At 42.0% G+C, this 64,014-nt stretch overlaps 1 protein-coding gene across 1 annotated transcript; it reads left to right on the forward strand.

Annotated features, from left to right (window-relative positions):
* Positions 1 to 2,379: 2,379 nt before the first annotated feature.
* On the forward strand, positions 2,380 to 47,549 carry ATOH8 (atonal bHLH transcription factor 8). Its single transcript, XM_060769276.2, has 3 exons — positions 2,380 to 3,260; positions 27,108 to 27,299; positions 44,468 to 47,549. The coding sequence occupies exons 1-3, from the start codon at positions 2,745 to 2,747 to the stop codon at positions 44,471 to 44,473; spliced, it is 714 nt and encodes a 237-aa protein (XP_060625259.2). The 5' UTR covers positions 2,380 to 2,744; the 3' UTR covers positions 44,474 to 47,549.
* The last annotated feature ends 16,465 nt before the right edge of the window (positions 47,550 to 64,014 follow it).

A 64,014-nucleotide genomic window follows, 5' to 3' on the forward strand; every position in this document is an offset into this window, starting at 1 on the left:
TCAATATGAGTTTTCAGGACATGGAAGTGAAGTTCAAATGGATACATATTTTATCAATATAATTTTAAAGAAAAAAATGACCGCAAATCATGGCAAGAACATGCTCTAATGTGTTGAAGATGTGAGAGAACTGAAGCTAAAGGGGAACCAATGCAGCACAGTCCCTGGGAGATGTTTGCATGGATAGTTAAGATGGCTTTAACATACTAATCAGAAAGACTTGGACTTCTAATAAGGACTATTCAACAGACAGTTGATGCTATGAATGTGTTGAAGGCTTTCATGGCCAGAATCACTGGGTTGTTGTGTGTTTTCTGGGCTGTATGGCCATGTTCCAGAAGCATTCTCTCCTGATGTTTTGCCTGCATCTATGGCAGACAACCTCTGAGGTGGTGAGGTCTGTTGGAAACTAGGAAAATTGGGTTTATCTATCTGTGGAAACATCCAGGGTGAGAGAAAGAACTCTTGCCTGTTAGAGGTAGGTGTGAATGTAGCAATTGGCCACCTTGCTTAGCATTGAATGGCTTAACAGTTTTCAAGGTCTGCATTCTTACTGCCTGGGGGAATCCTTTGTTGAGAGGTGATTAGTTGGCCTTGATTGTTTCTTGTCTGGAATTCCCCTGTGTTTTGAGTGTTGTTCTTTATTTGTTGTTATGATTTTGGAGTTTTTTTAATACTGGTAGTCAGATTTTGTTCATTTTCATGGTTTCTTCCTTTCCGTTGAAATTGTCCACATCTTCCTGAAGATTAAGAGAGTGGGTCTGATTTCATTCCAGAGTCAGGAGGCCACAACTGAGAAGGCCCTCCCCCTTGTCCCCACCAACCTCGCTTGTGAGGGTGGTGGGATTGAGAGGAGGGCCTCCCCGGCTAGTCTTAAGGCTTGCACAGGTTCGTAAGGAGAGATGCAGTCGAGTAAATAGGCAGGACACCATCCATATAGGGCTTTGTAGGTAATAACCTGCACTTTGAATTGGGTCCGGAAGCTGCTTTAAGAGGGGGGTTACATGTTCCCTACAATCCGCCCGTCAGCAGTCTGGCTGCAGATCTTTGCACTAATTGAAGCTTCCAGACTGTCTTCATAGGCAGCCTTGCGTACAGTGCATTGCAATAATGCCCCCCACCTCTAGAACTCCCTTCCTAAGGAGTTAAAGATGCCCCCGTTTCAAAAACAGCTGAAGACATTTCAATTCTTTCCTAAAGGAAAGGAGGGAGGACATTGATCTAATCTTGCTGGGAAGTGAGTTCCACAAGCGGGTGGGGGGGGGGGGTCACCACTGAGAAGGTTCTGTTCCTTGTCCCCACCAGATGCGTTTGCGAGGCTGGTGGGACCGAGAGCAGGGCCTCCCTGGTGAATCTTAAACTACGAGGCGGAACATTGAGGGAGATATGTTCAGACAAGTAAGCTGGGCTGGAGCTGTATAGGATTTTATAGGCCAAGACCACTACTTTGAATTGTGCTTGGAACTGGACCAGCAGCCAGTGGAGTTGACATAGGGGGGGAGGGGACTGTATGGTGCTCCAGTGCTCCCTGTATGGTGCTCCAGTGAGCAATCTGGCTGCTGCCCATTGGGACTAGTCAGGTATGTAGCTGTGGGGGGGGGGGGGGGCCTTGAGGGGCTTTGCCCCCCCCCCGAAATTCTCATGGTGGTCCGCGAGAAGGCCTTACTGGTACATTATTTAAACTGTTATGTTTATTCATATCATGATCTGATCACCATGCTCAATATATCCCATATTAATGGGGGTATTGGGGTAATGATACAAAAGGTTTGCTAGGGTAGACCCTCTTTCACTCAGACTCAGCCCCACCTCCCGAATCAAACTCAGCCCATCCCCACCTCCCACCCCCCGGAATCAAAAGCCTGGCTATGGGCCTGGGACTAGTTGAGGTTTCTGAACAGTCTTCAAAGGTAACCCCATGTAAAGTGCATTGAAGTAATCTAATCGGGATGTAACCAGAGTGTGGACCATTGTGGCCAGATCAGACTTCCCAAGGTAGGGGCGCAGCTGGCACACAAGCTTTAACTGTGCAAAAGCTCCCCTGGCTACCACCTACACCTGAATTCAACAGCCCTTTGAAGGCAAATCCTTGAGGCAGATAGGACCCTGAATGAGTGTGGTGGTGTCCTTGGAAGGCTCTTGGCCAGTTGTGTGGTGGTGGAGGAGGAGGAGGAGGGGGAAGAGGAGAAGAGGGGGAAGAGGAGAAAGAGGACGACGAGGAGGAAGAGGACGAGGAAGAAGAGGGGGAAGAGGAGGAGGAAGGGGCAGGAGCGCCTGGATAGCGAACCTTCTTTAGCGGGCCTTAGAATGAAGACTCGAAGGGGCGGGGCGAGGACCACTGATGAGCCAATGGGGGGGGGGGATAGGCTTGAGATTGGCAGCACAGCTGTTTGGGGCAGGCCCCCTCCTACGGCTTCCAAGGGGCGTTCAGGCAGAGACATCCACTGGACGGGACTGGCTCGGCTCCCGGCTGGCTCTTCCCGCTCCCTCCCTCTTCCCTCCCTCCCTCCCTGGGCGCGAGAGGCAGGCGGCGCGCTGACTGATCTGGCGAACAGGGGCTTCTGTGTAAACTGAGGCTAAACAAACACAGATGGCTCCCGCGGCGTGCCTTCCCCAAAAATGCTGGCAATGCGGCCGGGACTTCAGATGACAGGCTGAGCCGGAGGGGAGAAGAAGGCGGCGAGCAGCGGACGGCAAGAGAGCGGCGGGAGAGAGGGCAGAAAGCGAGGCAGCGGGCTCGGAGGATGAAGAACATGCAGCTGGCGGAGGCAGAGGCGGCCGAGGCGGCGCGGTGGAAGCGGCTCTGCCTGCAGGAGCTGAGCGGCATCAAGAAGCTCCGGAGGAAGAGCCGGGAGCCCGCCAGGCTGCCCCTTCCTCCCCCTCCTCCTCCTCCCCAAAGGGAGCCCGAGGGCGCGGTGGATCTCCGGCGGGGGCGGCCCTTCCCCACGGCGCTCCTCGGCCCCCCATCGCCCCCCGGGAAGGAGGCGCGCCTCCGCCCCGAGCCGCCGCCGCCGCCGTCGAGGATGGCGCTGTGCCCACCGCCGCCTCAACTGGAGAGCCCCTTCCCGCCGGGCTTCTCCTCGGCCGCCCGCCCGGAGCCCCCTCGCTCTCCTTCCCCGCCTCGGAAGCGGCCCGGGGACCCTCCGGGCGCCTCGTCGGAGATCAAAGCCCTGCAGCAGACGCGGCGCCTCCTGGCCAACGCCCGCGAGCGCACCCGCGTCCACACCATCAGCGCCGCCTTCGAGGCCCTGCGCAAGCAGGTAAGCGGGCGCGCGCGTACGCACGGGGAAGGGGCCACGCGCCACCCCAGGGAGGTACCAGAGAGAGAGGCAGAAGGCTGTCCCCAAGCACACACGGCAGAATCCCCAAAGCATCCTCTGCACAACAGATTCGTGTCATGGTCAAAAACAGCCACTAGGTGGCGTTCGGGAAACTTGCCATTTTTTTCAGGATAACATTGCGCAAAGGCTAATGATGCTGGGGAAAATGGAAGGAAAAAGGAAGAGGGGCCGACCAAGGGCAATCCTTGAAGTGACTGGCTTGACCTTGAAGGAGCTGGGGGTGGTGACGGCTGACAGGGAGCACCGGCATGGGATGGTCCATGAGGTCACGAAGAGTCAGAAGCGACTGAATGAATAAACAACAAGGCATGGGCAAACTTGGGTCCTTCGGGTATTTTGGACTTCAACTCCCACAGTTCCTAACAGCCTCATAGAATCATAGAGTTGGCAGAGCCCTTGTGGGCCATCCAGTTCAACCCCCTGCCAAGAAGCAGGAAAATCACATTCAAACTGTGGATGTTAGGGGCGGCTCAACCCATTACGCAAAGTAAGCATTGGCAGTATAGTTGATTTTGCCCAGGGGCGCTCTTGAGGCGCTCTTGGGGAAAAATAGACCTTGACATATGCGAGTTGTAGTTACTGGGATGTATAGTTCACCTACAATCAAACAGCATTCTGAACTCCACCAATGATGGAATTGAACCAAATATAGCACACAGAACTCCCACGACAAACAGAAAATATATATCAGTAATTGGTTGGGGGGGGGGGGGTTGCCAAAATACTCTTTGCTTACCGTTGAAAACTACCTAGGGCCACCTCTAATAACAGTTAAGAGGCAATAAATACAATTAAAACGCATAATCCCCCCTCAAAGAAATCCCACCCACAACCTCCCTAGCAAACCTGTTTTAAGTCCAGGTTATTTGAAGGAGCATCTCTCTCTCTCTCTACAAACAACTTAGAAATCTGCACCCTCTGGGGAGGGCCTTCACTCCGTCCCACCACCTGCTGAAGCGCTTTACTGGACACATGGATGCCTTTTCCATGGATGCTCCCAGTCTGTGGAATTCCTTCCCAAGAGTGACCAGGATGACCCCATCCCTCCTACTGGCCTTCCATAAGCAGCAATATATATAGCTGGGGAGCTTGTGGGCAGAATTTGGGGAGGATACTAAGTTTTTTAAAAATAACTTCAATTGTTTTTATTACATTTCAATTATATTTTAACTTTATATTCAGGCACTAATATTTAATTTTTTAATTTTAAAATTTTCTTAGATTGTGTGGTTGTTTGCCACCTTAAATCCCTGTGGGGAGAAAGGTGTGATAGAGATAAAGTTAGTAAGAGTAATAATAGTGGGTTGCTGTAAGTTTTTCGGTCTGTATGGCCATGTTCCAGAAGAATTCTCTCCTGATGTTTCACCTGCATCTATGGCAGGCATAGATGCAGGTCTGCCTCTGAGGATGCCTGTCATAGATGCAGGCGAAACATCAGGAGAGAATGCTTCTGGAACATGGCCATACAGACCAAAAAACTTACAGCAACCCAGTAATTCCGGCCATGAAAGCCTTCAACAAAACAGCAATAATAGTAATAACATCCTAGGCTGGTTGGGGAGATGTGCTCTGTACATCTCCCCCTTTCTTGTCCTTTCTTGGCATCACCCAAGGTTGAGGCAAAGAGCAATCCATCCCATTCCTGCACACTGTGTAAGAACTGTTGTTGTCCATTCAGTGGCATCTAGGCTGGAGAACCTCTCTTGGACTGTGTGCCATGAGTCAGAGCCCTCTTCCTGCTCTCATGGCCCCCAGAACCCTCCTTCTCTTTTGTGGCTTCCCAGCAGAGTCCCAAATGTCCCTGGCTGGTGTTCTCCATCCAACACTGAGCACCAAACTTCTGGCTCCCAGGTCAGTGCTTCCTCCAAAGGCGCTCGGAAGCATCAGTTGCCCAGGGAGAGACGTGACCAGCAACCTTTAGAATGTGCAATTTCATTGAAAGGCTGCCCCAAGATCTCAGGTCTTAGTTCCTAATCTGATTATCAGGTTACATAGCTTCGGTTGGGAAGAAAACAGGAGAGGAACATTGGGTTCCCGTGGAGGATCGCTAAACAATGAATGGCATGCAGCTAATTGCGTGACACTCTGTGATTTTGGCTGACCTATGATTGCCTTCCTCCACCCACCTTCATGCCAAAAAAGTAAAGTTGGATGTAACACCGCTATTATCAAAAGTTCACACGGGTCTCATGCCGGGTGTAAATTATATTTTCCTGTTAATCAAATACACTTTCCTGTCAGTTACTAAGCTCTGTGCTCAGAGTATTGTTCTTCCCAAAGTGAAAGCTCTGAAGCTCTAAAATCCAGCTTTATTAGTTGAAAGCTCTTCCATCCCCACTGCCCCCTCCAAGTTTTTGCCTCTATGGGCTGCTGAGTACAGTGCAGGGACAGATGGTCTGGGAAAGCAGGTTGACAGACCAATTCATGGTTATGTTTTGGAACCATGTTTTGCCTTGTCTAAAACATCCCAGTCATTATAGTTATAAGGTGTCAATAAAGGGAGACAACGGAGTTAGTGAAACTGCAAGATACCTCACAGCCAGGGTTTTAAAATATGGTGTTCCTCTGCAAGATGAGTACAGTGGTCTGCCTGTCTTATCTCAAATATGGAAGGTTGCAGACTGAGAAATGCTTCTTGTGGGTAAGTCTTTCTGTAATTATATGGCAAGGGGAATGTTTTTCAGACCTTCTTCAGATGAAGAAGGTTTTAAAATGCCACAAATATAATTGTGCTGGTATGGCTGTACCAAAAGCTCCAACTTTCTTTTCTTTCTTTGAGTGTATGTATTCCAAAGTTCCATGCATTTTGCAATAAGGTGGCTTCCCTTGGTTTGCAATTTTAGGGCCAATGACCCATCAATCATTGTTAAGTTTTGGTTCCGCCCCTTTCCCCAGGGCTCTGGGAGGAGAGGAGCCATTTTAGGTCAGTCTTGCATTGGAAAGCTTAGCTACAATACATGGATTAGCTCCACCTGTAGAGAAGCTTAGTTTCTCATAGCATCCGAGGGAAAACAGTTCCAAAGGACTCCAGCTGGAGAATCTACAAAGCCTTGACTGGTAGGTCTACTCGGGACCCAAGAAGCAGTTTGGAGCCGGGAGTAGAGCCCACACCAGCAAAGTTTAGAAAGTAGATTGCCCAAGGAGGGATTAAAAAGGGTTTTCCTCTTAAAGAAAAGAAACAGTTCAGGAAGCCAGTTGCCTGTCCCTTGTGGACAAGATTAAGAAAGCCACCAGTTGATTCAAAGCCTTGAAGCATTTGTTTAATTTGTTGAAGATGTAAGAAGTATTTGATTGTTTGTTGAAGACTTAAGCAATAATAAAGGACTTTGTTAAACCTTTCAAGCTTCTAAAGACTCTGTATAGGAAAATCCTTAGGGCCTCTCACTCCAGGCACCCTGGCTTCCTGCTGGGCACAAAGAGCACGTCCTGTTCAAAAGCCAACTGCTATAGGCCCAGCGCGTGACAGCACAATAATCATTGGTATCTTCTTGTTCCCAAGAACAAATACATGTTGAGGTGAGTTTGCAGATACCTGAGAATAATGTTTCTGGGTTCTCAAGGAACTTCATTAAGCTGAACAGCTTTATACATGATTAAAAAGCCAGAAAATTAATCTTGAAAATTTGTTTAAAATGATTAACTGTTTTAAGTCACTGACATCTTCAATTAAAAATAGGACTAATCTACATGTATCCACAGCGAGTTCTATCCTGACTATCTTCAAGACATTGCACCACTTCTGGAAGGTATAATGGGATAAACCAGGATAATCCGGTTTCAGAAAAGATTGGGGGATATTCCAGAATTTGTCTGAAGTTTCAGAGTGAGGCTGGATCTACAATATCAAATAATGCAGCTTCAGAATACAAAGTAACTCAATTGAACTGAATTATATGGCAGTGTAGACTCATATAATCTACTTCAATGGAGTTAACCTGCATTCTGAAATAAATGGTAATATAGACCTAGTCTAAGTCTGCAGCTGTGGTGCAGTGCCCTATTTGGACTTGACTGGTGTCCACATAGGGCACAACAACCATCCCTTTTTTTGTCTGCACTTATCTGCAAATGGTGATGGCTCATGCACAAATCATTGCGGCTGCCACTTCCAGATGGCTGCAGAACTCCATGTGAGCTCCTGGTAATTGCAAACATGCCCAAATGACCAGGAAAAAGACGAGAATATCAACTCCTACCTCTTCCTGATCATGGAAGTGCCTTTGTAGTACAGTGCACCCAAAATGGCCAGGAGTTCCCACAGAGCTCTGTGGCCATCTGAGAGCAGCAATTATGAACCAGAGTTGAAGGCGCCTGGCATGTGGTGCTTGGGCGAGAGACATCTGGAGTTCCAGCTTCATGTCACACATCAGAGGAAGTATATACAGTAGTTTCAGAAATCATTAGAAAATCTTTTTAAAATTAGCCATCATATAGAATAAAGCTTCTTAAACGACCCCATTTGAGGTCCCCTAACAAAATGTGGGGGGTCACAAAAATGTGTAGCCTGCTTCTATGGCAGTGGTTCCCACTTGACCACTTGACCAGGGACCGCTTTGACCAGGAACCACTCTCCAACATTAGTACCAAAAGGGTTATGAACCAATTTTTGGTCAACTTTAGATTTGGTTTGGTTATTTGGGGTGCTGATTCAGAAAACTTCATTGGATAGACCACATCAGCTCTAGTTTCTGATACAGAACATATGCCATCCAGTAGTCACCGTTTTCTCTAGTTTATTAAACCATATTTAATAAAGTGGAACTGCAGACCTTATTTTAGGTCTCATGGCCTACCAGTGGGCCGCAGCCCATAGGTTGGGAACCACTGCTCTAGGGGTTGTTTTAGACATTTAAATGAATCTCTTAGCAGCAACATGCAGCAAATGCTTCAGTTATACTTCTTAAAAATGGAAAACCAGCCTTCATTGTTTATCAAGCCTTGCAAATGTGAATTTTACTTGCTGGCTGTATTTTTTCAGTTTCAATTAGAGTTGTGTACCAATTTTATAGCTCTATATACCCAGGGTCAAATAAAATTTCTCAGGCGAAAAGTGGTTGCAAATTGAAAAAAAATTAAGAAGTTCTGGTGTAGAAGACTGAACAAGTTATTATAATAAAATGTTATCCAGACAAAGCATTTTTTTTCTGGGTGTATGCTGACAGCAAGAATAACATATATCAAAGCTGGGCTAGGAAGCCAAGTCTTTTTCCAGCTTAATCTAGTTCCAGAACCATGCTCTTAAGAAAGCACACCCTCTTCCTCTGAGACTCAAATCAAAGATGCTGATCTTATATCTTATTTTAATTCAGAAGCAATTTTTTTGTCAAAAACATGTAAGCCTTTGCAAATGTATCTAAAGTTAAATTGCAAGTGATGTCTGTCTCCTCTTTGGCAAATATTATTTGCTCTGCTGAAATCTATATAAATAAAAATGAAATGTTCATTTGTGGGATTAACATAACTCAAAAACCACTGGGCAAATTGACACCAAATTTGGACACAATACACATATCAGGCCAACGAGTGACCATCACTCGTAAAAACACTGAAAAACACAGCAGAAGAGACTTTAAAAGCAAAAAATCCCACAAAAAATACATTACAATGCGTAAAACCACACATATATTATATATATATATATATATATATATATATATATACACACACACACACACAAAATACATATACACAGACTGGGCCACAGCAATGAGTGGCAGGGCATGGCTAGTGAAGATGAATAGGGAGGACTTAATTTTCTCTCAGAGACTAATTTTTTTCTTTCTCACTCTTCTCTGTATAAGCCAGTATGCACACCAATTCACTCTAAAGGCAGATCATATTCGATCTTGGAAACTAAGCAAGAACTGTCCTGATTGGTCCTTTCAAGGGAGATAGCCAATTAATACCAGGTGCGATAGGCTAAATTTGAGAGGAAGGAACTAGGAAAACATCTTTTGAGTATTCCTTGCCTAAGAAAACCCTATACATTCATAGGGTCAACATCAGTCAATGGGCAACTTGAAGAAATGTCAGGCTATTGATATCAGAACATAGTACTGCTTCATCTCTGTGGTTTGTATTTGTTTGCAAGTCCTCTGAGGCCCCTTCTACGCTGCCTTATATCCCATGATCTCATCCCAGATTATCTGATTTAAACTGGATTATATGAGTCTCTACTTTTAGATAATCTGGGATAAGAAGATAATCTGGGATCAGATCCTAGGATATTAGGGGCAGTGTGGAAGGGAACTGAGTTATAATTTTTAAGAAATCATCACCACACAAACACCACTAACATAATGTCGGAAAGTCTTATATAGGGGTAATAGTAGCACAGTTAATAAATCATAATGTGTAACACGCTGCTTATGACTTTTTATATACTGAAACAGTCTGGCATGCCTAATTCTTCAAATGCTATGTAAAGGTGGGATCCATCTGATTACTCTGCAGTATTAACATTCTAATTGGCTTTGATTTGATAGATCATGAAAAACTATGCATTCTTCAAGAAATGGGTATGCCACAATATTTGCTTGTCTTGATGCATAACTAGTACTCAGGATGGAGAGACAAGAGTGGTTTTTTGCTGGCTAGGGGTCAGAAAAGGCTGCATTTTATCACCCTGTTTAACTTGCATGCTGAACATATCATATGAAAAGCAAGATTACACTTGGAGGAAGGAAATGTGATAGCTGGAGGAAGGAGCATCAACATTTTAAGATATGTAGATGACACCCTAGTACTAACAGAAAATAGTTAAATAGTTCAAGGTTTTCCATCTCTTGGCTCAGTCAGGAATCAGAATGAAGATTGCATTGAAGAAATTAGAAGAAGACTAGGACTTGGGGTCAGCTTTGAATAAACCAGACAAGATCTTGCAGTGTCGGATGTATAATCGAATACTATAATTCCACTTGTCCATGTCAATGTATTTCCCTCTTCTATGTATTTTGGTGAAAGCTAGACTGAAAAAGTTGATAGGAAAAGTGTCAACTAATTTGAAATGTGGTAGTGGAGAAGCATTCTACGGATATCAAAGGCTGCTAAAAAGACAAGATGAGAACAAATCAAGCCTGAACTTTCCCTAGAACAGGCATGGGCAAACTTTGGCCCTCCAGATGTTTTGGGCTTCAACTCCCAGAAATCCAGCCAGCTTACAGGCTGTCAGGAATTCCTCTTCAAGCTATATAATTTATCTCGAGAAGGAAGGATTTCTACTTGTCACTCCATTCTTCATTATCTTCTAAGTAGCTTCTGGGCACCTAGAGCTTGCAAGAGAAATAAATCGGTTTCTTGGGTGTGGGAAGGACAATACAGATAAAGAGTACCACTGGAGTTTACTTGAAGGGTCCTTCCACACAGCCATGTAACCCAGAATATCAAGGAAGATTTTTTTTTGTCGTGTCAGGAGTGACTTGAGAAACTGCAAGTCGCTTCTGGTGTGAGAGAATTGGCCATCTGCAAGGACATTGCCCAGGGGACGCCTGGATGATTTGATGTTTTTACCATTCTTGTGGGAGGCTTCTCTCATGTCCCCGCATGAGGAGCTGGAGCTGATAGAGGGAGCTCATCCACCTCTCCCTGGATTCGAACCTGCGACTTGTCGGTCTTCAGTCCTGCCGGCACAAGGGTTTAACCCACTGCGCCACCGGGGGCTCCTATCAAGGAAGATAATCCACAATATCTGCTTTGAACTGGATTATCTGAGTCCACACTGCCATATAATCCACTTCAGTGTGGATTTTATACACCTGTGTGGAAGGGGCTGAAAATGATGAAATGAGGCAAAAGGAAAATAGATGTTGAGTTATTCAACTATCCTTGGTCTCACTGAGGAAACTGGCATTTGGGTTTCTGCGGAGAGGTGATAGTTCATCAGAGGGCAAACATGAGGGAAAGTGACCATTGCATTAATACTATGTGGTGCCAGGCATTGGCTAAAGATACAATAGCTGCAAAATCACTTAAGAACATTGAGCACTTAATTATCAATTTGTCATATAGTTGGACGACTGCCTATAAAGTCAAACACAGACATATTTAATTTCAGAAGAGCAAATTTTTCAAAAATGATGCTGTTATTAAATTCAGTCAACCTCCTTCAGGAAGCTTAGAGATTATTAAAACCACAATGAAAGAGATCCAGATAAAGGGAAAACCACAGACTAATATAAGATAGAAGCAAATCCAAGAGGATACCAGCATGGTTAAATAACAGTGCTAAAGAAACCAAAAAAGGGGAATGTATAGCTCAAATATGTAAAACAATCACACGAACCAAACTGATGTAGATTGATAAGGCATGCAAAGAAGGAATTTGAAACTAAGAAATAAGATATTTATTGAAAATGCTTTCCTTGAACTCACAAATCTTAGATAATTTCCAGACAGAGTCTAAAATTCAGTTCCTAAAAAATGTTCAAACTTCAGATTATTTTGGATGAAGGGATTATATGGATAAGTTTATATACAGCTGCAGGTCTAGGAAAGAGTGGAGAAAAAATTAGCTGTCCTGAGTGTCAACTTATGCTGAGAAATGCTCAAGAGGAGTGCATATCATTGCTGGTTTTCCAGACCTCTGTGGTTATGACTGACTGTGGTATATCGTGGTATCACAGAATTGGAGAGGAACTTGGGCCACTATGTGTCACTGGGTCCACTCTTTCCTGCATGTTTCACTGGGTCTAGCTGCCCTACATGATGTTTCTGATTACCAGATGCTTTTCATAAATTTACATCAGAGCTTTCCAGATATTTCATTCCAGTTAATCACTTTTTAGACATGCATCCTTTTGCGACACAGTAATTCAGTGTTACTAGCAAACTGGAGATTAAACCAACCCCTTATAAGAGAAACTGATACATATATAAATTGCAGTAATTAAGTGTATTTTACGGTTGATTGATTTTATTGTGGTTTTGTTTTATGTATTAATTGCGTGATTTATGTTTTCCTTTGATATTGATGTATCTGTATTTATTGCACCATGTGTACTGTTACATTACAAGTGCTTTGTAAGCTGCCCTGAGTCCCTTTTGGGAGATGGTGGTGGGGTAGAAATAAAGTTTTATTAAATTATAATCTTTAATTTATATTTTTGAAAATATATAATTTATTGCTTATTTCACATAGACTCAGAGGTTTCTATTTATGTTTGCGTAACACATTTCCATACTGTAGCCAACACTCGAATGTGTCATGCACACAGTTTGGAAAACTGACATACATACTGATAGTAGCCACAATTTCTTGCTTTTAAATCCTCTATGAGGGAGGCATTACTGACTTATAATTTGATTTACCCAAGGGTGCATCCACACAGGGTAGAAAACGCATGCCCTCCTGGATTTTTTGTGGAGAGTCCAAACGACGCCCCACGTAAAAATGAATTACTTCTTGACAAAGCAGGAAAACCCTGCTTTGTCCTGAAGTAATTTGATAGTGGATTAGATCCAGGTCTAGTGTATTAGACCCGGCTCTAACCCACTATGGCCGCTGTCTGGACTGCCCCCTCAGAAGTTCTGGAACTTCTGAGTGGGCAGTCTGCATAGCCCTCTGATATTTTCAAAGCTGAATTAGCCCAGAAAACTCAGAGGGCTCAACCCCCCCCCCCCCTCCAATTTTTAAAAAACGTCTTAAAAGGTTAAAAAGTACTTCTCCTGGCATGTCATTTCTATGCACCAGGAGAGGGCTAGCAGCAGGGTAATGCTGGCCGGGTAAGTAATTTTTTACTTTTTAAGGCTTTTCTTGGGTGGGGGGGAGTTTGTGTCCAGGTGCCCGGCTAGAAGGTCGCGCAGGACATTTGGACCCCCTCCCCCCAAGAAAATTTTGGGTGTTCACGAGTGGTATGTGGACTGTAATGCAGGCTCAATTGGGTTTTTAAAACCCGATTAGGAGTGCATTAAAGTCCTGTCTGGAACTGCCCCAAGAGAGAATCTCCTTTCTCAGTCCAGTCAGTGCTTCCCAGTGGCTAGTCATCAGATGCATCTCATGGTGAAAAGGGCAAACAATAAGGGCAAAATGTGACCACCATGTCTTCTGTTTATAAACTTCCCAGAGGCAACAGGTAGACGAGTATTGGAAACAGAAGACTAGATCAGAATGATCTCCAATCCACACATGTCAGATGCAAAGCTCGCCACATCATTTTTTGTGGCCTGCCAGAGCAACATAGTTACATATATCCCATCTTACAATTATGAATAGCCCTTTGAAGGCAACCATAAGGCTAATTTGGCCCTCGGTAAAAATGACCTTAACCCCCCTGCCCTTGTCCAATCCAGGAAGGTGGCCTTTGCTTGTAAATACTTAATTGTAGCAAATTGCAGCAAAAGGGCATCTCATCCTTGTTGATGTAGTAGAAAAGACTGGAACTTGATAGCCTTGTTAATAATCAAAACATAGATGCTCCCAAGATACACATCAGTTCTGTTGTTTTATTAAACACTTTATTTTCTTTTTCTACAATCCTCCTGTTACACTATAATGACAGAACAATTAGTCCTGTCTAATTGGCTCTTGCTAATCTCCTCAGCTGTTTGCCTGTGTCACAATTTATGTCACAGATGTAATTCCATGCGGAATATCCCAACATCTTTCCGCAGGATTTGTAGTAAGTCACATTCCTCTGTGAATGTTATCATATAGATAATCTTTGTGTTGCAGTTTCCCAGATTCTAATTAGCGTAATGAATTAGCATGCTTATTTTCTTTGTTGCACAACAGAAGACAAGGGTAAGAATAAGAATTAGTGTTTACCTATGATCAGGCCCGTAGCCAGGATTTTGTTTTGTGGAGAGCTGAGTTTGATTCGGGGGGGGGGGGGGGGAGAGAGAGAGCTGTGTCTGAGTGAAAGAGGGTCTACCCTAGCAAACCTTTTGTATCGTTACCCCAATACCCCCATGTATATGGGATATATTGAGTATGGTGATCAGATCATGATATGAATAAACATAACAGTTTAAATAATGTACCAGTAAGATCTTTTCGTGAAGCCCCCCAAGCGCCCCCCCCCCCCAGCTACATGCCTGCCTATGATGTAAAGAACCATTATATTAATATAGTGTAGCTTTGGATTTTTCATGTGCCTTAATTCTTATTTATAACAAAAAGACAAGCTTTAAAAAACCCTAGTTGTAGTTTAGTCCTACAATTAAGCTTTTTGAACATAGTATCATCCTTTTTTTTCTTTTTACCTTTTATTGAGGAGTGAAAGTACTGAGCTATCTAGTATATGTGTTTTATGCATATTACGTGTTTGTCAAGGATGGGGCTAGAGAGCAGCAAGGACATATGTGAATGGATTTCTATTTCTGAATTTATCGACTCATTTATGTACCACTTGTCACTGCATGCAAGCAAGCTTCATGAAATGACACCAAATATGTCCATAATTATTACATGATTGAACCCAAACAGGCACATCAGTAACAATGCTTAAGAGTGAACCTAGGCTGATTTGTAAGATGTGCACTCTCCCTTGCTGCCTAATACAACTGTAAGGAACAGATCAGAAGCTCTCATCTTCATATTATCTTAATCACAGATTTTCAGTTGTGCACAATGATATTAGACATACATATGGTTTGTTGGTTTGGCTATGGTATGTTGACACAAGGCAAGCTCAAAATATGATCTAAGAAGTTAACTTGTTTCAATAAACCATAGGGTTGAGATGTACATTAAACAATCTTTATATATAATAAAAGTCAGCATTTGTATGTATATAAGTGGGCATGTGGGTATGTGTGTATGTGGCAGCTTTCTGATGGACTCCCACTTCCACAGGCCAGTGCGACCTGCACAAGTGACGGACCTGAGCCAAACTTGGCACGCATAACCCCCATGACCCACTTTACGTCCTGGTGCGGTTTGGGGGAGAATGGACCATGAATGATGGGATTTACTTTCAATCACTTCAGCTCCCACAAACCATTGTGACCCTCACCCAGGCCCGTAGCCAGGATTTCGATTCAGAGGGGTGCTGAGTTTGATTCGGGGGGAGGGGGCTGAGTTTGATTCAGGGGGGGGCTGAGCTTGATTCGGGGGGGGCTGAGTTTGATTCAGGGGGGCTGAATTTGGCTCGGGGGCTGAGTTTGGTTCGGGGGGCTGGGTTTGTTTTGGGAGGGAGCTCAGGATCTACCCTAGCAAACCTTCTGTATCATTATCCCAGTAGCCCCATGCATATGGGATATATTGAGCATGGTGATCAGATCATGATATGAATAAACATAACAGTTTAAATAATGTACCAGTAAGGCCTTCTCGCGGACCACCCTGAGAATTTACTATGGACCTGCGGGCTTCACCAATGATGGATCAGCACCAACCTTGGCACACAGACCCCTCATGACCCACTTCACATCCTGGTATGGTTTGGGGAAGATGGACCATGGATGATGGGACTTGCAGCACCTTCACTAACTTCCAGAGATCACTGCATCCTACACCAATGACTGTCAAGACCAAACTTGGCACACAACTCCCCCCCCCCCCCCGGTGAAGTATCCTGGTGCGGTTTGAAAGAATTTGGACCATGGACGATGGGAGTTGTAGTTCACCCACACCCACTGAACCCAGCTAACATTGGATCTAGATTAAACTTGGACCACAGGCAAACAATGCCTTTCTCAAATAACCCAGACACCGCCAGGTCTGCAAGCTAGAAGTGAATGTTTCTACTGTCCTCCTTTTGAGAATAAAAGGAAAGAGGAAAATATGCAAGCTAGAAACATTTAACCATGCATGTTTTCTTGTGGCCCTGAGTTCTCAAATGAGCTCATAATTAACAATAATTAATTAACAAACTTTACTAAATATTACCTGCCACACACATTTTCCACTGGTAAAAGGTATGAAAAAGGAAAGTATGTCGGCATCACATCTGCACATTTCTAGATGCTGATTAAGTGTATTTTACAGAATGTTTTAGATGATTATATGTTTTTAGTGATGTTGCAACCCACCTCAAGCTATGAGGTAAGAAATAAAATTATTGTTGTTATTGTTATTATTGTTGTAGCAAAACACAGTGGTGCTTTGAATCTTCTTGGAAGTGTTTTCTGTGTCACTGGACACAAACTAAATTGCTTTTCTTTGCTGATTGATGAAAAGGTTGTTGCAGCTTGAAATCTTGCATATTTTTCAGCAAGATGGGTGTAATTCAATTACATTAGCCAATTTGAGGTACACAGAAACACTTCAGGATTGGCTGCAGAAACAGTGCAGAAAGCGAAGGAGTGACATTTGGGACTGCTGTCTGGAAGAGCTTAGTGCCTCCCACTTATTTTTGTCTCATACTTCATATTTACTTCAGGAGAAAAACAGGATATTGTGAAGTTGCCCAAGGATTTCACACTCTCTTCACAGTCAGCCTTATGGAGTTCTTTCCTTTATTGGGCTTCCCAAGCTATTCTTCAAAAAAAAGTTAGTTTGTCCATGTCTCTAATTTCTTGTGTTTTATTTATCCAATAGTCTATTTCCAGAATTTTGTCTATTTTCCAAAGTTTTGCATGTGATATTCTTGCTGCAGTTGAGATGTAGATGAATAAAATATCTTTAGTTTGGTCCAAAGTTAGATCTGAGTCAGTTATATTTAGTAAATAATACTCTGGTTTTCTTGGAAATAATATTCCCATTATTTTTTGGGATTCCTCGTGTATGCTCTTCCAATATTTTTGAGCTTCTTTACAAGTCCACCACATATAAAAAAAGCTTCCATCGTGATCGTGACATTTCCAGCAGTTTTTATTCATATTTTCATATATTAAACCTAATTTCTTGGGGGGGGGGGGGTGGCATACCATCTATGGAACATCTTTAGCTGTTTATTTTTAATATTACAAAATCTGGATTTCATAGACAAAATGGCATATGATATAACACTTAATAGCATTACCCGTAAGTGCCCCATCTTGGTTCCTCCAAAAGGGCTCCAGAGATTTTAAGTTGCCTTCTTTGACATGACACTTTCTAGTGGCATATAAATCTTAGGATCTGATGGATGGCTTGGTGTTGTGGGGTGTATAGCCCAACACATTTGAAAAGTGCCAAGATGGGTGAAGGCTGTATTGTCGAAGGCTTTCATGGCTGGAATCACTGGATTGTTGGAGGTTTTTCGGGCTATATGGCCATGTTCTAGAAGCATTCTCTCCTGACGTTTTGCCTGCATCTATGCTTGCCATAGATGCAGGCGAAACGTCAGGAGAGAATGCTTCTAGAACATGGCCATATAGCCCGAAAAACCTCCAACAAACCTGGGTGAAGACTGTTCTTAAAACTGTCCACTTAGATAGACTGCTCCACCTCTTTTCTTCATTCCATTCCCACTTGATCCCAAAAACACTATTCAGACAACATGGAATGTGTAAGAGGAGATGGCACAGAGCTTGGGAAATGTCTGTTAAAATGCCTCTAAAATGCCTGGCTTTCAGCATACCTGCCTATCAGCAGTCCTTCAGACTTGAATTCCCTGTACAGATAGCATGTCCATGTAGGAAAAGGATGAAATTGCAAGCCATCTGTTTTACAATCTTATCTAAGAAACTCTAATAAAGTAAGCTTCAAAGATTTGCATTTATCTCCAGGGGGAAAATTATGAGACCTGAACTTGATAGTATACAGAGAGGCATGTACCTTATTCTGGGAACAGTTTTTTGAGTGGGGAGATGAATAGGTGCACTACACAGAAAGTGGATCAGTAACTGTTCTCCTGTTGAGCACTCCTTCTCAGTCAAGCTGTTTCTTCCTCCACAGGATTCCAGATGTGTGTTCATTTCCACAAATCTTCATATATCTGGGCTAGAGTTTGATATTAGTTGGCTAGGGTATGGATTCAGTTCCTCCCTGATTCTTTTAAAAGTAAGTTTCTAAACCGTGCAGGAGCCAAGGCAAGGATTCTTGTTTTGCAAGAATCAAGACTAGTACCTGTATACCTTTCTGAGTGCCTAGCAAATAAGTGAAGTCTCACATCTTTGCCTGATATTTTTATAGAATTATAACTATAGACTTGGCCCATTGTCTTTTAAGTGCTAGGATTAATGTCACAATTTGGGAAGAAAGTCTAGATGAGGTCAGTTGCACTTTTGAATTAAAGGCAATAGTACCATTGGATTGAAAAGGAGGATGCAACAAAGTAGGGTAAAGTCTGCTAAGAAAATGTTGGTGAAAGGTTCACTCATAGATTGAACACACTGAAACATATACCAGGCTTCTTGTTGGAAGACCACAGAACAGAGTATTCACTGTGTATTTCATCCCAGAACTTGGTTCCTACAAGGACCGGACATTTTCATTTTCAGAAAATTATCCAACACTTTATATCTCATTCCAATATTTTTACACTGAATAGACACCTAGGAGTGAATGCTGAAAAGGACATGGGAGGGGTTATAATTGTGAGGTGCTTCAAGACAGATATTTCAAAATACAAGGGTTGAATGAAAAGTAATGCCTCCACCTCAACAGATGGCAGTACTGGTATGCAGCAGGTATTGGCTTGTTCAGTAGACTCTCCTCTATAAGTTCCATTTTGGCAGGAAGCTTTAGCATTGAACAGTTGTGTTATTAAAGTGCGAAGTATGGAACCCTGCACAGATGGTCCGTCAGTGCAACTTAAGCAACATTCAGTCATTGAATTCTTGACAGCAGAAGGTGTCACCCCAAAGGGGATTCATCAGAGAATGCAAGCTGTTTATGGTGATTGTGTTGATGTGAGTACTGTGCATTGGGTGAGTAAGTTTAAAGATGTTGAGGTGGGAACATCTGACTTACATGACAAACAAAGAGTTGGACGTCTTGTGACAGCAACCACTGAGTTTCACAAGCAAAAGGTTGACAGATTGATTCAGGACGATCGTCATATCGTTCAGAGAGAAATTTCAAGCATAATCGGCATTTCACAAGAACGTGTGGGTCACATTATTGCTTTGCTTGGCTATCTGAAGATCTGTGCACAATGGGCACCCAGGATGCTGACGCCTAAAATAAAAGCACACAGACTCGAAACTTCAGAGACTGGATCTCACTGTATGACATCCTCCATACAGTCCAGATTTAGCACCGTCTAACTTCCATCTGTTCCCGATAATGAAAAAAGATCTGCAAGGACATTATTATGCTTCTGATGAAGACATTGAGAGACTGTGAGACGCTGGTTGCGGAAACAGAGTGTCAACTTCTTCCATGATGGCTTCAGAAAACTTGTTCATCATTGGCAGAAATGTATCCAATTGTCTGGTGATTATGTGGAAAAGTGAATAGTGGTAGTTAAAGAGCACATTCTAAGGATTATTTTTGTGTTTGATTTATTAAAATATTCCCATCCAAACCCAAGTAACGAAGGTGGAGGCATTACTTTTCATTCAACCCTCATATACTAGAGCAGCAAAGGGTGATGTGTGAAGCTCTTGCTAGATAACCTTAGACAAGTCATTTAATGTATGTGTTTCTGCTGCATCTAAAATGCAAAACTCCAGTTGGATCTGTGGGGCCAGTTTATAAGGTTATCATTAGATTTTGTGCAGAGAAGATGAAACTGTATTAACGTTCAAAAGTGCAAGTACACAAAGCCTGTTCTTCTCTTGCTGAGAACAGTGTCACACCCCCTACCCAGACAATAGCAGAGGCACTGTTTTTTTCCCTCTCTCCGAAATAAAAAGAATCTAGACTTTGATTACTGTTAGAATATAGATTCCGTCCGTGCCCCCAAAAGGAGTCTTCTGCCTGCCCCATTATGCTTCCCAGTTGCTCCAGATGAAAGGAGGAAGGTACGGGGCAAGAATGTTTTCCATGTAGACATGCAACAAGTACTCTGTTAAGAGCAGATATTCTGAAGTCTCTCAATTTGAAGTGTGTGAATGATAGGCTCAAATCTAATACAGAAATTGGAGGACAGAGTTATTTGACGGAGTCAAGACCCAAGCAATGAATCATAGAGGGAAATGGAAGGAAGACTCTTTGGGGGAAAACTTTAGGCTTCTGTTATAATTTGATCATATAACTATATTTTACAGAATAGTAGTAATTCCTCTGTGGCACAGTCCCATAGTCTTTTAGTTAACTAATCTAGAAAATCACTAAGAAGACAATACAAGGTCCTGTGAAATATAAGGAATTGGCTTTGCAAGGAGTGCAGCCGTCTGAGATAAATGCAGGGGATTTAATTTAAAATAAGCCTTAAGTGCCTTCTGTGCTTATGCAAAAGCCTTCCACCAATGAGAAATATGAGTTGTCATTGTATTTTGGGGAGAATCAACAAGAACATCGTTCTCTGTTTCAGACCAGATACTCAAAGCAACCAGAAGCGGTAATCAGAAAACAAAAGGCAATGATGCAGCCATGAAATATACTGTCTAGGGATTCTGAGTTTGCAATCCAATACATCTGGAGAACATCACACTGTGGAGAGTTGAATTAAATACAGAAACAAGGAAACAAACAGAAAAAGTAGTCGTTCTCTTCTGATTGATTATCTCTGGGACAAAGAAACAAATAGGAATGCACAGTCCAACCAAAACATATTTTCCTTCTGAGCCTGTTTAAAAATATTTTGTTGAATAAATATATTCAACAAGAACGTTCCGAAAATAGTCAAGTTTGGAATAAATTCTCATATTTATCAAGAGTGAGGTCAGTGTTTAATATAAGAAAAAAATCTTACCAAATCTCAATTCACAACTTGATTTTGTACCAGAACACACATCTCCCAAATTATTCATTTATCATTTGATGAACCTCATAGTCCACAGCCCCATGGATAAATTTCTCTGGTATGCTGGGGTTTGTAGTTTAGTGGTGCTGTTAAAGGCTCCTACCTAAACTACCATCCCCAGAATTCTGCAGGAGGCAGAAACTCTATTTTAAGTGGATTTTTTCTTCTAGTGTGATGAGGTGTTTAGGAAGGACTTCCTGACTGTAAGAGCTGTTCAGCAGTGGAATTCTCTCCTTCAGAGTACGGTGGAAGCACCTTCCTTGAAACTTTTAAACATAGTCTGAATGGCCATCTGTCAGGGATACTTTGAGTGTGCTTTTCCTGCATGGCAGGGCATGGAACTAGATGGCCCATGTGGTCTCTTCCAACTCTATGATTCTATGAGTATCAGTGTCAGGTTGTAGCAGCATTGTCTGTAATAAACATTGCTATAAAACGTGACATGGGAAATAATGACTTAGATGACTTGGTTGATTATTTCATGCATGCACATTGTAAGTTAGGCATGAAAAGTTGATGGGAACATGGTGGAATTCTTCAGGTCCTTCTCTTCTTCCTCTTCCTCTCTAACTTCCTCATTGTTGTCTTCCTTCTCTGTTCTTTTCTCCCTCTTCTCCTCTCTTCTTCTTCTCCCTCCCCCTTCTTCTCTTCCTCAGTTTCTTCTTTTCCCTCCTTCTCTTCTTCCTCTATTCTTCTTCCCTCACCTCCTCCTTCCACCACTTCCCATAAGACCCATCCCTTTTCTTCATTGCAGGGCAGACCTTGGACAGCATTTGAGGCTTAGGGATGGAGGATCCTTTGTTAGACTTTCACCACCTTGAACGGGCAATTTGGATTCCCCCTCCCCTACTTGGTTGTTTCTCTTTCTCTCTTTCCTACCTCTCCATAAACTCGCCTCCCCAAAGTGCCTCCTCAGTCCTCTTTTACCATACACACACAGTGAGGCTGTACTTCTAAATATAAGGGAGAAATGCAAGAGCAACATGGGAACCAGGAAGATTCCCCAAATTAGCTGAAATACACGAGTTTCTGGAAAATTTAGGAGAGATGAATACACTAGAAAGGGAACCCACCTCCAGCAGATGTCATAACATGGGCATGTCCATAAGGGAGAGGTCTGTCCTTTCTCCATGTGCTCTGTGGCCAGAGGAAGGAGACTGTAATCCTGTGAATATTTACTTAGGCCTCTTCTACACTGCCATATAAAATCCAGATTATCTGCTTTGAACTGGATTGTATGGCAGTGTAGTAAAGGTAAAGGTTTTCCCTGACATTAAGTCTAGTCATGTTCGATTCTGGAGGGGGGTGCCAGGCCCGTAGCCAGGATTTCGTTTCAGGGGGGGGGGGGGCTGAATTTTTTTCAGGGGGGATTCGGGGGGGCTGACTTTCGGGGGGGGCTGAGTCTGAGTGAAAGAGGGTCTAGCCTAGCAAACCTTTTGTATCATTACCCCAATACCCTCATGCATATGGGATATATTGAGTATGGTTATCAGATCATGATATGAATAAACATAACAGTTTAAATAATGCACCAGTAAGGCCTTTTCGCGAACCACCATGAGAATTTCGGGGGGGGGGGGGGTCTGAAGCCCCCCGAGCCCCCCCCCCCCCGGCTACATGCCTGGGTGGTGCTCATCTCCATTTCTAAGCCGAAGAGCCAGCATTGTCTGTAGGCTCCTCCAAGGTCATGTGGCCGGCATGACTCCATGGAGCGGCATTACCTTCCCGCCAAAGCGAAACCTATTGATCTGCTCACATTTGCATGTTTTCAAACTGCTAGGTTGTCAGAAGCTGGGGCTAACAGCAGGAGCTCATCCCATCCTGCAGATGTTTCGAACTACTGACCTTCCAATCAGCAAGTTCTGTAATTTAGCAGTTTAACCTGCTATGCCACCGCAGCCCCTGTATGGCTGTGTAGAATCACATAATCCAGTTCAAATCAGATAATGTGGATTGTATGGCAGTGTAGCATCACACAGTTGGGAGAGACCACATAGGCCATCACATCCAACCCCCTACCATGTAGGAAAGGTAACCCCCCTCCACCATCCCTTCCAGTGTGCAGTTCAACATTCTTAAGATTGCAGCCTTAAAGTACAATTTACCGTAAGACGAAGGCAGGCACACCATGTGCATAACTGTGTTAATTCAAGTTCAATTCCAATGTTTTAAATGCTGCTATATATACCCTGGGTCACGGTAAATTATTCTCTCTCCCATTGCCAAAGTTAAATTTGTTTTCCCCATCTTCTTCCCTTTTACTTGAACAATTTCAGCAACCTGGAAAAGCTTGGATTCAAATGTACATTGTGTGCCATGGATATATTGCTTTATACTTCACCAGCAAGTCTTCTCTTTCAATTTCCCCTTTTTTATTATTAAAAAGGAAGCACTAAAATGGCAGGCACTCGGCCAAGGTGAGAAACCGTCTTGGGGAAAAAAGCAACTAACATTGTGAGTTGCAAACAACAACCATCAAACAACAAAACCTCCCCTCCCCATTCTCCCATTGCAGTTGGCCTTGAGAAACCGAACTCTACCTGTGTGGACTTCAAGAGTTTCATTTGTTCCCAGGATGTTGTTTCCTTTTGCACTACAAGAAAATATGTATATAAACTACACCATGTGAAGATTTCTGGTGGTTTTGAGGTTGCACATTTACTGGCCAGGATCCAAAGAGCTGTGAAAGTTGCTCCATGAATCCAAGAAGGCTTTCGGCTTGTTTTTTCTCAGGCAGCAGACCAACCCCAGGCCCCCTCCCCCCCCCCCCCCCCCCCCCCCCCCCGTGCTCCAAAGACAGGCTCCTTTTGAAATTGATAGGGAGTTTCAGAAGCAATGTTTTTCCACACCAGGTCCCCAAGAGAAGCAGGAGGAACCGCAGTTTGATAATGCTGTCTCTCTCAAGTTATAAGCCATAACACTGTTGAGAATGTTGTACAGGATTCCTTTTAACTGAGCAAGTTATGGATAAGCTGACACTGATAATGCAAACATGGCACACTCCTCTACGGATGACTTCCCAGATCCAAGCTGTGTGTGAACTCACTCCCAACTCGGTTGGTATAGGATTGTACTTCACAGGAGGAAATAGGACATATTTTGAAATAACGTTTAGTGAGTTTATTCTGAAATAAAGCTTACTGAGGCTTACTTACTTACAGTGAAGTGAGCTCCTGGATAAGGCGGTCACACACCACAGTTTTTATGGGTATACAGTAGAGTCTCACTTATCCAACCTTCACTCATCCGACATTCTGTATTATCCAACGCAGTCTGCATCATACCTGGATCCACAGCTGTTTCAATATATTGCAATGTTTTGGTGCTAAATTTGTAAATACAGTGATTACTACATAACATTACCGTGTATTGAACTGCTTTTTCTGTCAGTTTGTTATGAAACATGATGTTTTGGTGCTTAATTTGTAAAAACATAATGTAATTTGGCATTTAATAGGCTTTAATAGGCTTTTCCTTACTCCCTCATTATTATCCAACATTTTTGCTTATCCAACATTCTGCCATTTACATTGGATAAGTGAGACTATATGGGGGTCACATTAGTGCAGTGGGTTAAACCATTGAACTGTTGAATCTGCTGACCTAAACATTGGCAGTTTGAATCCGGGGAGCGGGATGAGCTTCTACTGTTAGCCCTAGCTCCTGCCAACCTAGCAGTTCAAAAAATGCAAATGTGACTAGATCAATAGGTACTGCTTCGACGGAAAAGTAATAAAGGTGCCTATGCAGCTATGCCATTAGGAGGGGTCTACACACAACAGGCTCCTTGGCTTGGAAATGGAAAAAGAGCACCTCCCCATGTGCATTGCCTCCAGAAGCTGGAGATGAAAGGGGAAGCCTTTACCTTTGTTCTGTGTATTTGTGTGCCATTGTTATTTTCGCTGTATTAAAGGCATGTTGAATGTTTGCCTATCTGTGTGTGTTGTAATCCACTGAGTCCCCTTGGGGAGATAGAGCGGAATATAAATAAAGTGTATTATTATTATTATTATTATTATTATTATTATTATTACTTTACTGACACAAAAACACAATATGTCACAGCAAACGAGATCTATATGCTGGATTTCGTATCACAAAATCACAAGTCGAACACTTTCCAAGCATCTAGGACTGTGTAATGTATTTTATGATGATGATGATGATGATGATGATGATGATGATAATAATAATAATAATTATTATTATTATTATTATTATTATTACATATACACTGATCATTTAATGTAGCTTCAAGATAACTTGAAACTGTGGCCACACTCCACAAAACACATGCCACCAAAACAGGTTGCAGCACAGATTAAAGTTGATATAGGACATTAAAATAGTTACAGGAAAGTCTTGAGTTAAGCCATTAAATGTGCTATAGCAGATCCCAGGTCCAGGGTGAAATCCTCTCCACGAAATGCTAAAATCGCAGTACATAATCCCAAACACAGACAGCACGCTCCCTGGAAGGAATAAGTGATTATCACCACTCTTGATGGTCACTTTCCCCTTTCTTTCTTTTCTTAACTGTTGCTTTTAATTTCAGGTGCACTGATGTGCATTTCTGTAGAAAATGGCGGGGGGGGGGGGGGGGGGGACGGACGACACAGTTTGAGACCAAATTCTGTAATCACCACCTTGGCCTCAAACCAGTTCCAGCATGGCAGTCTAATCACCCACACAACAAAACCAGTTCTTCCCAAACCTGTTCCACATCATATTGCATTATCAGAGTAGATGTGCCCCATAACAGTTCAAAGTGGTTTGAGAGATTTTCTTTCCCACATTTCTTTTGCCCCAACTATCTGATTTGACTGAACAGGTTGTACAGTCTTTAGAAACAAGGTTGGAGATTTAATAACAACAACATATTTCCAATATCTGCTCTTTTCCACATGAAAATAAACCGTTCTTTGTCTCTATTTAACCTTTTTTGCTTCTGGGGACTAGAGGTGCCTGCCTTATTCTTTAGCTCCAGGCCTCACTTAACATATGGATAAGCTTTGAGGCACCCAAAGAACAGCTGGTACATCAGAAATGAAACAGCTATGCGCCTGGTCTGCAGTCACTGGCCATGTGAAAATGACATGCCGCACAAGCTTGGCTGTAGTAAATGAAAGATATCCAAGGGCTGTGGCGTAGCAGCTCTCATGCAGCTCTCATTCTGTTCATCGAGAATGGAGTCCTTTCCACTTGGATTGTGCTGAATGTGACAGCTCATGTTCAAACCTTCATACTCTAGTTCTAAAACATGCTCTCCATGTACCAGTGTCTCCACAGGGCTTCCCAGTAGGTAAATGATGGTTGTTCCCAAACACAAATGTGATTTTACCAAGTAACACAGGTTGCTTTCTTGCAACGCATGCATTCCAGTTGAAGAAAAAGCTGTTGTGGTCACTAGGAGACCCACAGGGAAACGCTTCATGTAATTTTTTAGCCTATAAAGCCCTAAACAGTTCCGGCCCAGCTTACCTGTCCAAACGTATCTCCTCCTATGAACTATCTAGGAGCTTAAGATCATCTGGGGAGGCCCTGCTCTCAGTCCCGTCCACATCACAATTGGCGGGGACAGGGCCTTCTCAGTGGTGGCCCCCTGGCTATGGAACTCCCTCTCCAGGGATATTAGATTGGCCCCCTCCCTCCTGACTTTCCAAAAGAAGGTGAAAACTTCTTTGATCAAGCTTTTGAGAATACAGTGGAATAGATAACATGAAACTATGAATGATGAACTCGGACTGGCTAGACAATGTTACTAGAAATCAATTTTAACAGGATGACACTGGAATTTACACATTTTATTGGTTTTTATATATGTTTTATATTGTTATGTTGATCGTTTTTAACTGTTCTAATTGCTCTTTTGTGAAATGTATGGCATTGAATTGTGCCAGCCTGTAACCTGCCTTGAGTCGCCGTATGGCTGAGAAAGGCGGGCTATAAATATCATAAATAAATAAAATAAATAAATAATATTGTCACTGACATAAATAAGTTCATTTAAAGACTTGAGTTTTGCCTAATTTACTATTATTGCCTTCTCTAGGTTCCCTGCTATTCCTATGGACAGAAGTTATCCAAACTGGCCATCCTGCGGATAGCCTGTAACTATATCCTCTCCCTGGCTAGACTCGCAGACCTGGATTACAGTGCTGACCACAGTAACCTGAGCTTCTCGGAATGTGTGGAGCAGTGCACTAGGACCTTGCAAGCCGAAGGAAGGTCTAAAAAAAGGAAGGTATGTTGCCAATGAGAGGACAGGCTGCGCCAGTGAATGGGCAACTCCTTTGAGTTCTTCACCTAAAGTGAGGATCTGCTAGTGCTTCTTTTCTGCTGTTCCTTCTCCCTTTAGACCTTTCTTGATTCAGTGTTGTGGTGTGTCTTCTTACATTTATAACACAGGATTTGAGTTTTTTCTCTTGTTTTATTCCTTTATATGTATGACTTGTTCCTTTCTGTGTATGACTATGAGAATCATCTTGGCTGAGCAATGCATTTACAACAATAGTTATCCTGTTGAAATCACTAAAGATAGCTCTATCTCAGCCACATTACAAACCATAAAAACACAGGCAACAGCCTATATTTTCTGTTTTGTTTGATCTCACATCCTTAAGTGGAGAAGCATAAAAGTAGATAAGGACATGACTAAAGATGCTTCTATGGTTGGATCTACATTGTCCTATATCCCAGGATCTGATCTCAGATTATCTGCTCTGAACTGGATTATATGAGTCTACACTGCCAGACCAAACTACAGGATAATAGAGTTGTTTTCAACTTGATCTCCCCTGGCTTTGATTTGGAATGCTCTGCATTGGATTGGGAATACTCTACATCAGTGTTTCTCAACCTGGGGACCCCTGGGGAGTTGGAAGGGGATGTCAGAGGGTCACCAAAGACCATCAGAAAACTATTTTCTGTTGGTCATAGGGGTTCTGTGTGGGAAATTTGACCCAATTCTATCATTGGTGGGGTTCAGAATGCTCTTTGATTGAAGATGAACTGTAAGTCCCAGCAACTACAAATCCAAAATGTCAAAATCAATCCCACCCCAACCCCACCAGTATTCAAATTTGGGTGTATCAGGTATTTGTGCCAAATTTGGTCCAGTGAATGAAAATACATCAAGCATATCAGATATTTACATTGCGATTCATAACAGTAGCAAAATTACAGTTATGAAGTACCATGGTTGGGGTCACCACAGCATGAGGAACTGTATTAAGGGGTCATAGCATTGGGAAAATTGAGAACCACTGCTCTACGTTGATCTGCAACTTCTCCCAGTGTTTGCCATTGCTCACTTATATCATTATTCAGGCTCATAGAAGGCTGCAAACACATTGTCCAGACATATGCATGTATGGATCTTCCAGTTGCCGGTCAACTGTTGGTAACATCATGAATTTCATGGGGTTTCTTAAGCAAGGAATACTTAGAGGAGGCTTTGCCAGTTCCTTTTCTAAAGTATACTCTACAGCAATGGTTCTCAACCTGTGGGTCCCCAGATGTCTTTGGCCTTCAACTCCCAGAAATCCTAACAGCTGGTAAACTGGCTGGGATCTCTGGTAGTTGTAGGCCAAAATACCTGGGGACCCACAGATTGAGAACCACTGCTCTACAGCTCCTACTTCACCATCAGTTAGTGACTTTTGTGACTCCAGTGAGTTCTTTAGTCCAACACACTACATTCCAATCACGTCACCACATCATCCTCCCCCTTCCCTGTTACAAATCCAGAGTAGTTACATAATCTGCTAAATGTTGATTCCATGAATTTCATAGGGTTTTTGTGGGCAAGGAAACCTCAGAGGTGGTTCTGCCAGTTCATTCATCTGAAATATAGCACACAATACCAGATATTTGTTGGAGGTCTCCCATTTAAAGATCAGAGAGGATCTGGTGTCTTTCGCACATGGGGATCTTAAATAGACAATAGTCAAAATAATCACACCCTGCATTCCTTTAGGTTACTTTAACCCTGAAATCATCATCAAGCTGTGTGAAAGAGGAAACTAAGCATTCTGCCGGTTTTCCTTCCGGAAAGTGACATGGGCAAATTGGAAGAGAGATTGATGCCTAGGCTCAGAGTTTCAAGGCAAAAAGATATCTGTAAACTTCAAGTGAACTTCCCGTCTGCTTTCAGGACCTGGTTGTCATGCAGGGTCATAAATCAGATGGATTATAATGGACGATTGGATAGCCAAGCAGAGCAATACTTATCTTCACTTTACTAAAATTGGCCTGTTCTGGATTATCTAATTTGATAATCTGATTTATATGGCAGTGTAGAAGGGGCCTGCGTTTGCTGCTAGGCATGCTAGGTATCACATATACTAATGTATAAATTGAGGGAAGGTTTTTGGGATAAAATTATGGATTTTGGTATGACCAATGAATAAACTGAGAGTCATTCCACTGAAAGGGGAAAGCACCAATATCACCCCACCTAGGTATTTGGCAAAGCCAGAGGGGGTTGGTGCTTCTTTTAGGTTCTCTTAGGTCCCTTCTACACTGCCATATCATCCAGACTATCAAAGCATATAATCCACATTAGCTGTTTTGAACTGGATTATATGAGTCTACACTATCATATAATCCAGTTCAGAGCAGATAATCTGGATTTTATATGTCAGTGTAGAAGGGGCCTTAGAATGGATTAAGCTCTTCATTTTTGCCACTCTGTTCAGAGAAGGAGATAATTCCTTTTTTGGATAAAGGTTAAGGTATACTACTCACCATTAATAGGTCAAGCTAGTTTTTTCACTAGAATTTCTAGACCTATATATGAGGTATATACTCATATATCCCCACCCCCCCCGAATAGGGCCACCATACTTCAGCAAAATTTAAAGATACAGTACAATGTCTGTCTTACTCAGCAAAGGTAGAAGGCTTCACACCATAGAAACAGAGGGAGAAAGTTAACCTTGTTTTAAAACACTTTTTAAATATTGCCTTACATATACATACATTTTTATTGAAAGAAGGTGATTCTATATTTAACTTCTGTTTCTTTGTAGTAGTAGTAGTAGTAGTAGTAATAATAATAATAATAATAATACACTTTTTTTAATATTCCCTTTTATCTCCCCAGAGGGACTCAGAGCGGATTACAGTATACACATAGAAGGCAGACATTCAATGCCTATTACACAGTGAACAACAACAACATACAATACACTGACATGGGTAGAGGCCTTCCTTTTCCATCTCTGGAGGCAATGCTCAACTCTGGCCAAAGGGAAGTGCTCTTGTTCCATTTTTCCATGTCGAGGAACCTGTTGTTCATAGACATCTCCAATCATGTTGCGGGCATGTCTGCATGGAATGCCCTTTTACCTTCCTGCCGAGGTGGTACCTATTGATCTATTCGCATTATATGCTTTCGAACTGCTAGGTTGGCAAAAGCTAGGGCTGAGAGCAGGAACTCACCTCGACTCGAGGCTTCGAACTGCCAATCTTCCGGTCAGCAAATTTCCTGCAGCTATAAATTTAATTTGCTGAATTACCGTGGCCCCTTTTGACATTGCATATAAAACCCTAGAAGGATATGGGATACAAATCCATTATGTTGCAAATATTGCAATATTATGGTATAGTACAATATAGTAATATTTAATACTGATGTTATACTGTGCTAATAATAATATATTGTATGTATATATATCTTGTAAGCCTCTCTGAGTCCCCTTTGGGGTGAGAAGGGCAGCATATAAATGTCCTAAATAGATAAATAATAAATAAATAAATAAATTATCTAGGATATGACAGCACTGTCACAGTTGGGAGGAACACAACAACAGTTGTGCTTTTGAACTTTTTTTAACAAGACAGTAATTTCTTCCATAGTCTCTTGAACTGATGTTTTTTCTTACTTAACTCGTCCCAGTCAATTATTGATTTTAGGGTTGTTTTTTTCAGTATACACTTGAAAGTTTCAGTGAACCAGGATAATCAGTTTGCATCTCAAGGCCACCCATCTGCATGCTCAATCTCCTTGGCTTCTCCTTCCCCCTCCCTTCTTTCCAAACTCATTGTAGTTGGGTGGGTTGCTGTGAGTTTTTCGGGCTGTATAGCTATGTTCATTCTAGTTCACCAAGCATAGCAAGCTCTTGACACTTTCCAAAAGTAACTAGTTAGAGTTTGTTCTGGCAAGCAGGAGCTCCAGATGTTACACTTACTGGCTTCTACATAACCTTTTGTTTTGTTTTTGGTCCTCAACTATCTGCTGTGTCTGATGTTGAAAGGCTTTTCAAGAAATCCTCTTACAATAGGAAACAGTGGAGGAATGTTGGGCTCCTCCCCTGCTTCCTCTCGATTGCTGGATTCTGGTGCAGATTTCAAAGGGGGCCAGGAATATGTGTGACAGGGTGCCAGAGTTAGTTAGGAAGCAATACAAGGAGGTAAAATTAATAAGCCACTCAAAATGAAAAGTGTTTTACTTTTTAAAAATATTTCTCTACTGTTTGCAAACAGTGTTATATCAGAATAGAAAATGGACATGTTGATTTTAAGTTTCCCAGGCGCCATTGTTTTTTTCACTTGATGACACGTGCAACCAATTCTCTTGCCTGTTAAAGATAGAGCTTTAGAAGAAAAGAATATAAGCAAAGGACTCGCTGAATACTTAAATAAATAAAACATAACGCTTACAAAGAAGGGCCATGGATCAGAAGCTGTTTTATAGCAAGTCAGGCCATTGGTCTATCTATCTCAGACTTAATCTACATTGCCACAGAATCCAGTTTCTGAATCCAGAGAATCTGCTTTAAACCAGATTAATGAGTCTATACCGCAGGGTTGCAGTGGCGCAGCAGGTTAAACCGCTAAGCTGCAGAACTTGCTGACTGGAAGGTCGGCTGTTCAAATCCACAGGTCAGGGTGAGCTCCCGCTGTTAGCCCTAGCTTCTGCCAGTCTTGCAGTTCGAAAACATGCAAATGTGAGTAGATCAGTGGGTACCATTTTGGCAGGAAGGTAACAATGCACCATTCAGTCATGCTAGCCATATGATCTTGGAGGTGTCTACGGACAATGATCTTGGAGGTGTCTTCGGCTTAGAAATGGAGATGAGCACACACACACACACACACACACACCCCACACACACACACAATTGGACTCGACTAGACGTAATGTCAAGGGGAAACCTCTACCTTTACCATGCCATAGAATCCAGTTCAAAGCAGAAAATCTGGAATCAGAAGCTAGATAATATGACAGTGTGAATGGGACCTCAGTGCTTTCTCCTCTCCAAAGTTTCAGGGAGAGGTCTTGCCTAGCTTAACCCAGAACGCCAGGGACTGGACTGGGAACTTCATGCAAAGCATGTGCTCACCTACACATCTCCCTTCCCAACTCTTTTCCCCATTACATGGTGCTCTTCAGCATTCAGAGGGATGTAACCTATGTGTTATGCAAAAGCATGATCCAAAATTTCCTATAATTATTTGTTAATAATGGCAGTAACCGGGGCAATTATGAATATCCCACCCCGTGTAAAACAGACACCTACAATGTGGAGATAGTATACAGGCTGCTTTGACTTCTTACTCCACCTGAACTCTTTCAGGTACACACAAAAAGATAGCTGCAATTGTTTCAAGCGGCTACAGGTACAGACATAGGCTTCTTGAAGGAAATATTGGTATTAATGCTGGTGCCTCCAATACAAATACAGAGTTGGAAGAGATCCTAAGACAATCTAGTCCAGTCTCGGTATGAAGAGATACATAATTAAAACAGTAATGGGTTTTGTTGGTTTTTTTTTTTGTTGTTGGGTTTTTTTGTTGTTGTTTTTTTTACCTAAGTAGGAAAGCCTGGAAATCTGATTTATTCATGGTCTCTCAGGGCCCTTCCAGACAGGCCCTATATCCCAGAATCTGATCCCAGGTTTTCTGTTTATCCCAGATTATCTGTCAGTGCAGACTCATATAATCCAGTTTCAAACAGAAAACCTGGGATCAGTTCCTGAGATTATAGAGCCTGTCTGGAAGGGCCCCCAGACTGCAAGGGGTGGGGTGGGGAACTATAGTTTGGGGGGGGGGGGAACAAATCCCTATGTACACTACACATATCTTATTTGTAATGCAAAAAAGAAAGAAAGAAAGAAAATTTAAAACGAAGAACAATTTTAACCAACTTTGACTGGATCTACACTGCCCTATATCCCAGGATCTGATCCCTGATTATCTGCTTATCTGGCAGTGTGGAATCATGTAATCCAGTTCAAAGGATATAATCTGGGATATTTTTTTTGTCATGTCAGAAGTGACTTGAGAAACTGCAAGTCGCTTCTGGTGTGAGAGAATTGGCCATCTGCAAGGACGTTGCCCAGGGGATGCCTGGATGATTTCGATGTTTTTTATCATCCTTGTGGGAGTCTTCTCTCATGTCCCCGCATGACGAGCTGGAGCTGATAGAGGGAGCTCATCCGCCTCTCCCCGGATTCAAACCTGCGACCTTCAGTCCTGCCGGCACAGGGGTTTAACCCACTGTGCCACCAGGGGCTCCTTTATCCCAGGATCAGATCCCGGGATATAAAGCAGTGTAGATCCAGCCATAAATTTAACCAGTATTTCAGTGGAAAGTGTGGGCCTGCCTTTGGCCAATGAGATACTCAAGTTCATTAGGATTGTTGTTGTTGTATACCTTCAAGTCGTTTCTGGATTAAGGTGATCTTGAGTCTCTGAGGTTTAGGGTGGGAGCCGGGTCAATGGCCTTGAAGGGCCACATAGACTTCTGCTATAGGACATATGCCTTCTCTGTGATTCTCACAGCACAATGGTTAATTTTCCTCCGATTAGCAGATATGTGCACCATAATAGGCAGATTAAAGTTTCTGTATGGCTTGTTTACTCTGGCCACTAGTCCTGCCCTCACTCCTTGTTCCAGGCCCTTCCCTGATACCACCAAAAGCTGTTGTACATGGAGAGAGCAAGAGTACATGGAATGCAAGGGCTACCGGTGTGTACTTTGACCTAGACCCTGTGTGGTTTGTGTCATGTTCGAAGCAGCAGGAGCATAATACCCATCACCTTGACCCTCCGTGAGCACTAAGGGAGCAGAGTGGGACCCACAGAAGGCTCTCTCACAGCTTACAATCATTCATCTGTTGGGATACCTTTAGAAAGACAGAGAGAAACTGGCCTTTTCTGGTTCTCTTTCCCCTCCTCCACATGTCCCAGCCACTCTGACTCCAGTATTTGAAAGATAATATTGCTTGCTTCATTAGTTTTCTGAACATAACAGCGACTAGCAGTTGGGAGAGGTTGTTGACCTGCAGCTGGTTAACTTGCAAGGGTGTGTGTGTGTGTGGTGTGCATACACACGCACATGAGTGCTCCTTTTTGGTTTTGATTAGTTGGCCTGCTAGTGAGCAACACTGTGGAGTCAGGCTATGGAAGCTGAGCGGGAGCAAGGGAGGGCTTTCCTCCCCCTCTTTCTCCCGCCCGCTCTCCCTCCCCGGCTCCCCTGGCAGTCGCAGACTCCAGATGTTCAGAGTGCTAGTTGGGAAGTCCTGCTGGCGCCACTCAGGGCAGAGGGCAGGGGAAAGGCACGCGAGCTGGAACCCAAAGCACTCAGTCACTGCAGGATTTGGCACATCCCCAGCTTTCTGCTGGCGCATTCCCCAGCACTCTCCCAGCCATCTGTTCCAAAAAAACACTTTCAGAACCTCATCATCACTCAGGATACAACATTGAGAGCAGCTGTTAGGGAGGCAGGAGGGAAAAACCCTGCAAAAGGTCTCTTTGTGAGAGAGGAAGCTGGCTTATAAATAACAGCAGAACAGTTGCGGCTCAGTAAAAGCTTTCTGCGAGAATTTGTTTCTGTTTTTTAATTGCACACACATACATGCACACATTTGTAGAGAGAACTAAAAGAATTATCATGCAAAATAGGGGACGACTTGCCACACGGATGTGGCATTACTAATTTGTTGCTTTCTTTCAGGGCTAAAGATAACACAATTTACAGTTCTAAATATAAAGGTTTTCTTCATATTCCTTTTAAAGGACACAAACAATTGTTTTTATAATAAACAATAAAAGCATAACAGGGGATACATGTTTTTAAATTGTTGGCATAAAGATGCAAATTCTACTGTGGTTGTTTGAACTTGTGGTTTCATAGTCATTTTCACAAAGCTCAGAAATACGAGGGTTGAATGAAAAGTAATGCCTCCACCTTCGTAACTCCTCAAGAGATGGCAGTACTGGTATACGGCAGGAACTGGCTTGTTCAGTAGACTCTCCTCTACAGTTCCATTTTAGTGGGAAGCCTTAGCATTGATTGGTTGTGTTGTTAAAGTGCAAAGTATGAAACCCTGTGCAGACTGTCAGTCAATGCGACTTAAGCAACATGCAATCATTGAATTCTTGACAGCAGAAGGTGTCACCCCAAAGAAGATTCATCAGAAAATGCAAGCTGTTTATGGTTATTGTGTTGATGTGAGTACTGTGCATCGTTGGGTGAGTAAGTTTTAAGATGTTGAGGTGGGAACATCTAACTTGCGTGACAAAGAGTTGGACGTCCTGTGACAGCAACCACTGAGTTTCACAAACAAAAGGTTGACAAATATATTCAGGACAATCGTTGTATCACTCAGAGAGAAATTTCAAGCATAATTGGCATTTCACAAGAACGTGTGGGTCACATTATTGCTTTGCTTGGCTATCGGAAGATCTGTGCACGATGGGTTGTGGAAACAGAGTGCCGACTTCAACCGTGACGGCTTCAGAAAACGTGTTCATCGTTGGCAGAAATGTATCCAATCGTCTGGTGATTATGTGGAAAAGTGAATAGTGGTAGTTAAAGAGCACATTCTAAGGATTATTTCTGCATTTGATGTATTATATTACCATCCAAACCCAAGTAATGAAGGTGGAGGCATTACTTTTCATTCAACCCTCTTACTTACAAAAGCAATGGCTGTGCTGCCCGGACCCTGTGCCTGTTTACTTGGACACGCATTTCATTGGGTTCAATGAAGCTTAGAGATAAGACTGCTGCCCCAATGATTAATAAAAAAAGGACTTGGAAGAGTTCGGGATTTAACAGTTCAATTTTCTACTGGTATAGTTCTCTACTTCTCATGCCCTTTCCAGGAGACTCAGGCAAAAGCTAACTTCTGCAGCCTGTGCTACCTGCTAGCTTCACATTAATAACTTTTGCCATCTCGACCACACTCAGGGCCATCCAGACAATACTCTTATCCCAGGAGCTCCCGCATAAAAATGGAAGGTGGCCAAACGCCGTTCCCTGAAAACATGGGAGCAATTGCTACAAATGGTGAAAAAGTGAGATTTTCAGGTGTTGGAATATCCCGGTTCTGGCTGGAAAATGCAGATATTAGAATCTGTGTATGTCCCTACACTCAGAAAATACAGGATTTTTTATGTTGATTTGTTCCCAGGTTATGCATGTCTGTTCCTGATTGGCTGTATCCTAAAAACATGGCAATAGTTGATTAGAGGGCTAAAACTTTATCCTGGCAAGAGAAACTTCATCCTCCACACATTTAATGAAGTTTATGACACACAAACAAAGGTTTTGCCATGTAACCAACTTTTCTATGTTTTTATGATAAAAGCAATGAGGAACAGTCATGTATAACCCAGGAACATCAGCCTATAGTTCCCAGGCATAAGTACATGCCCAAATTTGCCTGCGCAGATGGTCAGGCAGCCTCTATAGCCCAGGAACAGAACTTATACAATGATTTGCTTATTTGGATCTTAAGTTTGTTTTTTTTAAACCGCTGAAGTTTCCAGCAGACGTCCCACAGCGGCCATTTTGGAAGCTTCTAAATCTCGCAACAAAGCAGCAAGTGTGGACAACGAAGGTCCCGGGGGGTTTTTTTGTCCCTGACTAAAACCCACAATTTGGTGCTGTCTGGAAGTGCCCTCAGATATTACTTGGTTACATTTGTCCCAGTTTTCCTCTGTGAGTTGTTGGAGAGTGCATGCTACATGTATTTATATTTCTACCTGGCAATTATTGTGTGTTTTCTAAATGATACAGCCAAAATGAAGCAGGTTTTCTTGTCTCCCCAAAATTTAATGACATCATTTCTTTAACTGTTGAAATCAATGCAAATAAAGTCCATCATATGTGAAGCAGCCTCAGCCGCACAACTTTGGTGGAGCCAAGAGCCCATTTCAATCTGCCAGCCTCCTGCCATGAGAGGAGTACCTAGAAGCCCTTTCCTTTTGTTGTGTTTTCTTAAGGAAACATTGACTCTGCTTCAAATAAGGCATGCAGGGAAGCACCTTGCTTCAAAGGAGACATATTATACAATACCTTGGTTTCCATATGGAGATTGTTATTTATTTATTACTAAGTTTGCTTCCAAAGATACAACCCTTCTTTAAACAAACACATTTGGGTGGATAGGTGGGTGGGTTTTTCCCCCCCCCGTGTTAGGAGCAACTTGAGAAACTGCAAGTGGCTTCTGGTGTGAGGGAATTGGCCATCTGCAAGGACATTGCCCATGATTTTTTACAATCCTGTGGAAGGCTTCTCTTATGTCCCTGCATGGGAAGCTGGAGCTGACAAATGGGAGCTCATCCCACTCCCCGGATTCGAACCGCTGACCTTTGGGTCAGCAGTCCTGCCAGAACAAAGGTTTAAACCCATTGCACCACCGAGAACTCATGGGTTTGGGGTTAAAAGGTACAACTGCCACTCCACCACTGAATTCATTATAATGCTAAATGTGGCTTAGAAGCTGTGTTTTTCATGCTTTATGTTAAAGGACAGTGGCTATTTCCCAAACTGTAGATTTAATTTTGAGCTATACATATAATCCTTACCTAATTCTTTGCCATGCTAGTTTAGTGTTGTGTGTGCCACAATGTAACAAACTCCAACACTGCATTAACCTAGCAGGGTTGTTGTGTTTCCATTGCAACATAGCTGTGCTTGCCAAAAATGTTGATTGTCGAACAAGAGGATGACATTCCTTTTATTTCATTGTTCTATATAAGAATAGGGATGAGACCATTCTTATTTATATTCAAGCCCGCTCTAGTTATTTCAGTGGGTCTTCCACAGGACACCTTCTAGGCTAATTGTGTGCTAAGTCCCCAGATCCATGACCGCTGAGAAGAGACAGTTGTGCTCTGCCAAGACCCTGGAGCTTCACTGAGTGGGAAAGCATGACTTGAGGCACCCCATTGGAAGTTGAAAACACAAAGGAATGGCAGCTCAGCTGAATTCCACAAGCGCTTTGGCTTAGCGAAACACTCCCCTCCTTTGCCAGTTCACCAGGTTTATTAAGGCAGCTGTCAACTGCAGAAATTATAAACTTCACAAGTGTTTTACAAAATGCCTCCTGCCTGAAAGAAAAGTGTAATAAGTACTTGACAGCAGCAAGAAGAAGAAAGAAGGAAGGAATGAACTTTTCCCCTTCTGGCAATTTCACTTTTGCTAAGGGAGGCCCATACAGTTTGCAAGGCAGAAAACCAAGCACAGCTCACTGACCGGTTGTTACGGTTGCCCAGCCACTATCGTTCCACAACAAAGCCAAACACAAGCCATTTTGCAGCTTCAGGCAAGCAGTATGCAAAACTGACCCACATTTGAATAATCCTTCGACCTAGGAAAGAAGATAGTCTTGACCACTGCAACCAAGGACTTGCTCATGCAAATCTATCCTATATCAGTTCATCACCCAGCATCTTCATCCTGAAGCAGGTGCCCCACTCTACTAATAGTAAAAGTAGCCCATGATATGAACTTGATTTGATGCTAATCTCATAAAGCAGCAATTCTCAACCTGGGGATTGGGACCCCTGAGGGGGTTGTGAAGGGATGTCAGAAGGGTCACCAAAGACCATCAGAAAACACAGTATTTTCTGTTGGTCGTGGGAGTTCTGTGTGTCAAGTTTGGTTCAATTCCATCATTGGTGGAGTTCAGAATGTTCTTTGATTGTAGGTGAACTACAAATCCCAGCAACTACAACCCCCAAGTGTTAAGGTCTATTTCCCCCAAACTCCACCAATGTACACATTTGGGCATACTGAGTATTTGTGCCAAGTTTGGTCCAGATCCATCATTGTTTGAATCTATAGTGCTCTCTGGATGTAGGTGAACTACAACTCCAAAACTCAAAGTCAATGCCCACCAAACCCTTCCAGTATTTTCTGTTGGTCCTGGGAGTTCTGTGTGCCAAGTTGGTTCAATTCCATCGTTGGTGGCGTTCAGAATGCTATTTGATTGTAGATGAACTACAAATCCCAGTAACTACAACCCCCAAATGTTAAGGTCTATTTCCCCCAAACTCCACCAGTGATCACATTTGGACATACTGGGTATTCATGCCAAGTTTGGTCCAGATCCATTATTGTTTGAGTCTATAGTGCTCTCTGGATGTAGGTGAACTGCAACTCCAAAACTCAAAGTCAATGCCCACCAAACCCTTCCAGTATTTTCTGTTGGTCATGGGAGTTCTGTGTGCCAAGTTTGGTTCAATTCCGTCGTTGGTGGAGTTCAGAATGCTCTTTGTTTGTGGGTGAACTATAAACCCCAGCATCTACGACTCTCAAATGACTAAATCTATCCCCCCCCTCCCAATCCTACCAGTATTCAAATTTGGGCATATTGGGTATTTATGCCAAATTTGGTCCTGCAGTGAATGAAAATACATCCTGCATACCTCTTGACAATAAGAGGGGTGCTGCAATATAACCAACCGTCTTCTCTCTAAACATCTTCAAAAAGAGTCTGAAGATCTGCCTGTTCAGGATGCTCTTACTGGAGATCCTGCATTGAGGAGAGAATTGGACTAAATGGGACATTCACCCAATGTTTCTTTGGTAAGCCAGCACTCACTTCGGAACGTGGAATTTCCCCCTTAAATTGTAAAACCACAAGTGAACTCCACTTAATTCACTTAACAAAATTACATAGTCTGGATAACTTTACTGCTTCACAAGATCAGATTACACGCAGAATCCAAGAGGAACTTCTAACAGGATAATTGTGTTTGTCACTATTGATGGACTTTTTGATTTCAATTGACTCAAACCCCTTCTACGCTGCCATATAAGCCAGGTTATCAAAGCAGATAATCCATATCATCTGCTTTAAACTGGATTATATGAGTCTACACTGCCAGATAATCCAGTTCAAAGCAGATAATCTGGATTTTATATGGCAGTGTAGAAAGGGCTTTCCTGAGAAAAGTATCAGACCTTGACTCCCAGGAGGTCTTGTGGAAAGTCCCCTCTCTTTTCTACGCATACTTGGAGAGAGCACTCCTGGCCTTTTTCCCCTTCAACAGCCCATTTCAAATGGATCTTAGCATTTCATGGCCCTTAAACATTTCTTTTTATCTCTTCTCTCATTTATTTGAGACAGGGCCCTGTCAATTAAAACTATGTTAGTCTTTAGACCCCTGCAAGAAACTTTGTTCTGAAATTATTACTTATTACTCCAAAAGAAGGAGAAGGAGAAAGAAGGAAGGAAAGAAGGAAAGAAATGCAAGATTAATTGGTGGCATTGTTGTTTACCTTCGAACCATTTCCGACTTATGACATCCCTAAGATGAACCTATCACATTGTTTTCACTGCAAAATTTGTTCAGAGGGGGGTTGTCATTGGGTTGTTGTAGGTTTTCCGGGCTATATGGTCATGTTCTAGAGGCATTTCCTCCTGACGTTTCGCCTGCATCTATGGCAAGCATCCTCAGACTTTGAAACTGAAACACACACGAGAATCACAAATGAAAACATTCTTTTCCTTCCTCCTCCTCTTCACAAATACAATCATATACTTTGCACTGTGAATGTCCAGATTAATTCACAGTTTTCCAAAATGATTATTAAGGAGCCCACTTGCTGTCGAACGCTTTCATGGCTGGAATCACTGGATTGTTGTAGGTTTTTCGGGCTATATGGCCATGTTCTAGAAGCATTTTCTCCTGATGTTTCGCCTGCATCTATGGCAAGCATCCTCAGAGGTAGTGAGGGGTTGTCATTGTTTCCTCTGAAGCTGAGAGAGTTCAATTTGGCCAAAGCCATTCAGTGGGTTTCCATAGATTTCAGTCTTACCTCTCAAAATCCTAAGCTAACAACTATACCAAACTGGCTCTAGGTGAAATGTCAGTGTATGAAGTTCAGTGCAAATGTTGATGAAGCTTGAAAATAGCAGGAGAAAAAGTGAACTCTGCACATGAGATGCATGCATAATATTTAACAAAAAATATTTCTTGGGACAACAGAAAAACAGAGGCTATGATTCAAAGCATCTCACACCTGTGCCTCTTCCATTGGCAATACCTTGTTCTCTACCTAAAGAAATCTCAAGGACCATGTCATCAAAAAAAAAAAGGTACATACTGACATTTCTGTCCAAAGTGTTTTATTTATGTCCCCAGCATCCTAGATCTCAGCTACTGGTTCAGACCTCATTTCAAGAAACTCTGAGATACCGAAACAGGAATTAAAGCATTTTGCAGATTTTCCCCCCGGAATTGATTTGTGTTGAAATGTATAAATATTTGTTTCTTATTTATATAAAGGCACCATGAGTTTATGTTTCATGCACAATCTGTTTACTAATACACGGCAGGCTGTTGCTTTTGAAGCCCAGAAAGCCAAAGATAGGGCTAAAGTCTCATCTGGTTTCAAATATTTTTACAGTCCAAAAGATCTATTTATCTTACTTCTGGGTAAACTGGGCGCCTCTCTTTAGGGCAGTGGTTCTCAACCTGTGAGTCCCCAGATGTTATGGCCTTCAACTCCCAGAAATCCTAACAACTGGATGGAATTTCTGGGAGTTGTAGGCCAAAACATCTGGGGATCCACAGGTTGAGAACCACTGATCTAGGGACTGACCAAGCTCTATAAAACAATCAAGCACCATAACCAATTAACATCCCCACATTTATAATTTAATTTAATGGGGGAAAATCACCAGCAAGAATGAAATATATGCAGCTTGGGTCCAAGGGTTTTATGTCCTCTGTGGGATCCCAAGCTGAGGGGTGGTCCATTCATCTTCATGGGGAAAGGCAGGGCTTTGTAAGTATAGGAATTATATGGTTAGTTGAATTAATGACGGAGTTGTGACCTCATAACCTTCTGAGGATGCTTGCCATAGATGCAGGTGAAACGTCAGGAGAGAATGCTTCTAGAACATGGCCATATAGCCCGAAAAACCTACAACAACCCAGTGATTCCAGCCATGAAAGCATTCGACAGCAAGTGGGTTCCTTAATAATCATTTTGGGAAACTGAATTAATCTGGACATTCACAATGCAAAGTATATGATCGTATTTGCGAAGAAGAGGAGGAAGGAAAAGAATGTTTTCATTTGTGATTCTCGTGTGTGTTTCAGTTTCAAAGTCTTGAGAAGTGGAGAAGGCTGGGAAGTTATTTACTTGAAGGACTGCAGTATTTTGTCTCTCTGAGGATAATGTTTTGACTACACAATTTCTCCTGACTCTTCTTTCTCCGTATTTGCACTGTAGGAAGGTATCTTTGTTTCCTTTGGGGAAAAGAAAATGTATCTATTAAAAAGAACCACATTGTTTTATCTAATGATTGAATATAGGCAGAAATCAGCTAAAATTTGTTCATGACATCATACCATACATATTGCCTACAGGCATTCACTTTTCTTAGATCTCGGATAGGGTGGGGGGTTTTTTAGGACATTTGGATGCATTTTATTTCAGTTACTTCCCAAGAGCTCTTACATATATCTCTATCATAAAGTACATTTCATTAACTGGTTTATTTATTTATTGTGTCAGAAGCAAATTGTGAATACAGTTATAATGTTTTTTTTAAAAAAAAACCATAAACATTTTTTAAAAACTTGGCATTGTGCTAAATTTTCTTTGACCAGAAGCTGGCCACTTGAAGTGCCTCTTGTGTCAATATAAGAAGGTCCTCCATTATGTATGTGGCAGGGCTCAGATTGTCTTGTAATAGGTGGTCTGTGGTTTTCTCTTCTCCACACTTGCATGTCGTGGACTCCACTTTGTAGTCCCATTTCTTAAGGTTAGCTCTGCATCTCGTGGTGCCAGAGCACAGTCTGTTCAGTGCCTTCCAAGTCACCCAGTCTTCTATGTGCCCAGGAGTGGGTTTCTCATCCAGTATAAGCCACTGATTGAGGTTCTGGATTTCAACCTGCCACTTTTGGATTCTTGCTTGCTGAGGTGTTCCTGTCAGTATCTCTGTAGATCCTGTCCCGATGTTCCATTCTAAGACAATGATTTAAGGCATTATCTTGCTGGCATACATCCAAACAGGGGATGGGCCAGAGATGTCACTGCTTTGGTCCTTTCATTAGATGTCAAGTGCTGCAATACCATCTAAACAGTATAATTTCTCCAGTGGTGTAGAGCATAGATACCCTGTGATAATGCGGCATGTTTAAAATCAGCCCCGAAAAATGGTATCAAAGACCTACATTCTGTCTCAGATATTTTTTTCTTGTCATTTAAGATAGGTAAAGGTTTTCCCCTGACATTAAGTCCAATCGTGTTGACCCTGGGGGTTGGTGCTCATCTCCATTTCTAAGCCGAAGAGCCGGCGTTGCCCATAGACACCTCCAAGATCATGTGGCTGGCATGACTGCATGGAGCGCCGTACCTTCCCGCCGGAGTGGTACCTATTGATCTACTCACATTTTCATGTTTTCGAACTGCAAGGTTGGCAGAAGCTGGGGCTGACAGCAGGAGCTCACCCCGCTCCTCAGATTCAAACCTGCAACCTTTTGGTCAACAAGTTCAGCAGCTCAGTGCTTTGACCCACTGTGCCATCAGTGTCTCTTTGTCATTTAAGATAGAATTGGGAAATTTCAGGGCAGGCAGAAGCAACTCCTCTCTTTTGCCATGAGAGGGTTAGGGATAAAAGGCAGTGATAGACAGGCACCAGATCTGCTCTGATTTTGAAAGCTAAGCAGGGTCAGCCCTGGTCAGACTCAGATGGAAGACCGCTAATGGATCCCAGGTGCTGTATGTTATGTTCCATAGGAAGTAACTGGCAAAACCACTTCTAAATATTCCTTGCTTAATGAAATCCTATGAAATGTATGGGGTCACCATAAGACGAAAAAGGGAACTTGAAAGCAGACATACAACGAAAAGTAACTTCCCTTGAGATTCAGTTGTCCCTATTTTGTGGGAAGTTAACTGCCTCCTTTTTTGTCATCTTTTTGTCCACTTATATTATTTTAAACATCTTTGACATACAAATCATGAATGTTTTGAAAGCTTACATAATTGATTTTTGCTTTGAAGTTTGCCAGATAAGAGTTATCGCTGCTTTGTGGATTTTGTTGTGTTTTGCTGCATGCTAACGTGGCTACCTCTGAATATGTTTTCAAGAATCAAAGTGACTCCTTAGCTATTTCCTGATATTCAAAGAAAATGTCATTTATTTCCAGGAGTGATCCCCCAAAAGAGTGGAACCAGCAACCGTCCCGTCCCGATGTTCCATTCCAAGCTGTCGACATTTGTGTGGCTGAAGAGAGGAAAACGTTTCTGTTTGGAAGGTGGAGGCTGACAATTGGAACTTGAGAATGTGAGGAACCCTTCTGAGGAGATGAAGATGTTTTCTTCTTTCTTTTTAAGCCAATCACACTTTAGTATGTGCAATGTATTGAGCACTTTTCCCCCACCACCTTTGCTTCCATAGGAAACACTACATTGAGTTTATAGTACGCTGCTGTGTCATAGTCAATGCCAAAGATCTGGTGGGAGTTCCTCCATAGTTGCCCCTAAGCAGAGACATGGAGGAGGACGCCTTCTGCATGCATCTGAATCCAAATGAGAAGGATACTGGTTACTTTCATTGGAATGCCATTAAAATGATGAATAAAGATGCCCAACCCATTGAAGGCAATACAGGACAGATATGAGACCAAAATGGAACACACAATGGATGTTTACTTTGTTTCCTTATACAAAAGTTGGCTTTGGACTGGGGCACTTGTTTCTCATTTTTGCCTTAAATATTGCCATCCGGAAGTAGAACACTCTGGTCCCCATTCTTTCCTTAAATAGTGTGGCTGTTGGCCACAAATCAAAACCGAACGGTTTTTCTATATGCCATGACTGTGGAACTCTCCGAAGCACTGAGATGAAAATCTGAACCGGAATACAGCCAAGATATAGACGCATTTCTCCCCGATTCCCTTTCGGCAAGTTTATTATTCTTTGGCAAGAAGCAGGGTTTTTCCCTACTCACGTGCATAGGGGGTTAAAATAGTGACAAATGCGAACTGCTACACAATAAGCTTTTTTTTTTTACAGTTTTAAAATTTTACCTTTTAATCCAATAGATGTGTGTGTGTGTGCGTGTGTGTAAGAAGAGGAAGAGAATAGCCCGTGCATAAAGCAGCAGAACTATTCCAAAACTGTTTGCCAAGTTACATTTTGGAATCTGGATAAATCTTGCAAACCCATGTAATGCAAAGGCATTTGATCTATATTGTATCTTTCACTTCAAATTGAAGTAAAAAAAAGGTATGGCGAAACTCAGTTGGAGTAAGCTGGCTTCATAAATAACGCATGTCATCTGTGCAACATCTGCTAGCAATGAAGTATCTAACTTAGTGTTACAGTGAAGAAATTGGGGCTTTTGAAGAAAAGAGGTTTCCAAATTTCAGTCAAAATGCAAGTATAAATTAGCTGTACATTTGGCTTTTCTGTTATGTAAGCATAAGATAGCTATATTCATGTTTGATTTACATAAGTGTAATGTTAAAAATGTGCCTGACTGATCAATAGACATCACAAATCATGTTTGTGTGTGTGTATGTCAGGAGAGACTTGAGAAATTGCAAGTCACTTCTGGTGTGAGAGAATTGGCTGCCTGCAAGGACGTTGCCCAGGGGATGCCCAGATGTTTGATGTTTTTACCATCCTGTGGGAGGCTTCTCTCATGTCCCCATATGGCGAGCTGGAGCTGACAGAGGGAGCTCACCTGCTCTCTCTGGATTCACACCGCCAACTTGTTGGTCAGCAGTCCTGCACATTGCACCATCGGGGGCTCCATCACAAATCAGTAATACTTATCCTATGTGTTAGAAGCGGGTTGTAACCATATACATAGATATATTTTTAAAGTTAATTTTATCTTCCAAAAGTAACTAGTTATTTTTCAAAACACTGTCTAATGGCAAAAGCTGTTATCTTCCAGTACAAAACCTGTTGTGTATTGTCGAAGGCTTTCATGGCCAGAATCACTGGGTTGTTGTAGGCTTTTTTGGGCTATATGGCCATGTTCTAGATGCATTCTCTCCTGACGTTTCACCTGCATCTATGGCAAGCATCCTCAGAGGTAGTGAGGTCTGTTGGAACTAGGAAAAAGGGAACTAGGAAAAAACTTTTTCCTAGTTCCAACAGACCTCACTACCTCTGAGGATGCTTGCCATAGATGCAGGCAAAACGTCAGGAGAGAATGCCACTAGAACATGGCCATATAGTCCGGAAAACCGACAACAACCCAGAAACCTATTGTACTTCCTATTGCTTCAGTATGCGTAATAATGCACAAAACAGTAGAATGAGCCTGCCCATGAATCCTGTGAAATTCCTCTTCCAACATTTAATGAGGCTACACTTCATTACCACAGAAAGCCACGGAAGTCACTCCTTTTGTTCTGCAAAAAATGTATTCCTCATTAAGTTATCATCATAGTGTAATGTCACTGAATGTTTATTATTGAGAGAACAACGAGGTGCAATGAGTTAAACCCTTGTGCCAGCAGGATTGCTGACCGAAAGTTTGGCAGTTCAAATCTGGGAAGTGGGATGAGCTCCTGTCTGTCAGTTCCAGCTTCTCGTGTGGGGATATGAGAGAAGCCTGCCACAGGATGGTAAAACATCTGGGTGTCCCCTTGCAGACAGCCAATTCTCTCACACCAGAAGCATTTGCCATTTCTCAAGCTGCTTTTGACACACACAAAAAATTGAGAGAACAGATCCTTTGAAGCGCTGACCATATATCATTTAAACTCTAAGTAAAAATCTAGGGAATTCAGCTACCATTTCCCCCACTTTTGTTACACTGAGGAACTGGCTTCATTTCAAGCATGGGAAGCATCAACCAGACCTCCGTTCAGTATTTGGAGATTCTTTAGGAAAGGCTACATTAACTCACCTGTCCCATTTTGGAAACAAAATTAGATTCATAGGAGGCTTAGCTTAGTGATAGTGAGCCACTCAATGCGAGTCCCCTTTCTAAGAAAGTCTAACCTTTCGTAAAAGTTTTTGTATTAATGAAGGTGTCGAGTGGCGGATCCCGTGGCATTCTGTGTATAACAGCACCCCCTGGGGACAACCATGGAAAAAGTTGTGTGTGCTCTTTGCTTTCTCTGTAAGAAAGCGTCTCTTTACGACACATAAAATATAAAATGGACAAATGGTTAGAGAAAATATACTCAGACATTTATGTGTTATTTTGTCACTGTGAACTAAATAAAAAAGCCTTACATTGGCAGGGTGTAATAGGGTAAAAACATAGCCTGCTTTGTTGTCTCCCTTGACTGAATCTGTTCACTACACGAGCTGATCTTGCACAAACTTTCTGAAATCAAACTGGCTCAAGGCTATCTGTTCCAACCCAAATTGCACGACCAGTCACAAGCTGATTTTTGCTACATCCCTCATTTTGCATTGTTTTCACACAACTGCCGTCATGTATATGATTCTTTCTGTTAACTGCTACAGATATGAGGGTTGAACAAAAAGTAATGCCTCCACCTTTGTAACTCCTCAACAGATGGCAGTACTGGTATGCAGCAGGTACTGGCTTGTTCAATAGACTCTCCTCTACAGTTCCATTTTGGCAGGAAGCCTTAGCATTGAACGTTTGTGCTGTTAAAGTGCAAAGTATGGAACCCTGCACATATGGTCGGTCAATGCGACTTAAGCAACATGCAGTCATTGAATTCTTGACAGCAGAAGGTGTCACCCCAAAGGAGATTCATCAGAGAATGCAAGCTGCTTATGGTGATTGTGTTGATGTGAGTACTGTGCGTCATTGGACGAGTAAGTTTAAAGATGTTGAGGTGGGAACATCTGATTTGCATGACAAACAAAGAGTTGGATGTCCTGTGACAGCAACTATTGAGTTTCACAAGCAAAAGGTTGACAGATTGGTTCAGGATTATTGTCATATCACTCAGAGAGAAATTTCAAGCATAATCGGCATTTCACAAGAACGTGTGGGTCACGTTATTGCTTTGCTTGTTTATCGGAAGATCTGTGCACGATGGGTTGCGGAAACAGAGTGTCGACTTTTTCCGTGGCGGCTTCAGAGAATTTGTTCATTGTTGGCAGAAATGTATCCAATGGTCTGGTGATTATGTGGAAAAGTGAATAGTGGTAGTTAAAGAGTACATTCTAATAATTATTTCTGTGTTTGATTTATTAAAATACTCCCATCCAAACCCAAGTGACGAAGGTGGAGGCATTACTTTTCATTCAACCCTTGTAAATGAGTTAAGGATGCATATTCATCCTTTTGTGACTGCAACATTAATTGATAACTTGCCTGAATGGTCTGTTGCAGATATTTCTTTCATTCCACTCTGAAACCTGTAAGCTTCTCAATAGAATAAGTTAACATTATTTATTTATTTGTTTGTTTGTTTGTTTATAGTATTTATATTCTACCAATCTCACCCCACAGGGTACTCAGGGAGGATTACAATGCATATATATATGGCAAACATTCAATGTCAGTTAGACATACAACATCTATAGACAGACACAGAGGCAATTTAATATTCCAGCTTTCTGGCTTCATGAGGGTATGCTCAATTCCGGCTTTATTCCAGTCATACGGGGAGCTGCCGCTTCACCGTCCATTGTGACACCGAGTCCTTTGATAGAGTACTTCCTCATTCTTCTGCATGCTGCTGGAAGGTCTTTTTATGATGTAAATTAGTTAAATTAGCCTCCCCACATAAAGCAGTACCTAAATTTCCTACTTGACAGGTGCAACCGTCTTTCGGGCTGCAGAGGTCAACAGCAATCTAGACTAATGGCCGGAAGCTCACTCCAAGTCGGGCTGGCTTTGAACTCATGACCTCTTGGTCAGTAGTGATTTAATGCAGCTGGCTCCCAGACAGCTGCACCACAGTCCGGTCCTTAACATATTCAGCTGCTACCCAATAAGTCACATTCATGTCTGAACCTGGGGAATTGACTAAGAGCCTAGGTACTCCTCTGAAATGTATCATCCCAGTCCAGTGAAAATATATACTAGATCTGGAGGGATGATCTATGTTTTGGATTTAAAAATTCACTGTATAGGCACACATTTATTTTACACATTTATGGGTGTGGCAGAAAAAAGGAGAGGTAGGGATGAGGGTCCTGGTGTTCTCTTAGGGCCCTTTCCACACAGCTGTATAAAATCCACATTGAACTGGATATTGACAATTCACTGGCTGATTTTTGGGATCATATAGAAGTCCAGTAACATGCACACCTCGAAGTCAGGCCCAGAAGAGAGGAATGTAGCTGTTGTAAAGGTAAAGGTTTTCCCTTGACATTAAGTCTAGTTGTGTCTGACTCTGGGGGTTGGTGCTCATCTCCATTTCTAAGCTGAAGAGCCGGTGTTGTCTGTAGACACCTCCAAGATCATGTGGATGGCATGACTGCATGGAGTGCTGTTACCTTCCTGCCGGAGTGGTATCTATTGATCTACTCCAGTGTTTCTCAGCCTTCCTAATGCCGCAATCCCTTAATACAGTTCCTCAGGATGTGGTGACCCTCAACCATAAAATTATTTTCATTGCTACCTCATAACTGTAATTTTGCTACTGTTATGAATTGTAATGTAAATATTGGATATACAGGATGTATTCTCATTCACTAGACCAAATTTGGCACAAATACCCAATACACCCAAATCTGAATACTGGTGTGGTTGGGGGAGATTGATTTTGTCATTTGGGAGTTGTAGTTGCTGGGATTTATAGTTCACCTACAATCAAAGAGCATTCTGAACTCCACCAACGATGGAACTGAACTAAATTTGGCACACAGAACTCCAATGACCAACAGAAAATACTGGAAGGGTTTGGTGAGCATTGACCAGGCATGTAGCCAGGGGAGACTTGAGGGGCTTCAGCCCCCCCCCCCCCCCAAATTCTCATGGTGGTCCACGAGAAGGCCTTACTGGTGCATTATTTAAACTGTTACATTTATTCATATCATGATCTGATCATCATGCTCAATATATCCCATATGCATGGGGGTATTGGGGTAACGATACAAAAGGTTTGCTAGGGTAGACCCTCTTTCACTCAGACTCAGCCCCCCCCCCCCCCCCGGAATCAAACTCAGCTCCCCCCAAAACAAAATCCTGGCTATGGGCCTGGCATTGACCTTGAGTTCTGGAGTTGTAGTTCACTACATTCAAAAAGCACTGTGGATTTTTGTCATTTGGGAGTTGTAGTTGCTGGGATTTATAGTTCACCTATAATCAAAGAGCATTCTGAACTCCACCAACGATAGAATTGAACCAGTCTTGGCACAGAACTCCCATGACCAACAGAAAATACTGGAACGGTTTGGTGGGCACTGACCTTGAGTTCTGGAGTTGTAGTTCCCCTACATCCAAAGAGCACTGTGGATTCAAACAATGATGGCTCTGAACCAAACTTGCCATGAATACTCAATATGCCCAAATGTGAACACTGGTGGAGTTTGGGGGAAACAGACCTTGACATTTGGGAGTTGTAGTTGCTGGGATTTATAGTCCACCTACAATCAAAGAGAATTCTGAACCCCACCAATGACAGAATTGGGCCAAACTTCCTATATGGAAATTCCATTGCCAACAGACAATAATGTGTTTTCTGATGGTCTTTGGTGACCCCTCTGACACCCTGTCATGACCCCCCCAGGGGTCCCGACCCCCCAGGTTGAGAAACGTCAATCTACTTGCACTTGCATGTTTTTGAACTGCTAGGTTGACGGAAGCTGGGGCTAACAGCGGGAGCTCACCCTGCTCTCTGGATTCGAACCTGCGACCTTTCAATCAGCAAGTTCAGTTGCTCAGTGGTTTAACCCACTGCACCACTGGGGCAGCTGTAGCTGTGGAGCAACATCATTCTTCCCTGAGGACTTCAATCATGCATTTAAAAGATAAAGAAATGTCCTGACAGTATTACAGAGAGACCTTGAAACTGAGATGGGTTAAGAGGTGCATATAAAATGATTGTCGTCCACCTTCATGATGGAAAATTTTGAACCGCCTATAAAATGATGGTCCTTTATGGCAGGAATGTTTCTGGATAGTTCTTGATCGTGTTAATCAAGTACAGTAGTTGCATGAGAAAAAACTCAAACCAAGACAAGGCACAGGTTTATCATTAAGTAAAACTTTAATTTATTCAAAGAATATCAGAATGCTGCCAAGATGAAAGGTTTCAAAAGGAAGGAAGTTTTGTATTTCAGTTTTTCCTCCACCAGATGGAACATTCCATTAATACAGTGGAAGATGAGAGTTCGTCTTTGCATGACGACCCTCCATATGTCTTCTCAACTTCAAAGTAGTTGTCTCTGGGAGGAAGATGAGATGAGAATGGAGGATGGGTGGGCCAGGCATTTCTCTCTCTTCATATGTCAATAAGTAATTTTTGTATAGAAATAGAAGTAATACTTGAATGGCAGGAAAAGAGATTTAAAGATGAGCTCAAAGCCAACCATAAAAACTCTGGCATAGACACTGAGAACTGGGAAGCCCTGGCCCTTGAGTGCTCCAACTGGAGGTCAGCTGCGACCAGCAGTGCTGTGTACTGGTTTATGCCAGAGCCTTTGCAGTTTGATAATGGCTGAGTTTTTCCTGTTGTTTTTCCTCAATTCGGCTGTCACCTGTTATGGTGACATCAATTATTTATTATTATTATTATTATTATTATTATTATTATTATTAATATCCCACTTTTCTCCCTCAGGGGACCCAAAGTGGCTTACAACACATTAAAATCACATAAACAACAATCCAAATACATTGATAATAACTCTAAAACATCATAAAATAACAATTTAAAACAATAATATACATTCATATTCTTTTGGCATAATAATAATACACTTTATTTATATTCCGCCCTTCTTCCCTAAGGACTCAGAGTGGATTACAGCATTTACATGCATAGGCAAACATTCAATGCCTTTTAAAATCATATACAATAAGACACACAAACAAAAACAAAGGCAGAGGCTTCCCCTTTCATTTCTGGCTTCTGGAGGTGATGCTCATCTCTGGCTCTGGAGAAGCACTTTCTCCATTTTCAAGTGTTGTCACCTCATGATTGTGTGGCCAGCAAAATTGCTTGCAGTGTCACTTTGCCTTCCCCTGCCAGAGCAGTACCTATTTATCTACTCACTTTTGCAGGTTTTTGAAGTGCTAGGTTGGCAGGAGCTGGAACTGACAGATGGGAGCTCACTCTGTCTCAAAGATCCGAACTGCCAACCTTGAGGTCAGCAGTTCAGCCAACCTTCAGATCAGCAGTTCAGCAGCACAAGGGTTTAACCCATCGAGTTTACTGGAAAGGAATTTGGCCCTTTCCAGTAAACTCAAGCAAAAGCAAACTGCTGCAGCCTTTTCTAGCTTTCTGTTCTCCTTTATTAAAAGCATTGACTATCCTGACTGCACGCTGATGCTATCAGCCACAAGTGTCCCAGTTTTCATCTGTGAAACATATAGATCTGGGGATTGTTGTTGAAAAAAGCAACATTTCCAGGTTCTGGGAGTCACAACTTTCGGTGTTAATCCCAGACGAATTCCATGCCAATCCCTGGACTCTGGACCTGGTGCCTCACAGCCTTCCATCCCAGGACCAGTTTAGCCACAAGCTAATGCTCGGCATGTTAAGCTTATTATCTTGGAGGGTGGGCAACCTAAAGGTCACTGGTTTCCATGGCATATTAATCGGTCCATGGAAGGCTTGGAGACTTCCATATTTCAAAACTCAAATCCAGTTCTTTGTGTGTGAAGAAAGGAAACGCTCCTTTTTGTCAAGATTTACTGCATGCCTGTTTCAGGGAGACGGGCTTGGACTCTGCTGCTGAGCAGAAGCCAGCAAACCGCACACTACTGGAATCCAGTCAAAGTTTTACAGTCCTTCAAATTGAGGTTGGAGCCGGAGAGGAAATACTAAAATCTTGTATATACAACTTCTGTCTGTGAGAGGGAGAGAAATTCCTTGAAAAATAAGAACTCAGTGAAGGAGAAAGTTAGATCCCATTTAAAACCCGAGGCATTGCTTCTTCTTTCTTGATTAAAGAAACAAGTGGACTCTTATAAAGGAACACGGAGGATCTTTAAATAAGAAAGAAACAAAAGCTTCAGCTGGACACAGCGTGTCTTTGAAGTTATGGATTTGACTTCAAAGTATTTCTTTGAAGTCCACGCTCTCTCGTGAAGCCTGGTTCATTTAAATGGCTTTATGTTTACAAGGGTAACAGTTACTTACTTTTAAATGGCATGTACTATATGTGTCTAGTTACGATTCTGAAATCAACAGGACCAATCCATTACCTGTTTTTTGTACCCTCTAACTGCCCCAGCCCCCTTCCACACAGCTGTATAAAATCCACATTGAACTGGATTATATGGCAGTGTGGACTCAGATAATCCAGTTCAAAGCAGATATTGTGGATTCTCTGCCTTGATATTCTGGGTTATATGGCTGTGTGGAAGGCCCCCCAGCTGCAGCACAAATTAAAGCAGTGTTTCCCAACCAAGACTATAAAAAACATGTATCTCTGATGGTCTTAGGAACCCCTTTGTCAAAGAAGGCTCAAGATCTCTCCGCCAGGCATTCACTTCCTTTTTGGAAACAGATGGCAAATCCCCCCACCAAAAGCCCTCCTCCACTGTGATTGGCCAACCTCTCAGCCAAGGGGAGGGCTGTTTCTGAGACTCCAAGTGGGGAGAGCAGGTGTGCTCGGCGCATGGCAGCATGGTGAGCATATGCATGCGAGGGAAAGTGTGCAAGGCTGGAGGGAGGCCTATACCAGCAAGTCCCTTCAAGGCATAGGGGTTCTGTGTGACAAGTTTGGCCCAATCTTATCATTGGTGGGGTTCAGAATGCTCTTTGATTGTAGGTGAACTATAAATCCCAGCAACTACAACTCCCAAATGTCAAGGTCTGTTTTCCCCAAACTCCAACAGTGTTCACATTTGGGTATATTGAGGTTTCATGCCAAATTTGGTCCAAAGCCATCATTGTTTGAGTCCGTAGTCCTTTCTGGATGAACTACAACTCCAAAACTCAAGGTCAATTCCCACTAAAACTATCCAGTACTTTCTGATGGTCATGGGAGTTCTGCGTGCCAAGTTTGGTTCAATTCCATCATTGGTGGAGTTCAGAATGCTCTTTGATTGTAGGTGAACTATAAATCCCAGCAACTACAACTCTCAAATGACAAAATATATCCCCCAACCCCACCAATATTTAAATTTGGGTTTATTGGGTATTTGTGCCAAATTTGGTCCAGTGACTTAAAATGCATCCTGCATATCAGATACTTGCATTACAATTCATAACAGTAGCCAAATGACCATTATGAAGTAGCAACAAAAATAATTTTATGGTTGGGGGCCACCACAACATGAGAGAACTGTATTAAGGGGTCATGGCAGGAGGAAGGTTGAATTAAAGAGTTTAAAGCGCCTCAAGCTAAATCAGGGAAAAGTCCAAGTTAAACCCCTTAATGTGCTTCAAGGAGCCTGAAATCTAAACCACATCGCCCAAGAAAATTGGCACCACAGAATGCAAAGTTCACTGTACATACCCATCTGCACTGAAGAGAGTTCTAAATTCAAAACAAGAAGGTGGGACAGACTGCCGAAAAACACTCCAAGGGCATGGCTGGGCAACTGAGAGCTAATTCACCCCCTGGGACAATTAACTGATTCCCTCCACTGCTAACTATCACTTTCCCCCATTTTTTCTTATGCACATCTCAACCAGAAATGGAGGATTGAACAATACGCTCTTGTGGTTATGAAGGCAGAGATACTGTGGATTCTAGAACCAGTTTGAAGGCAGCTTCTGTGGTTAATGTACTTATCTTCCCAGTCGCAAATCTATTTCTGTCATATCAGTGTAAATCATTCACATAGCACAATACGTACATCCAAAACCATTTCCAAAACAACCTAAATAATCAGTGTAGACTGCTCAGAAGCTTCAAATAATCCAATGAGAGGCGGCCAGGTTAATAACCGGGGCGGCATACAGGGAGCATAAAACTCCCATGTTACGCCAGCTCTACTGGCTGCCAGTTTGCTACCGGGCACAATTCAAAGTGCTGGCTTTGGCCTATAAAGTCCAAAATGGCCCCAGCACAATTTACCTGTCCAAACGCATCTCCCCCTATGAACCACCATGGAGATTAAGAACCTCCAAGGAGGCCCTGCTCTCTGTCCCGCCATTGTCACAGGTGTGATTGGTGGGGACGAGAGACAGGGCCCTCTCGGTGATTGCCCCCTGGCTTTGGAACTCCCTTCCTGGTGAGATCAGATCGGTCCCCATCCTCCTGTCCTTCAGAAGGATGGTAAAACTTGGCTGTGGGACCAAGCTTTGAGGACAGTGCAATAAAGAAGCAATAGGAAACCTTAACAGGCCAATTAGATTAGACGCAGGTTATCAAGATAATTTTAAACAGTGTATTTTAATATTGAGACAAATGTTTTTAATGTTTATGTATGCATATAATGTATACCCTGCCTTATTTTCAGGGAAACTGAAAATAGCTCTTTAGGGTTTCAGTCAAGATTTAATAAACATTGTCCTATCTGGAACTCCCTGGCTTTCTCTGATGGACTCCCATACAAGTTTGAACAAAACCAAGCCCTGCTTAGCTTCTAATCTTAAGATAATGGTGAAAGCAAGGTGATCTGGTGGTCCCACAAGCTCTCTATGAATGCAGTTTTCATCCAGATCTAAAAAAAATTGTTAGGCTTTGTCTCTCTCCTCCTCCCCAACCCCAGCTAACCCTTTCAAAGACTACACTATGTAACAAAATATGAAAAAAAAATCTGTTCCTGATTTAAAAGTGTTATTTCCTGTTTAATTGTGTGGTACTTACTTTGAAAGTAGTTGTTGTACTCCAGGAATTTCATTTTTGTGGCTGGGGGGTAATACTTTTATTTCCTTCTGTCTAGGCACTTTGTAATTTTCCTTAGTGAAAATGTGCCATTTTTTTAAACCACAAAAACAAAGCTTTTGCAGTTTAATAAACTTTTTCCATGTTTTAATGATAGGACCAATTAAGAAGCGACATTTATAACCCAGGAACAAAAATTGTGTTACATAGTGCTATCGATGTTACAGTGCCACCTTGTGGTGTCCACTAAATAGAATGAGAAATGCTCAGATATGATAGAATCTTTACTTGAATCTGAAAGGAAAAGACTGCATAATATTTGGTACACTGATCGGTAACATGAGATTCCCAGGACTTTTGTGAGTAGCCCCAGAATTATTACAGTACATATAATTCCCAGTGGTTCTCATCTGGTTTTATATATCTATTACAGTCCAAAAGACCTATTTGTCTTACTTCTGGGTAAACTGGGCACCTCCCTCTAGGGCAGTGGTTCTCAATCTGTGGGTCCCCAGATGTTTTGGCCTTCAATGCCCAGAAATCCTAACAGCTGGTAAACTGGCTGGGTTTTCTAGGAGTTGCAGGCCAAAATACCTGGGGACCCACGGGTTGAGAATGACTGCTAGACAATCCCAGTGCAGGAACACAAGTGCATAGCTGTGTCCTTCATGCAGCAAATATATAATTTAATTACATTACTCCACTCTGTTAATATTTGGATCATTATTTTCAGTTTCTGTAACAAAAGCTGCATCTCCCACTATTGTCAGAAAACCCATGACAGAACTTTCCTGATATTTAGAAAGTTTAGAATTGGTAGGTGACTCACCACAACATTGTATGGGAAACTTATATATCCTGGCTCAGGAGGCATCTACATTGTAGAATTAATGCAGTTGGACAATACTTTTAACTGCCACGGTCCAAAGCTATGGAACCCTGGGAATTTTACAAGGTTTGTAGCCTTCTCTACTAAAGAGTGCTTATGCCTCACTGTCATATGTTCTGCAGTTGATGGTGCTTGGTGATGGAAAGGTTAATGTAGGTATTAGTCCTAAAGGGTTTAGTAATCTGTAAGTAAGAGTTCATGGGTGAAAGCAATTAAGGGTGGAGGTATGCAAGAGATAGGTTGCAACTGGATGTTTGTGGATATAAGGAGCTAGTTTTGGAAGTGATCTTTGGGGAAAAAAGTATTTTGTCACATTGCCAGGGCTCTGCTTTATTTAGGTAGAGATGAACCAAACTCCCAGTTTTATCCAACAGTTTAATTAAAACAGCACTTACTTGCTGGCTGTTTTAATAGACCAAAATATAAAACATAAAGATAGCACTCAGCCACAGAATAAACAAAAACTGATAGCAAAAGCTACACCGTCTGTAGTCAAAGGGTCCAGTCCAGTGGTCAAATGCTGAGAGTTCAATAAACAAAGTCCAGGGATCAAGAGTCTATATGTAATCAAAAGCCAGTCCAAAGGTTCAAGTTTCCAAGATTACAGGAGACAGGTCAGGATACCGAAAATCCAACAGACCTGGGGGAAAAACCAGCAACATCCACCACCAAAATATGACAATACTTTTCTCCCAATGATCACTTCCAAGGCTCACTACTTATATCCACAAACACCCAGCTGCAACTTATCTCTTGCATACCTCCACTCTTAATTGCTTTCACCCATGAACTCTTGCTTACAGATTGCTAAACCCTTTAGGACTCATACCTACATTAACCCTTCCATCACCAAGCACCATCAACTGCAGAACATATGACACTCACCAAACTACAAATTCTAGAATTCCATGGCATTGAGGGACGGCGGTGACAAACTGCATATTCTTAGTTTGTACCTCGCTCCAAATATGGCAATACTAGTAAGATCCATTTCTTGTTTTACTATGTCTAGCTTCTCGCAGGCCACATTCCAATGTGTTGTGCAGCTTTGGACTTTCTTTTCACCTCTTGAGTATGTTGACAGCTACTACCCAACCTAAGAGTCTAATCTTTTTAGCAGTAGCTCTTGTTATTTTTGATTGTCCCATCATAGCATTTACTGTGATGAGACAATATCCTGCGCAATACTAATCAGTTATCTATGCTGCCACTGCTATTTTCTCCTAAAGATACTCTGTTATAGTGTTATTCCCCACATGCTACTACTGGTGGAGAGCATAGATACATATCTCCGAACGTATCTCCTGTTACGAACCATCATGAAGCTTAGGATCGTCAGAGGAGGCCCTGCTCTCGATTCCACCACTCTCACTAATGCGGTTGGTGGGGACGAGGAACAGGGCCTTCTTGGCAGTGGACTCCCGTCTGTGGAATTCCCTCCATAAGGACATAAGGATGGCCACCTCCCTCCTTATGTCCTTATGGACATGTTTAGAAGACAATTGAAGATTTGGCTGTGGGACCAGGCGTTCGTCTAACGGATAGCGACAATTGGAAGCAATGTTTGGACATATGTGACATTGGATTTACCCGACTTGGTCTTGGTTTTAACTGGCATCTTAATCTATTGTTTAATGAACTTGGTAATGTATCTGTATAATGTGTTTTAATGATTTTCTACTGTTTTAATTGTAACCCTTGTTGTTTATATATTGACAGTATCACATGATGCTTACGTGAGGCCGCCCTGAGCCCCCCTTTGGGGGGAGAAGGGCGGGGTAGAAATACATGTAATAAATAAATAATAGATAGACCAAATTTCCTTTTTTACTGGTAAACTATTCAACTATTCAACTATTGAGCACTTCAGATGGGTCCCGTTTTCTGCTATTTTGCTAACTATGTATATTGTATTACCTTGATTTTAGATACAGGTTGTCAGGCTGAAGTTCATGTCAAGTTCATAAATAAAAAAGCACTAATAGAAGAAGTACGGTTTTGGAAAATGTTTATTTGATTGCGATTAAAAATTTTATTGCATCCTCTCTTTCATCAAATAAATACATCCTAGACAATTTACAATAATTAGGTTAGGGTTAATATAAAGTGGTTCATTCCAGTGAAATCAATTTGACTTTAAGTTTGCCATCACCATTTTTTGCACAATAATTTAAAGAAAACTACCTTAGGTGCAGCTAAACTAATTGGAACACAACTCAACATATCCTTCCCTTCTATGTCAACAAGATTTTTTTCCTCTCATTGATACCCTTATCTTCCTTCCCTGATAGCTTTTCAAGACTTCTTGTCATCTTATACATCACTCATCCTTGGGCTTCCTAAGTCACCAGGATATTTGCGTTCGGCACATTGAGAGAAATTTGGATTATAAGTGCTGTTTTCTTCCCAGCTGGCACACATTTAAGGTAAGGGGATCACGTGGCTATGGCAGGCAGTGCAAAAAGTATTAAAATAAGAGGATTGATTAATTTCAAGATGGCCATCCTAACAGGAAAAAAGGCAACAGGAACAAAGATCCACAGTATTTCTTAATTGAGTTTTAAAGCACATTCTTTCTCCTAAATAATTTTCCAGTCAAACCATTACTGTTAAGTCAGAATACAGATTAAATTTGGACTAGTAGGATTGAAGCCATCCTGCTGTCGCAAAACGCAAGAATCAAAAGTACTGTTTCATAACAGGAGTCTAAGCAGGATGAAAAACCAGGAATAATTCCTGGGAGACGGCATGAAACATGAGGAAAACACCACCCAGTGAACACTAAGACAACATAGATGTGGTACTCTGCCATCCAATCAGTATGCTCATCGACAAAATCCCGACAATACTCTAAGCAACAAAGTGAAATGGCACTCTCAGAAGCAGCATATATTTTACTCTTCCAGATTTCCGGATAGAAGCAAAGATGCTGACATTCTGCTGATCAAATATTGAACATTTTTAGTATGACTTTTGTAATGTTCAAACTCAGATTCTTGGACATGTTAAGAAGTGTGTTCTGCCATTACAGAGGCCTTTGAAGCTTAAGACTGGCACATGGGGAACCAGCGGCAAGTACTTGATTCCTCTTTCATCAGGAAGAGGTAGGACTGGCTCCAGGTCCAAGAGGCACTAGAAAGGCAGTGCCATCTCCTCAATCAGATGGCCCACTTAGGTTTGTCTGGTAGTACCAACCAACCGAGCTACAAGCCGTATTAACTGCCCACAATACCAGAGCTATGCTGTCTCTGGGAAGGTAAAGGTTTTCCTCTGACATTAAGTCCAGTTGTGTCTGACTCTGGGGGTTGTACTCATCTCCATTCCTAAACCAAAGAGCCGGTATTGTTCATGGACATCTCCAAGGTCAAGTGGTCGGCATGACTGCATGGAGTGCCCTTACCTTCCCACCGGAGCGGTACCTATGGATCTACTCACATTTGCATGTTTTCGAACTGCTAGGTTGACAGAAGCTGGGGCTAACAGCAGGAGCTCACCCTGCTCCCCAGATTTGAACCTGCAACCTTTCGGTAAGCAAGTTCAGCAGCTCAGCGGTTTAACCCACTGCGCCACCAGGGGTTCTGGGAAACACGGAAGTAATCTAATATGGCAGCTAAGCCCAGCCAAACAACACTGGTAGGCACTGCAGGCAGTACATTTGTTCTTTAAAATAGGAATCTGAGTTAGAAATTAGAAACAAGCCCTACACCAAGGATGTGAATTGTTGATACCAGTCCTGAAAAGAGGGAAGAGGTGTTTGCTAAGATCCTTCTTGTCAATGGAACTATGCTAAACTAAGACGAGGAGGGGCAGCAGTAGGAGAAGAAAAGGACCTGCAGGCTCAAAAACACCAGGGAAAATAGCAGCAAATGCCTTTTCTGTCAGGAATTAAAGCTGCCACTTCACTATTCATGACTTTTGCGGTCATCTGCTCTGTCACTGTTATGTTCCAGGCAAAATAGGAGAAGAATTCCACATATACATGACATACCCACTATAGAAAGTCACCAGGAAAGTCACCCACTCAGTACAAAAAGGTTACAAGAATCCAGTACAAACCCTGAAGATATTGTATTCTGTATAATGTGCAGCTTTAATCTTCAGGGATTACTGATGGAAAATAAATGTGCCCTATAGTCATGAAGCAGAAATAACAGTTTTCAATTCCTACATTTTTTTTATGACAGTAGTCAAAGGTGCTCCCTAAAACCAGTGCAAATTGATTGTCTGCAAAATTAAATGCCCCAAAGAGTCCATGAAATATTACATTTAGTTTGCATTGTTCTTCTCCAAGAGTGGTTCATATATTAGTGTACAAGTGTTTTTGGACTCCAGGGGAGATACAAATTCCTTTGGAAAATGATGAAATTCAAGAAGGAAATCTTCATTCTACCTCATATATTAAAGATAACACAACATTCTGAACTCATACATTGTGAGGTATTTACAATGTGATGTGACAGACCCAACATAACAATACATTTGCTTCTCTCTCTCTCTCTTAAGCTTGTGTAGCATTAGAATCAAGAGTGAACTGTCGCCAAGAAGTGGACCAAATGTATTAAATGTAAGACATAGAGAACAATGAGTGACAGAAGGGCAAAAGCAGTAAAGAGGAAAGAATGAAGATCAATGGTTGAAGAGAAAGACAACAAACTGAGCAGAGATGAAATACCACATGTAATGGGAATGGGTAAACAGACCAGATGTATTCCTTTCATAAAACAAAGTGATTAAGAAAAAAAATCAACAATATTGATGAAATTCAAACAAAAATGTAAGGTATCATCTTCTATTTTCCATAAGACTATCTTACTAGTTTGAAGCAGTGCTAGTATTGTTTAGCACTTAGGTTGTACATTATCTCATAAGCAGATATGAGTTACCATAACACTGCTCCATTCCATAATGTTGGAGACAAAACAAGAAAACCATCATATGTTTCTTCCGCAAACCATCCACAGTCCTGGAAACCAGAGTTTATCAAAATACCTCAGTGGTATATATACATATATAAATACCAATATATAATTCATGGCAAATACTTAATCATAAAAATCAAATTCATCAACTTCTGTTATTTGAGTTTACAGCAAACAGTTATTTTACATATCCTATGAGTAATCGCTATTTGATGTGTAGGTTTTATACTGTCCCTTAGATTATACAGAGCTCTCAATTTATAAAAACTAGGGATTTGCATATATTGTTATAAGTGTTGGTTATCTTCGTCACATTTTGCAAGATAGAAGAAGCAAACACAGGCAAGTCAAACTGATTGCTCAAGAATCAGCTGATGACATTTTATTTGTTAATTTATTATGTTGGGTTTTGATCACCCACTGAAGTTATTATTTTTTTCACATTTCTTTCAAAAGCCTAAATGCATTCAACAGTTAAGTAGTGCAGCATCAGCCAAAGAACCAAAGGGCAAATTAAGGTGGACATTTCAGATCTGATGATCAATCTGCAGTATACATACATTTACAGGAAATAAGGAAAACGTTATTTGCATTTAGTCACTAAATTACATATCTGTATGTTTTTATAGTTATACATGGTCAGAACTTCTCTACAATATATCAAGGATTGCTTGGGGGGCTGGTTTCTAATGCTGAATGTGATCATTTGATCATTATTGCTATTTTTCATATTTTAATAAACTAGTTAGTGTGACTGTTGGCTATGATTATTTGTTCTTATTGTACTTTTATTGCTTCTTACTTTGTTAGCTGCCTAGGAACAGAAGTTTATGTTAGAAGATATAGCATACTGCAAAAATAGTGTGTATTTGAGGCAGACAACTATGGGAGGCTAAAGGGCTACATTAGCCCCCGGGAGACTTTTAGCCCCCTAATGTCTCAACACACCCTAGGGGCTGTGGAGAGGCATTTTTGCTATGTTTCACGTCATACTTAGCCATTTTATACTCATGAGAGTCCCCTTTTCAACACAGGAGATAACTGGAAATGAATTCTAGTTTGTTTGTTTTTTTAAAAAGACCTTCTCTGGGAATGCAATGGCACAGGAGATCACCAAGGCATGAGCCTTATTTCCCCCCTCTTTTTATCAACACTCACTATAACATTAAAAGTGTAACTCCCTTCCTAAATTCAATAGATCTTCACCATCTGCTCGATTTCTGAGAGAAAAGGAGGACAGGATTTTAATGGCATAAAATGATTAAGGATGACATGCTGCTTCTAATGTCTAATGACAGGACGTATTTCATATTTCACCTGGACATCCCCTCTTCAGACAACAGGACAAATTCCGTGCCTAAGTATTTTCTTGCACCAATATATTCAATTCTTGAAAAGCTGGAGGTCCTTGCAAAACATTTTGAGTATTTTCTTTCCCGTTTACAGGCTCCTGTGTACCTTGGGAATATCTCGAGTATATAGGAACTTTGCCAAACAAATTGTTTATTAAAGAAAATAATCTAACATTAATTATTCTCTATTATTCTGAGAATACAGACGTCTTTATCACCTCCTTAGAGTATATATTAAGGAAATGGGAAGAAAATTTGATTTTGCTCACATTTTAAAAACACTGATTTATCTGTTATTCATGAAAACAGCTATCAAAAGCCAACTCAACATAACAAAACAGATACAATATTCCCTGATTGAAGTCATCTCCCATTTTCCTAGATTCAGTACCTAAGAACTAACAAACATAAAAATGGCTCTAGAGCACAATGGCCAAAACAGTCACTTAGGCTCTCGCAAGGAGTTTGTATTTGTCACCTTGAATTTTTTACTCTCTTGAAACAGGATCATATAACAAACTAATTTTAAAAGCCCTTTCTGTTTGAACATGTTTGCAGTTTGCAACACAGAATGATGGGAGAGACTAATCTAAAGTGGTTTTTTGGTTCTCACATATACTTTCAGGGTAATTTAATATAGGTCTCTGTCCTTCCAGCGGCTAGAATATCACCCTGATGATACAGTATCC

The sequence above is a fragment of the Anolis sagrei genome, chromosome 3 (genome assembly GCF_037176765.1).
Source record: "Anolis sagrei isolate rAnoSag1 chromosome 3, rAnoSag1.mat, whole genome shotgun sequence".
NCBI lineage: Eukaryota > Metazoa > Chordata > Lepidosauria > Squamata > Dactyloidae > Anolis > Anolis sagrei.

Excerpts from the sequence above, each read along its gene's own strand:
- ATOH8 (XM_060769276.2), top strand. The coding sequence starts at position 2,745 with ATGAAGAACATGCAGCTGGCGGAGGCAGAGGCGGCCGAGGCGGCGCGG. Across the intron at positions 3,261-27,107 it reads TCGAGGCCCTGCGCAAGCAG|GTTCCCTGCTATTCCTATGG; the intron begins GTAAGCGGGCGC and ends TGCCTTCTCTAG.